General features: G+C 41.2%; 1 protein-coding gene across 2 annotated transcripts; it reads left to right on the top strand.

Annotated features, from left to right (window-relative positions):
- The first annotated feature begins 4189 nt into the window (after positions 1 to 4189).
- On the top strand, positions 4190 to 46856 carry LOC113578500 (rho GTPase-activating protein 6). 2 transcript variants are annotated; one of them, XM_081700852.1, is made up of 14 exons: positions 4190 to 4559; positions 5489 to 10062; positions 29526 to 29685; positions 32117 to 32188; positions 34110 to 34387; positions 34704 to 34899; positions 35041 to 35096; positions 36620 to 36770; positions 37108 to 37256; positions 38975 to 39154; positions 40212 to 40303; positions 40595 to 40878; positions 40989 to 41063; positions 43396 to 46856. In XM_081700852.1, the coding sequence occupies exons 3-14, from the start codon at positions 29592 to 29594 to the stop codon at positions 43962 to 43964; spliced, it is 2196 nt and encodes a 731-aa protein (XP_081556978.1). In that variant the 5' UTR covers positions 4190 to 4559; positions 5489 to 10062; positions 29526 to 29591; the 3' UTR covers positions 43965 to 46856. The 2 variants fall into 2 exon arrangements, with proteins under 2 accessions (XP_081556978.1, XP_026867585.2); XM_027011784.3 differs by lacking the exon at positions 5489 to 10062.
- The last annotated feature ends 17388 nt before the right edge of the window (positions 46857 to 64244 follow it).

Raw genomic sequence — 64244 nt, 5'->3', positions numbered from 1 at the left:
TACTCAGTTGTAATTTTAAGTCCTTTTGGATAAAAACATCAAAAATATAAATATGATATCTTAGTAAATCTTGCTGTGCTGTGATCTGTCATGGGGTGCTGAAAATCCCAGTACTAGAACATTACACCCCATGGATGAGGCTAGGCCCCTGCTCATAGCCTGTTAGTTCTGAATGTTCTGTCCACTTTGAGGTCCAGATACAAAGTGCATCAAGGGTTGAATGCACTCCCTAAAGTCATTTCGACATGCTAAAGCATATGACAGACAATGGAGTTTTGGTTTACACCTTGTTGCTAGTTCATTTGTGCACAGGCACTGTCAGCTTAATGGCCATTACTCTGGTAGGGCACTGTTCAGTTCATTGGCTTATTCCTGAAAGGGAATAAATCAAATCTGATGGGTACAAATAACATTTGTGAATGTGTTAACATCTTATGAATACTCCCATTCAATAAAATGCATTTACAATGGAAATCCTATTTTGAATTCACATAAGAATTTGCCTGATGTTCCAGTCACAACATGAGTAGCAATTTCCCAGTCTTTCTCTTCTGAGTATTTTTACCAAAAAAAGAGAAGTGGGTAGTTTCACTCAATGCCATTCTCTGTCACGACCCATTATAATGTTGCAATTGCAGCTTCCGATCTTTAACGGTCTTTCTGTTTGAAAACATTTGTTATGAAAGCTAAAGTCCCACACATTCATTTCAGCACCGTGTCCACGGTCCTCTCCTGCTGACAGCGTGGTGCGTCCTGAGAGGAATGGTCCTCTCGCCTCCGGCCTTGAGTATGCTGGGCTCAGTCCGGTGCAATAAAAGTGTGCTTTCCCCCTTTCACCCGCCGTGAGCGCATTCCCCAGTACTGAGATCACCTCTCTGCACTTTTCTATGCTCCTCCTGCGCTTGCGTTTTTTTTTTCTCCCGAGAGCCCCTCTGCTCTCTGGTTCCCCTCCTCCCGCAAATCCATCCTTGTTTCTTCTAATGGAAGTGGGGTTATAAAAGTACTCCATGTCACGTGGCTAAGGCAAGGTATTGGTGAGAAAAAAAGAATAAGGCGATCACATATACATTTTGGTCATACTTTGGTTTTATGCTCTTGTCTAACTGCATTTTTGGCTGGATATTTGGTGTTCCTTGTGGTGTCACTGGAAACCCTTAGCTCAAATAAATCAACAAAAGCTGCCAAATTGTGTGAGGAAGTGGAATTTGCCTCAAACCTACAACTTCTGTTACCTACAATATGACCAGCAAGGTATTATCAGACAGATAAACCCATGACAGAACAGCAGAGAGACATCCGTAGGACAGCTCAGACAGTGTTTAGAGTACACATCACATGTTCCACCCTGAAGAGACTAAAGAGGTCTGTTGAGCTGTCTGGTAGGATTTCTTTAAGCCTTTGATGAGTCTGTGACAGTAGCTTTAGTAAATCAGTTAGTTAAAGTACTACTGTGGTTTCCAAGTTTCTTTCTGTGACACTAAGTAAGTGACACTAAGAGCGCTGAAGAAAATAACATTAAAAGAACATTTGCAAAATTGCCCTCAATTTTAATACCACATTCAGTGAAGCATGCAACCTTTGCCCCCTGAGGAGCCTTGCCGTTTGGGTCTTTTTCCTAAGCTATGGTCCATATCCTTCCATCTCCTCTCCGTCAGTGCTGGGAAGTAGTCCGCTCACACACACAACCACCACACCGGAGATAAGTGGCTCCGCCGTGATGCACCACATCTGGACATTCTGGAAAGTTCCGTGCCGGGCCGTATATGAACAAGGAGCACAGTGGCCTCCTCCTCCTCCTCCTCCTCCTGGAAGGGTGGGAGAGGAGGGTGCACACCAGGCTCTGCTTCTCTGCCCCAGCTCCATTTTAGGAGACACTACCCTCCTCAGAGCAGCTCCTCCTGACCAAATCTTAACCTCGATCATATAAGTCAAGTCAGTCCTGCATCTCATATCCCGAAGAGTGAAATTTGTGCAGTGCTGTCCTACTGCTAGATGTTAGTCATTCTTATTCAGGAGCTGCAGAAGTTGTATAGTTTCACTCTCGGCTGTTATAATTAGGGTTAACATTTCTCAGGCTGGTCTACAATAAGTGGAAAAGGCCCATAGTACCCATAGTTGTTAATGTGTGTACTCACTCCCCTGAAATCAGCCTCGCGTTTACAGCCAGGGCAGGTTGTAAAACGGCATGTTTTCTTTTATTCACCTCAGAAAGAGGAGTGCGAAATGTCTCATGTCTCCTTTTGTTGTGAAGGTTTGGACAGGCACAGTGAAGGTAACTGCCAAGAGTCCCGCGAGAAAGTCTCTGTGTGTTTTGCGTGGACACCCTCTGCAGCTGTCTCATAAACAGTGGCCCAAACATTTGTAGGAGTGGCCATGCTTAGAAATGTCTCAGGCTGGAGTTTGTGGATGGTTATAAGCATGTTAGCTGAAACAGAGCAATCTTCATCCTGTTGAACACTCTTACATGTTCACAAACAATTCCAAATGTAGGCTGGGTTTTATTTACTGTATTGATATATAAGGGGGTAAAAGCAGCACTGAAAAAGAGAATAAACCTGGTCTGCATGTGCACAGCAAATGTTTATTATTAACTCATGTAAATGTAGATAAATCTGGAATCTCTATTATAAACAACAGCTGGGAGGCCTTTCTATGATCCCCCATTGTTCTTCTCTACATGCTTTCTCTGTAACATTTGTCCAGATTACTAAACACTACAACCAAGTTGCCCAAACAGAAAAGTATTTAGACCTTATTATTATTATTATTAGACCTTGTTATTATTAGCCTTCTAATTTATCCATTAGAAGATGTAAAGTTGCTGTTTCTATATTTTCAGATTTACTGAATGCCATCTGGTAAAATGAAGTTTTGCATCCCATGGAACATAAATCAAAGCCCTGTGCACTGCAAATCAGTCAGGTGTTATTTAACCAACACTAACAAGTGTTATGCAAGTTTTTGAGCCTCCTAAGCTTTTTTTGAGCTTCTAAGCCTATAGTTTCATTTTTATCCTAAAAAAACCCCCAAACAAAAAAAAACCCATAACAATTCACCTTTCCTTCAGCACCCGTGAATGAAACATATGAAGAGCCAGAACTTTGAATTTATTTGCAAAATCTTTATCCTTAATATACTTATTGGTAAGTTTACACAGGATGGCTGTAAGATTCTGATTCTGTGCTCTTGAGCAGCACATCAGGCTACAAGTCTGTGATAGTGGCCTTTGAGTCAAGTGTGCCAATTAGAATATTAGGACAATGCCCAGTGTGACTGACTGATAAGTTTGGTGGTTTAATCATATTCATATTGTTTTTAGATGCTAAGCACCTCATGGAACTGGACTGTAACTCAATCACTCACTCACTTACTTACTCACTCACTCACTCACTCACTCCCTCACGTTTAGAGTAAAAATAAAATGTTTCACAAGTGGGCAATGATGACACTGAAACAGCATTTGTGCTTCAAATCACTGACACTGTGTCCTTTGTTTTTAATCAAACATTTGCTGAATATTTAAAAATATAACACTCCAGTTTAGTGTCATGTAGAAACATAATATTGTACAATATTTCCCCTGGGTCTGTACATGGAAGCTAGTTTCAACAAAGATTCAGTGAGTGACATAAAAGGTTTCTGATCATGATAAAAAATTACATTATTGTAGAGTTGTGAACGCAACAAGACCTTCATTTAGGATATAAGGGTACTTCTACATCTTTTGGGGCAGAATGTAGTAACCTATATGCTGCACTTAACAGAAAATATTACCATCTAAACAAAACAGGACTTGTTTCATTCCTAAGAGTATTTGACGTCCACTGTAACATTGCTTAATCTATTGAATTTATCATCGGTTTATCATCTCACCTTTTTTTTTTTTTTTTTTTTTTTTGGCGCGTTAGTGACGACACATACAGTCGCATCTTTTCAGATCTTTTCAGCGCTCACCACTCCTATATATATATATATATATATATATATATATATATATATATATATATATATATATATATATATATATATATATGTATATATGTATATATATATATATATATATATATATATATATATATATATATATATATATATATATATATATAAACACACACACACCCACACACACTTCGGGAGCCTCCTTCGCCGAGCTCCGCCTATGGCTCTCCTGAGCGCTCTCAGCAAGTTCAGCTGAGCATCGCAGAATCCGCCAGTGAGCGCAGCGGGCAGAGCGCAAAGTGACACAAAGCGGCAGAATAACGCCTTTTGCGACTAAATATGGATCGAGAACTACAACCACGTCGCTTGCCGTTAAAAACGTTACCCGACATACATATCTAAAAGGCTTTGCGCACCTGACTGTACGATCACCCCACCCCACCCCGCGGTTTGCACTGATGCCAAACCAACATCATAGTTCATCTAGCGTGCCTTTACGTCTTTTTTGGAGTTTGGGGAGTTCGAGTACGTCCGCTTTTCCGCTTTTTTGAGCGTTCTATGTGGATTTCCTCAAAGAAATGGGAGACTCTGTGTTCTTCGACAGGCACATTTCTTACCTTGTGAGTATTTTTAAATTGACTTTGAAAACAATGGTTAAATTATGGTGTGTGGTTTAGAACTGTTTACGGTTTAGAACTGTAACTGTCAAATGGAAACAGGTTTGGTGGATTTAAAAAAAATATTTTTTTTAAATCTATGAAGCGTTGCATCTAAGCGTTGTTAATCGTGCCCCACTGAGGAGTTGTAATCAACTCAAAAAGGGTAGCGTGTCTGTTTCCTCACTGGTTTGACAGAACCTGCGCGTTTTGTATTCAGCGCCTGGCTGTTCATGCCTTAGTCTGAGTAATGACTTGCGGTTAACTTGTAGAACTGTGGTTTAATGTGCGAAACGAAGCATCCTGTTCATCTGCATTTCATCTTTCATCGCGATGTTGTTTGTGTCTGGCACATTAAAGTGCCTCCACTTTCCTTAACTAAGTTGTCCCTTTAAACTCTTCCGAAGCTTCTGTTCAAGCGCCTGTTTGGTTCACGCGCACCTTAAGACTCTGGCCATTTTAGCTTTCTCTCTTCCTGATGACAAGCCAACAAATAGTGACAAACTCATTTGACGCTAAGCACAGGGTACGCACAAGGAATGAAGGTTATTCCTACTTGTTGCTATTTCTCGTTTTTAGTCATTGAGCATCCACTACGCGTGCAATGCCTTTCCCTTCGTCTCCATCTCTTGGCCTCAAACACATACACATTTCCATGCAAATGCTGTCCTCCCTATGTGTTGATGCTTAACTGTGATTAAGACCAGTGAAACTTAAATCAAAATGGATTACATGCGGGTTACATATGTGCATGCTGTGGCCTATCTTTGTCTTCAAGATCAATTTTCTCCCTCTAAATTATTCATCCTCCACATTTGTTTCCCATAAATAAAGTTTGTTGGCTTCCTGGCTGAGACTGATGATGTCTTATTCCTTTTCTTTCTAACTCCCAGATTCAACTGTAACACATCTAGAGGCTGCTTTCCTACTATAGCCTGACCTAAAGCCAGACACCAAGACTGCGAATACTACGACATAATATGTGAAATTGATCTCAGATCAGCTTGAATCAGTGTTATGCCACTAAGCCTATAGTTCAGGTTTGGCTTCCATAGTGAGAGAACAGATCATGAGTGTAATCACATCCACTCTGCCTAGTGTGCGGGGTGCAGCAGAGGAGCACGGCTGTTTAGTCCCACTGGGTTAGGAGGGGGCATGGCTTGCACCATAAATTTCAAGGTGCTTACGTGAATACCTTGGGGCACACACTTGTCCCCTGTAACTGTTTTACTGCTACTGATATACAGTGTGTTTGTCGCAGTTACTACTGGATGTTGATCTAATTTAACACTTGCTATAGTGTTAAGATGTGAGGCTTGTGACAGCTTGGTCACTGTGCTGTCACCCTGTGCTGTACAAATGCATTACTTCACCCTGCTAATTCTAATACTGCTAATAAACTTAACCAATATGCTTGCATTTTACTCACTTTACTCACCAGCAATAAATCATACTTTTAACCTCAGCTTTTTTCCTCTAGTGTAACACAAGCCTTCTGAAATTCAGATCATATTGGTGACAGTGATGATTTGGGAATAAGACTTTGGGTTTTAAAAGGCTTCATTAGTAATTGCTTTTTTTCTTTAAGACTGGGCCACATGTGTTAAATAAGAAACTGATCCAAAATTCAGACTTCTAAGACTAACACATGCATCTTAAAAACTGATTCCAATGCAACACCATTCAGTTACACAATTTCATATAGTGAGCATTTCAGCTCAAAATGTGTTTAACTATTTCTTTCAAATGAATGTAGCACATGGTTATTTGACCAAATATTATAGATGTTTTATTTTTTTTGGTAGTATTTCAAGTTTCAATGGAAATATGCATTACTTAGTCAAATAGCATATAACAGGATTCGCCACATTACCCCAACACGTGGGATAATGGACTTTTATGAAGAATCATGCAAAGTGCTTGATATACTTATTGGTAATAGCTTGGTAATACATTTTAACACAAAGCAGCAGCCAATTCACAATACTCTGTAGTTCTCATCTGATTAGTCTTCAAATACATCACATGTATTGTCGAGATGTTAGTAGAGTTGAATTGCTTTGTTATGACCTTTTTCTCGACTCATTCAAGATTGTGTTAGAGTGTTTGTCATAGCCAAAAGACATTATCTATTTCCTTTGATTTCCTTGGAAGCAGTTTGATGCCTTATCTCAAGGAAATGGAATGTACAACCAAAATAAATGGCATGCGTTTGATTGCAAGTGCATGTGTGTATGTGTGTTTGTGTGTGTGTTGGGGAACATGGCTAGTAGGCTAGAACTGTTTGCTTAACATACTAGTGGTGCACTCCAGACTGACGTGCTGTATTAAGATAACTGAGAAGGGACAGGTTTTCTGTTGATAGGGATGTTTTGGTACGAGCGCCAAGGCAAAATTTTGTGTCCTGATTGGTTCTGGTGGATTTTGAAAGTGCTTTTACAGTGGGTTACAGATCTGGGCTACTCTAGCACTCAACTGATTGCAAGGCAGACCAACATTAAGGCGATTAGCAACTGTAAAAGAGATAAGAGATCAAAGGCCTTTAGGTTTACATGAGAGGAATATAGTGTAACTGCCACACATCCAGATTTCCCTCCTGATTTTTCACCTTTCAAAATATTGTCATGATTGATACAGAATGATGTCATGAAGTGTTGTTTTGCAATGGCTCTGACAGCTGTGCAATTGAAAATATGCAGAGTATAACAGCATGTGTTTGGAAAGTTGGAGTCAACAAAGTCCCTGACAACATTTTGATTGTTTTGACAATTTGACATTTTGTCCAAATCTGATTTTAGTACAAGTCAACACCTTCAGCAAATTTACCAGAAATGGATTTCTCAAATGCTTCTGTGTATGTTTGGGACATGATCTTCAATTTAGGATGCTAAGCTTAGGGCGATTTTAAAATGAATTTTATAATCAGCGTATGAAGGTAAGACTGAGTAGGTAGGTCAGTCATATGTATGGTGTGAGCAAGTGAAGGTGGGGCTAGCCATAGTGACTGCAGTTCTTTTGACTTCATTCATATGAGGCTCTGTGTTCATCACTGTAGTTGCTACGAATTCTCTACAGGATTGAATGGGGAAAGAAAGCAGAGAAAGGGTGTGAGAGGTCTAAAGAAAGAATGGGGAGACAGAGTGTCAGTAGGTCACTAAAAAACAGTTCTCTTCTTGGGAAGAAGAGGAGCATTCCATGTTCCTTGGTCTCTCTTCAGACTTCTCATTATTGCAAGCTTTTCGGTTTTACTGACTGAGTGGTTCCTTTCCTATGGGTGTTTCTCATTTGCATGTTATCGAGTCTTGGAATGTGTAGGAAAAGAGAACGTCCTGCGTCCTTGCCGGACGCCTCCAGGACTCCAGAGTTTCTTCCTTGGTCATCTCTAGCTCTTTGTCTATTTTGTGTTCTTCTGTGTCTTTTGTGGCCTACATGGTGGACTGCAGCAAGCTGCATATCAGTTTCTGAGCAATGCTTCTGTGGTGAGGACACAGAGATCTGGCCATCTGTGCTTGGGAAATGATACAGTTTTCTTTGGCTTCTACAGTCACAGTCACAGTTTGAAAACAAAGCAAAGCAAAACTGAAAAATTACTTGGGAGAGAAATGAGTGCCTGAGAAGAATATCAGAGCCCTCTGTATCTCTGATGAAAGTTTCTCTTCCTGGTGGGTCTCCCACTGACAAAGAACCAATAAAGAAAGAAAGAAGGAAATTGAACTGGATTCGATTACTGCAGACAAAACACTGGAATACTCCAGGGCAGCGATAGGTGTCGTATCTTTAGGAGATTTAATTGTTTTGGTTAATGGTAGTTCCTTATATCTGTGATGCTTGAAGCACATTGTGTTGTTGTGAATGTGATTATGGTCTGATAATTATCCAATAATTAACAAGGAAACAAATTCTCTAAGGACCAAACACGCATAACTCAGACTGGGATTCAGGTATCTTTAGAACACAAATGAGGAACCTAGATGTGAAGTGTTGAACTCTGTGGCATCCTGAACATGCTTCTGGGTGTCGATGGTCAGACTTGGATCCAGACACTGAGTGTGTTCTCTGATCGGAGGATTATATTCACATAAGCTTTTTGCTATTAGCACTCGTATAAACAGAATCCTTTAGTTTGTCATTTTTCTGGCAGGGTTCGCTGCGTGAATAGCCTGGATTCCAGGTTAGTGGTTGGAGGGATGCAGAGAGAGCCAGAGAGGGAGAGTGGGACAGAGAGAGTGAGAAAAGAGAAAAGAGAGAGAGTGCTTGCTCTAAGGTTGCCAGAGCATAAACTTTTCATCCATCATGTAGTCAGCCATGTGGCGAGGTTTTGCCTTGCAGTGACGCTCGAAGCATTCCATGACCCTCAGTCCCAATACCTCAGTGGATTAGACAGCACTTCATCTGCTAGTGTCCTGCGCTTGATTAACCTTCACACTCACAGTCCCCTTTAGGAGGAGAGGAGGTGGATTGCTGAGGTGGAACACCAGGATCTAGACTCTGTACTTATAAGATCATGCTCAAAAGGCTTAACACTGTCGGACATGGATGCAATATTAAGCTAAAAGAGGAATTTATACCGGTGACTGGCACAAAGTGGCTCAGCCTGGAAACTATGCCAGAAATAGAATTTGGTCCATTTTTTCAACATCATTGGGCCAAAAAGACATTCTGCAGTCTTTTATTTTCTGCAGAAGGACTATGTGCTCAAGCAAGCTCTGTTGCTGTTTGGTTGTCAAGGTAAATTAAAGAAAGCCAGTTTGCCTATAATTTGTCCATTCAATTATTCCCAAATAGATTCTCTTAATCCCACTTCATTTTAAAGGATATCACCTTGCAGAGCCTATTACCATGATATAACCTTAGCAAGACTCTTACTACTGATGTAGCATCTAGACAGGGGGAAGTCTCCCTGCCCCAACTTGCTCACCTGCAGTGTGGCTTCTCCTTGAAGCGCATACTGACCCCAGTGGGAAGGTGACAGCTAGACAGGTCTGCCAGCAGAGACAAGTTAGAAATTCCTCCCGTTATTCAAAGAGCAGGTCTTCCTGTACCTGCCGTGATGTTTTTGTGCTCTCCTTTCCGTGTGTTGTAACATGTGTTTCCATACCTTCTCCAGACGTGCCCAGCTGGTGCCTGTGTCTGTTTGCTTTTTCTCTCCCTCTCCTTTTGCAAACAGGCTGGTTCTAGGCCGAAAGGAGGCCCCTCACCAGGGGGGAGCCCACATGGATGCACTAGGTGTGGTCGCAAAAACTCCACTTCTGGGAGCGCATGGACCATTTGGAAATGCTTCAAATGCTAGTGTGATGAGAGGAGCTGTCTTGGAAAGGAAGAGGAGGAAGCAGTCACATCTCCAATCCCAGATTTGGAAACTTGGACCATTTTGGATGAAGAAGGATAATATTAATATCATCTTAACTCCTACTTTACAAAGTCAGGCAGAATTGATTATTGTGGACTTGGTGAAGTATTAATTAAGGTATCCATGTGTGTGCATAAAAATGGCTTGCCCTATCAAATTGTCTATATTGGTATGACATTGCACATTACTGACCACCACTGCCGAGCTGTAGCACTATTTAAAGCTGTTTAATTCCCACAAGTCTTAGCACATCAGTAAAAAGTGCAAGCTGTGGTGCCTTTATAGACTTTCCTATAAATATTTTAACAAGCAAGACAGATTTAGTAATTTAGATAACATTGTAAAGATTAAACTGGTTGGTTGTGTAGTCACATTGCTAAACTTTTCAGAATGATGTTTCATTAGGTTTTTGGTGCCTTTGTAATTACAGACAATCTTGTGTCCTAAGGTCAAATCAATTGGGGTCAAATACCAGACCTCTATTCTTGTCATTGTGTTGACACTTTCAGGATGTTTTACTGTCATCAACACACGTGCTGCACCCATTAGGCAATTTTATATGCATTTTTGCTGCAGTTTCAGCTGGTTTTGACAAGTTGTTTTAAATTTTAACCATATTTGGAAATCTTGAACAAAACAGCTTTGCAAATGTTAATGTACAGGAGTACAATGGAGGGAATGTCTGTTGAAATGGATGCGGCTCTAATGAAGAGAGTGATTTTTGTAGAGTGGAGCTTGTGCTTTTGTGTAACTTGTTTAGTTAATGATAAACAGTAAAGTCTTCCAGTGGAACCACATCCTGAATCTAACCATGAAAATCAGTCGCAGTTCTGCATCTTTCTTTTTTTTTTTTACTTTCCTCTGCTGCTGAACTATTACTTATTTTTTCATTTGTAATGTTGTGACCAAATGGCCAAAAGAAAAAGAAAGAAAAATTAGACCCCCTGCAATACAAAAGTCATGTAAGTAGGTCATCATTACACAATGCAGCCTTCTGACCTCACCACTTAGTGTTTGGCCTTGTTCCAAGATCCTCATGCGAATGTTCTAAGATGAGCAGTTTATGGAGTTGATTGTTTGTTTAATGATCTTCATATGTATGTGTTTATTTGAGTGATGGAAGCTTGTTCTTCTCAGCCCTGTGTGTGTACAGGTGTGTGTGTGTGTGTGTGTGTGTGTGTGTGTGTGTGTGTGTGTGTGTGTGTGTGTGTGTGTGTGTGTCTATTTTAGAGAAGGATCTGTGAGGCACTATAGCGGTTCTGATTATGTTGGCCTTTACACAGAAGTCTTAGCAGAGAAAGACATTCTTTGTCTGACTGGGAGAAGGTTGCACAAGCTTCTAATGTGAACCTTTTTTTTTTTCTCTGTTGCCTAAGGTGAGACTCTATTTGTAAGTGAGATTTAGATTATCTTATTGAGACAACATCTACTGAAGAGAAGAGACCTGCGACTGTTTTTTATGATGTGTAGCTTCATGATTTCATGCCATACCTTGTCATTGTTTATTCACACATGGATATCTCTGAGAAGATGCCAGTGCCGCATTTGTTATGAAGTTCTGGGTGTCGCCAGGCATGTGTAACCCCTACTGTCTCCTTTGTAGTTTTATAGGTAGTTTATGCATGATTTTGAAAAATAGTGGTGCTCTGGAATTAATCCTCTAATTCTATTATCAGTTATGCTCCTTCATTGTACCACATCATATTACATTCAAGCTGTCATGAATAACTGTCATGACATAAGACTTCCTACCTGTGGGTTATGGGTATGAGTCACTTGAAAATCTTCCTTGATCGTTTTTTATAGAGCGGCTCTGGGCCATGCGGGGCTTCAAAACACCAAAATCTTCTTGTCCTGAGACATCCTGATGGAGCCCAAATTGGGTATACCTCATTTCCTGTCTTTTAACAGTGTTACCTGTCCCTTGTTGTTAGTCTGGCATGCTGTCACTTGTCATTGACTCCAGATGTACATAAGAGAGGTCAAAGAGCAAGGTAGGCACTAGATAACAAGCGATGCAAAAAGGTATATTCCTTTCCAGGCTATCCTTACTGTCCTCCCTCACTCTCTGCCTTATCTCTGTCGGGAGCATCTGTCTGCCGTCTGAGAGAGCCAGCAGACCGTGAAGCTCCTCTCACTGGCCTGGCTCAGCGGACTTCATTGCTCTTCATTCTGACGAGGCGTTCAGCCTCACCTCTTTGACCCATCTGTCTTGTTAGCTTGGATAATCCATGTTATCTTGGGTGAAGGAGTGAGAACACATATAATTCTATTATCCATAGGGGAAACACTGACATACCTGACATAGCTTCTTGGGATGAACACATCAAGATGCCTTCAAGTGAGAAAACTGCAAACATTTAGAATGTTGAATCTACAAAGTTGGGTTCTTGAGCTTGGCAAAACTATCCTTTCTATAAACACTATGCCACTTGTAGACTTGGGCACAGTAAGAGAATAACTGTTAGTTAACCCCCTTGGTACCCATAATTTTTGTCTTGAACTTTTCACTTCTAGTAAACTGTAGTCAGTCAAGCTGCATCCCTTGTGAAAAACACATACTACAAGAATTAACATAAGTATCAGATTCTTAGGCGTGGATGGTCTTGCCACTGTGTGCTAATAGGGTCAGCAAAGCTCAGTTGGCAGGCTTAAGCAAAAGCTCCCAGGTTATATGAAGTTCCAATTGTTAAATCTGACTTCAGGTCAGGTTTGTGGTTTTACCATGGATGGTTATGATATGATTCTGAATCAGGGGAGCTACTTTTGTGTCAGTGTGAAGAGATCCCTTGACATGCTATCCTACACTGCATTACAAAGAACTGCTCATGAGCAATCAATTACTGGTGAAACAAAACAATGTGGAGAGACAGCAGGTTCTTCTTCTCAGCTCTCTCAAGGGGGTGGTTAGCCTGATCTCCACTAACATTCATGGACTTTGAGGAAGAGATTAGTTTGATTTGAAGGCATCTCGTCTAAGAAAACACGGCTGAGCTGCGCTGGGACTCAGCACTTAATGTTTTCTTAAGCCAAGGTCAACAGCATCTGAGAGACGAAGGTTTCAGTGACAGCTGTCAAACAATCTAGAGTGATGAATAAAGTTCAAACTCAGAAAGAGATGGAAAGAGATGGAGAGAATGAAAGAGAGGAGTGAAGGTTATTTTTTAAATGCATTAGTGAGAAATTGATTTGGATTTCTAGTGAAAATAAGTGATGGCAGGTGGTATCTTATAAAGACTGAACCCATGTGTCTTACCCATGTGGGCCTTGGTAGAAAAAAGATGAAGTGCTGAGCCCCAGTGCAGTTTGCCTGAGACAGGAACCGCTAAACATACCTCGCCGTACATATTGCGTACTTAGGAAACATGAAGTGTTTGAATCCTTATCTATTATTTTTTTCTGAATAGGATTTCTGACAATACCTCACGAAAGTCAAGGGTAGCAGGTTTCTCTGAACTGAGGGAGGTATGAAAACAGCACATGGGAGTCACCCAACCATCACAAAATGGTGACCCTTCTGCTCTCACAAAGAAAATGTACAGTGTCATAAAGGGGCCACACATTCCAGTTCCTTCATGGACTTTTTATTGTCCACAAGTAAGCGGTGTAACATTCCATTCTGATGTGCTACACACGACTTGGACGGACTCTCTTATCTTTATCTCGACAATGCTTTTTACTTTATCGCCCTATATCTCCCTGAGTGGTCTCTTAGGATAACTTAGTTCAATGGCTCTCGCATAAGGATTTAAACAAGCATATGAGTGGCTGAATGTTCAGCTTGCAAGTGTGAATTTTATCATATGTGTGGGTTGTCATGAAGTGAGCTCTTGATTCATACAACTCTTACCTGTGTACAATACCACAGGTGCTGTGTGTGTAGCTCAAGGCCATGGCCTGTTTCACATCCACAGAACATGTACAGTCAAGGGCCAATATTTGTGTTTTATTGTACTGCCAAAGCATGGCAAACACTCTTGGTACATGCCACAAGATAGCGTCCCAATAAAGGCTGGACATTCTTATCTGTTTATCTGAGAGGTGAGGCACCTGTTGGAATGCAACAGTTTGGAGAAGTTAAATCGTGTGTGAAGCACACCTCTAGGGACCTCTACCCATAAAACGAAAGATCACAATCTCACAGCCATGCTTCACTTTGACCCACATGTACCTTGTCATACGTTTCCTTGCTAGCACTTGCACTGCATGTGTTTATTCTCATTTCCTCTTCCTTTTTCTTGCTTGTGATCAGAGAAGCTCGTTCTGGGGTTGACTAACCTATTACTTAGCTGGTAGCATTGACACTTATTGTATACAATGAGAAACTATTTTTTTCTCTTCTGCCAATAATAAGTGCGTTCACAGTTTGGCTACCAGATGGGCATGCTGTATGTTCTAGCCTAGCCTGACCCACTGAGATGTTTGTGGTTTTGTTATTTAATTGCCTGGCATTATATTGTACAAAGTAACCTTCCCTGAATTCAATTCACACGTTAACAGGTGTGGAAAGGCGTGCTGCACATGGGTAAATACTGTGAGAAGTAATTTGACACTGGGCATTTGGTTTGTAGATGTGGGAACTCCCATTTAGGAATTACAACATCTACACAGGACATTTGGAACACTAATGCCCAGTAGAGCAGTTACCAGTCCATCTGGCAAAATAATGGAAAAGAGCACCAAAAACCTGAACTGACATGACCTTTGAGTCAACAAATTTGTGAATTAAAGGAAAAATGTTCACATGTTCCATGGCTTTCTTTATGTGAGCTTGGAGATCTTCAGTTTTAAAGGCCATTTCTATACCAAACAGGTGTCAAAACAGGGGCAACTGTGTAATCCTGTTATGAATAACGCTCTGTTATGGAATTCTGATGTAATTGCATTTTAATGATAAGTCTTGGAAATAATCAATGATGAATACTTTTTTTTTAAATTGTTTTTTACCTAGTCAATGTGTGTTAATAATCAAAGGAAAATCCATTCAGCAATGGAAGAGTTGTTCTTGGTAGGTGTTTCCTGTTCGTGATTAAAGGTAACGATGAAAAAGAAACAGTTTTTTCTGTAGCTGTGGAGGCTCTGAAAAAGCTGGAGCTATGCATGAGCAATCTCTGGTCTCTCCCCACCTTGAAAGGCAGAGGTGGGAGAAGCAAGTTTTCATTGAAATTTGATAGAATAATGCATACATGTATCTGTATGTGTGTATTGGTCTAAGATTGTGTGTTTGGGGTGGGGGGTAGGTGGGTTGTGTGAGAGAGATATAGAAGAAATTCTGCTGTTCAGTCGCTCTGACCTTTTGTGTACTTTTTGCTCCTTTCCAACTGTGCTTCTATCAATCATAGAATTGCTCATTGTTGAGCTTACAGCAGACAGATCTCAGAGCTAGTACTGTGTGCCCAAAAAAGCAGTCTTCCCTCTACTTCCTCATTGTTTTTTTGCTGCTGCTGATCTGACACCAGTTGACCATGTTCTTAATAGCCATCTTTCCTCATTTACGCTTAAGCTGTGTGTGCCAAAGCTACACATTTTCCTATAGGCAAAACCCAGGCTTTGGCCTGCTCTGCCGTCCCTGCACCAAAAATGTCCTTCCACTGCCCATGGTGGTCTTTAAAGTGAGAACAGCCTAAGAGCATTGTTACTTTGGTCTGAGCTCGCCACAGCACTCTCAGCAGTTGCAAGGCAGCCCTTGTCGGTCAGGGTGAGAAACCCTGTGAGTGCTATGTGCAAGCTGGTGAAAGGCTTATGAGACACACAGGCATATGGAACATTTGTGCCAAGGTGTAGTAAGCACAGAACCTGTACTTGAACTTGGTTCTTTAGGGAAATTCTCAAATGTCATAATGTTTTATTAAGTTTATTGTTTATTGTTGTAATTGTTTTATCTTTTTTGTAGTTGACATTGTGTTGATGATGGATGCTACTGTATAGCTGATCAAGAGTTGAAAGAAAATGAGAAAAATGAAGATTAAATGTTGTTTTTTTTTACCAGTGCAGCAACAATTTGATTGCTGTGGACAAATTGAGGCAGGTTGCTTCTTGTTTGCATCTTATAGGGAGGTGAGGCAAAGGTGTTGATTCTGAGGGTTGTTTTTAGTTAGGAACGCCTGTTTAAAAAAAGCAGGTTTGCTGTAATGACAACTGCCATCTAAGTGTCTAAGCTAAGGCCCTACGATAACTATGACATCTTCATTTTCTGGCAACTTTGATTAATTTTACGTTGGAATTGAAAGTAGTGGCATCTGGTTAGTTATTAACTGGATGGCTCCTGCGGCTGGTGTGTTATATCAGAAAGCCTTTACAATAGCATAAAGAGTCTGTCCCTGTAGCAAGCACTGGTAAGCACAGTGTACAAATTGTGTACTTGAGGGAAAGTAAAGGTTACCCTGGTAAAATATTACTTGATTAAAATTCAAGTAAAAACATATTTGTTTTTTAATATACTTAGATATCCAGTGTTAAAATATTATATTGTTATATCATTTTCATTAATGTTCCATTATAGAAACACATGTAAATTCTGCTCCAATATTTCACAGATATCTTTAAGATAAACTTGTAGTGTTCACACTTCCACAGGCAGTACAGAGGGTAACATTGATAAGGAACTTGACCCTAGGCTGTAGCAGTACAGCTATCATTAGCTTATTAGCTTCTGTGTGTTTGTGCCAGGTCAAATAAATCATGAAGTGTAATTACAGGTGTGCTGTGCCATGATTAGTTTGCTTCTGTGTTATTTCTCCCATTTAGTGAAGTGAAAAGTAGGATAATTGACTTTGAAATGTAGTGGAGTGAAGGTGATAAGTCTCCAAAAATGGAAACGCTTTAATAAAGTGCAAAGAAAGCAATGCCTTTTCTAATCAGTGTCTTGAATGTAATAGATATTGAAAGATGACTTAAAGCCCATCCCTTCTGATGTGGGCTTCCTTCCTTTTGCAGATAGTTTTCCACTGATTTGCAGGTGGGTCATGCTAAAAGTAGGACAGAGCAAGCATAAATTACACATGTTGTACCACTGAGTTGAGCAGTGGGGAACTGTTTACCAAACATATATGAATGGTTGAATCTAGACCTCGTTTGAACATGTGGCTCTGATTCACTGGAAAAATGGCCCTGAAGAAGAGCAGCTTCCACAGTGGTGGTTCTGTGTATCCAGGCGATATATTATTGCTTGGAGTTTGAAGACTGGAGCCTCTGTGGTCACATGGAGGAGAGGAACAGTTACCATTCTCATCCAAGTGCACTGCGCAAACTGATGCAATATAAATGTTTATTTTAATTTTGTAGTAAGGTCAAAAAATGTATTACAGCTAAAAATGTATTACAGCTAAGATACTGTAGTGACAGTGCAACAGTTTTCAAAACTGCTATACAATATGCATCAGAGGAGGTATTATGAGAAAACAAAACTATTAAAAACTGCAATTAATTAAAACTGCAACTGTAATTAGTTATGCAATTTGTCATACTGCCCGAACCCCTATCACACTACACTACCCAGCAGACTGTTCGTCACCCGGTCAACGACTCAGTCAGATTGTGAATATTGAATTCACCTATGTGTTCAGAGGATTTTGTATATAAGCCTGTCTCAAGCTCTCATACATTGTGAAGTATTGCCTCTAGATTCATCTAAGCAAATCGAGCATTATTTTCTTTGATCTTATTCCTGTGTATCACACCCTGTGTATCACACCATGGCTTGAGCAACATAACCCTAGCATATCATGACCCCAAATGGAGATAACTCAGTGGTTGGCTCAATGTCGGAAGGACTATTTGACGCAATTAAACTTTGTTCCACAATGATAGAGAGTCCTGATGATGACCAAGCCTTTTCCTCTCCTCAAGAACATTGTATCGTATGTATCGTCCAGGAGCTAGCAATACGAAAGCTGATGCCCTGTCCCGTATTCTCAAGGGAGAATGAGGAGAAATTGGACAATAAAGACAATAAAGAAATCATCCTACCTACCTGGGTGCACCTGGCATCCATACGATGGGATATTGATGAAGAAATAGAACAAGCCACACAAGGCACTGTCACCCAAAGACTCCAGGAAAGTTTCCCTGCAGGAAAACTCATGCCGCTTCCCATACCTGAAAGACCCTGGTCTCACATTGCCTTGGATTTCGTCACTGGTCTCACATTGCCTTGGATTTCGTCACTGACCTCCCATATTCCGAAGGTAATACTACAATCCTTACTGTAGTGGATAGGTTCTCTTGAAGTGTGAGGCTCATTTCTTTCCTAAGCCTGCCCACAGACTTCCAAACTGTTGAAACGTTATTCACCCTAGTGTTCCGTATATTTGGCATCCCAGAGGACATATTATCTGATAGGGGACCTCAATTCACGTCTCATGTTTGGTCTTCTTTTTTTCAACACATAAGGGTAGCCATTAGCCTCACATCTGGTTATCACCCTCAGTCAAATGGACAATGTGAACGAACTAATCAAGAACTGAATAATTTCCTGCGGTTTTTATATGAATAATCCATCATATTGGTCCAAATTCCTACTTGGGCAGAAATGGCACAAAACTCGCTCACTAGTTCTTCCACCTTTTGAGTGTATTCTAGGTTACCAGCCGTCTATGGCTCCATGGACTTCTATCACAGCTGATATCCCTGCTGTGGACAAGTGGATGCAGTGTAACGAGAAGGTATGGGAGGAGACACACCAATGTATCAAACACACCCTACAAAGATACAAAGAAATAGCAGACAGACACAGAGGGGACACCCTGACCTACCAACCAGGTGACCAAATGTGGCTTCTACGTGGGACTTTCTGTAAGCCAGGGTCCTGTCACAAACTGGGCCCCAAGTATATCAGCCCCTTTGAAGTAGCCAAATGGATCAATGAGGTCATATACCAACTCAACCTCCTTTCACTCTTCCGTATCTTGAGGTCCTTTCATGTGTCTCTTCTCAAGCCCGTTATTCCAGGTCCTTTGGATGAGGTTTCTCCAGATGATACCCCGCCTCAACCTATTGATTATGACGGCACTCCGGTATATGCAGTACTCCGCATTCTGGACTCCAGGAAAAGGGGTGATTTAATACGATACCTGGCGGACTGGGAGGGGTTCGCCCTGAGGAACAAAGCTGGGTTCCTTGCTGTGATGTACTGGATCCCGGCCTCCTTTCGGACTTCCACATGAGATACCCGGACCTGCCGGGATTCTCATACTGGATTCTCATACTGGACGGAAGTCTGCCATGCTGGCAAGGGGTCGTCGTGGTCGTCCTCGTACCTCGGCTGTCCCGGACTCTTTGGAGGGGGGTATTGTCATACCGCCCGAACCCCTATCACACTACACTACCTAGCAGACTGTTCGTCACCCGGCCAATGACTCAGCCAATCAGGGACATTCAGTAAGATCGTCGTCACCAGAATATTGAATTCACCCATGTGTTCAGAGGATTTTGTATATAAGCCTGTCTCAAGCTCTCATACATTGCGAAGTATTGCCTCTAGATTCATCTAAGCAAATCGAGCATTATTTTCTTTGATCTTATTCCTGTGTATCACACCCTGTGTATCACACCATGGCTTGAGCAACATAACCCTAGCATATCATGACCCCAAATGGAGATAACTCAGTGGTTGGCTCAATGTCGGAAGGACTATTTGACGCAATTAAACTTTGTTCCACAATGATAGAGAGTCCTGATGATGACCAAGCCTTTTCCTCTCCTCAAGAACATTGTTATCGTATGTATCGTCCAGGAGCTAGCAATACGAAAGCTGATGCCCTGTCCCGTATTCTCAAGGGAGAATGAGGAGAAATTGGACAATAAAGACAATAAAGAAATCATCCTACCTACCTGGGTGCACCTGGCATCCATACGATGGGATATTGATGAAGAAATAGAACAAGCCACACAAGGCACTGTCACCCAAAGACTCCAGGAAAGTTTCCCTGCAGGAAAACTCATGCCGCTTCCCATACCTGAAAGACCCTGGTCTCACATTGCCTTGGATTTCGTCACTGGTCTCACATTGCCTTGGATTTCGTCACTGACCTCCCCTATTCCGAAGGTAATACTACAATCCTTACTGTAGTGGATAGGTTCTCTTGAAGTGTGAGGCTCATTTCTTTCCTAAGCCTGCCCACAGACTTCCAAACTGTTGAAACGTTATTCACCCTAGTGTTCCATATATTTGGCATCCCAGAGGACATATTATCTGATAGGGGACCTCAATTCACGTCTCATGTTTGGTTTTCTTTTTTTCAACACATAAGGGTAGCCATTAGCCTCACATCTGGTTATCACCCTCAGTCAAATGCACAATGTGAACGAACTAATCAAGAACTGAATAAATTCCTGCGGTTTTTATATGAATAATCCATCATATTGGTCCAAATTCCTACTTGGGCAGAAATGGCACAAAACTCGCTCACTAGTTCTTCCACCTTTTGAGTGTATTCTAGGTTACCAGCCGTCTATGGCTCCATGGACTTCTATCACAGCTGATATCCCTGCTGTGGACAAGTGGATGCAGTGTAACGAGAAGGTATGGGAGGAGACACACCAATGTATCAAACACACCCTACAAAGATACAAAGAAATAGCAGACAGACACAGAGGGGACACCCTGACCTACCAACCAGGTGACCAAGTGTGGCTATCTACGTGGGACTTTCTGTAAGCCAGGGTCCTGTCACAAACTGGGCCCCATACCGCCCGAACCCCTATCACACTACACTACCTAGCAGACTGTTCGTCACAGGGCCAATGACTCAGCCAATCAGGGACATTCAGTAAGATCGTCGTCACCAGAATATTGAATTCACCCATGTGTTCAGAGGATTTTGGATATAAGCCTGTCTCAAGCTCTCATACATTGCAAGTATTGCCTCTAGATTCATCTAAGTTTATCTAGCGTTATTTTCTTTGATCTTCTTCTTGTGTATCATACCCTGATTTTGTATTTCTCGTTGCCGATTTTTGCTTGCCCCTTTTTTGGAATCACTGCCTGGTTTTGGGTTGCTCTTTGGTTTTGACACGAACTGTTCTGTCTCTATGATTTGGATTTCCCCTTACTTTGCTCTTTTGGGTTTGACCCTGGTTTATTCAACTACCACCGAGTTGAACACTAATAAAGCTCCTGTTTTATATCTGCGAGTGTCTGATTCTGCTTGGCCCGTCACACAATTCAGCTTTATACTTCAAATGCAAGTAATTTGATTTCACAGCAAAACTTCAAATACAGCAGCAAATAAGGGTAGTATCCAAGACACTTAAAAATGCATTTTAGAATACAAATGCTAAACATGTAATAAGAATCTGCATTTTGCATTTGTAAACATTAGTATTGGTAAGCATTAGCTTGGCGATGCTGATGTCCGATCAAATGACAGTTAAGTGTTTAAGGTGTTAACACTTAAAGTGTTAGGTGTAAGGTGTTAACACTTAAGTGTTTAATGTCGGAGACTCGCTCCGTGGCGTTGTTAAGTTTTGGTCGGATGCCTGTGGCATGAAGCCACGACGCAGGATTCTGCAGGCGGCATTCTCTGTCGCGCGGGGGACAGAACCATCTTTTACACTTGGTTGTTGAGGGAAATGTGGCAGAAGATCCATAGCAAACTAATTACGGTGGCTCGTGGCAAATGACTCTGTATTTGTCGGTACACGCAGTTATTCGCGGGTGGTTTCACTTGCGGTGGAAGAGCACGCTGTCTGTAAACAGTGGAGTTTATTCCATCGCTTGGCTTTTAGCGAGTGTTAAATTCGGCGACAGTCAAGCCATGCTGTAAAACTGATGAGAGTTAACAGTTGCTTTAGGATATGTCATTTTTTAAATAAATGGCGATTGTTCAGTTTATTTATTTTTCCTTATTTTATTGGATAAATTATCATTCAGATCGTGTGCACATACGCGCGCCCGCACACACGTGTGAAAAAAACAAAAAAAACATGGGCTGTTTTTCTAAATAATCCCGAGGCAAACTCAAAACCCAAGTTGATTTTGAAACAAAGTGAGCTTGATGCTGCGCATATGAGACTGAGCACTAACAGCCAAGCAGGACAGTCAGCTGACCCACTATCGTTTTTTCTGTCAACAGGCCGCTGAAAGCGTGCCACACTATATGCTGTAATCATTTACATATTTTTCATGAGCTCGGTTCGGTGTTGTTACCCCGACTGAGGGATTTACCATCTGGCATGTGTGGCAAGATTACACACATTCCAGGGGTGTATAAAAAGCAACTGCAGCCAAAAAGTGCGAATAATGGGAATAAGGGTGTGTGTGTGCGCACGCGCGTGCGTGTGCGTGTGCGTGTGTGTGTGGGGGGGTATTGAAGAAAGACAATGCTAGATAGCAGAAGGGAGGTAGAAAGACATCTGCCTTTGGATGAGATAGGAACACTGCAAAGGGGATTTAGGTTTCAGAGAAGTTGCAACCACCTGCTATAAAGTTGCTTGCGGTTTGCAGGGTGGTCTTTGTGTAACACAAGCTCATGGATCATGGTTCAGTGTTCTACAGTTGACAGTGCACGCTACATGGTTGTGCTGAAGAGTCCCTGTAGAGATGCAGGACCAGAGGGAGATTCAGAGAAGCTTCTGCCTCACACGAGAAGACTGGACCATCCCTCGCTAAAAAGACGGTAGATAGGCACATAAGAGGCACAAGAGAGGCTAGGGTGCAAAAACTCACAGTGTCACAGTATCACAGAGAGTATGTAGAAACATAATGTAGAGGAAATTTTCTTGACTTTAGGTTTAAATATATGCTAGTAGACTGAGTTTGGCTAGAGAGGGCTTTCTTGTCATGATGCTTTAGTTATTTTTGTCCGAGGCATCGTGATATAATATTATAGTTATAATATTATAATATTATAGTTCTTACTCTAGGATGGCTTTGTGAATCTGTGCAAATAGCAATGGAAATGATATCACAAAACCTCCAGGAAATTTTGTAATGCAGCATATTATATAACAGTAACACCATCTTTAGCTGCAATGTGAGTCCTTGGAGCCATTCATATGTGTGTGGTTATGACCTGCAGGTTGTTACATTGAAGTCTAGACTGAAGTCTAAATTGACTGATACTTTACACTCTGCGTTCAAACCTCAATTATTAAAGTGACTACTGTGTGGCCTCAGTTATGAGTATCTTGCTACATACCTTCCCCTTTTCAGGTGATTATATAACCACGTCCAGCGCATTCAATCGTTTTACCATCCTTTTCATGTTTATTTGTTTTAAAGTATTATTTACGTATGTTTAGCTCCAGTGAGTCCTTCTCAAATTTTGCCAAAACAATCCGCTTCATGTCACTACCCAAACTGTCTTGCATCATTGGATGCAGATAAATTTCCTTCTGCCTCCACTGACTTCATTTTGCCCTGCTCCACACTGTCTTCTAACCAATCAGGTGTCAACTGGGAAATAGAGATTAGCAGCAGTAGGTGGAGGGCATATTACTCTTCCTACTCTGACAGTCCAGTGGGCATCACCAGTACCATAATTGCCATCAAATGTTAAAGCCCAGCGATGTTCCAGACAAACACGGAAGCTGTCTGAGTGCCACCTTGTTAAAAAGAGAGAGAGAAAGAAAAATGAAAAGAAAAAAGGAGAAAAAAACCACAACAATGAAAGATATCCATCCCTTCGAGTGTGTTTTTGCAATGTATACACATTCACCAGGGTTACAGCACCAGTCAGTATCCTGATGAAAAGAGAGGCAGGAGGCCCTTTCCCCGGCTTTGCGTGGAGTGTCTTACCTCACAACCACAGATGTGTGTTCCTGATATCCTCCTCAGAGGATTCTGGGAACAGACGTGTTTGTGCATGGGGCAGATGTTTCTGTGACACATGTGCATTTCTCTTTGCCGAGACCATGATTTTTCATATCTGGGTTGACACCAGGCCATGTTTCTCTCACACTATTCTGAGATATGACACATGGCATTAAAATGCCATTTCTCAGCATCAGATAAATACTCTGCAGTATTATACATATGTGTGGCATCAAAAAAGGGTATTCTTAACCATGCACACATAACATGATAAGTAATCCATTAAATTTTCATCATTTACATACGATGTACATTGGACTGTGACTCTCTGTCTCTCTGTCTCTGTCTCTGTCTCTCTCTCTCTCTCTCTCTCTCTCTTACAGATCCTTAAAAAAGTTACAAACTGAAAAAAACTCTTGAATACATACCCAACTGCTTCAGACTAGTAATTGGTAGAACCAGCCTTTGCTGCAGTAGCAACTCTGTAAGTTTCTACCAGTTTTGCAGATTGTTTGGGAGTGATTTTTGTCCACTCGTGCTGGCAGGTTTGCTCCAGGTTGTTGATGGCAATTTTCAAATATTGCCACTGATTCTAGAGTGGATTGACATCTGGTCTTTGACTTGGCCATTGTAGAGCATTCACCTTGTTGTTTTTCAACAGCTCGTACGTTGCTTTGGCCTTCTGCTTGGGATAAGTATTCTGCTAACAGGTAAAGTTTCTCTCAAGCTTAATTTTTTTTGGCACACTGAAACAATTTGTTTCGTAGTATCTGCCTGTATTTTGCACCATCCATCTGGCCTTCATTTTTAACAAGATGCCCAGTCCCCATTGAGGAATAGCATCTCCACAACATGCTGCCACCCCCATACTTCACAGTTGAGATGGTGTTTGTTGAGGAATGGGCAGTGTTTGCTTTGCACCACATATAAGTGTTTTGAATTTTGGCCAAAACCCTTTTTTTGTCATTTGACCACAAAACATTATCCCACATTTAAACTGATCCTTTTTGGCAAACTCCAGATGTGCTTTGATGTGGTTTTCCTTCAGTAATGGCCTCTTTCTAGCTACCCTCTCCTATAGGCTACTTGTAATCTGAGCTCTTGATATTGTTGACTGGTGCCCCTTCACTCCAGTCTCAGCCACTGAAGTCTGGAGCTCCTTCAGTGCGATTGTTGCCCTCTCTGTGGCTTCCCTCACAAGCCTCCTTGTTGCTTGGACACTGAGTTATGAGGATGACCTTGTCTAGGCAGTGTATGAGTGTTTTGATGGAACTTCCATTTCTTCACTTGATTTTCTTAATCATTTTTTTTCAATTGATCTAACAGTAATGTATTATTTTTATTATCGTTAGTTTTCATATATATAAAGTGATTGCAACATCAGGACCAAGGAACACAAAAAATACCAAGCGCTAAGAGAAGAGCTGGAAAGGATGTGGAAGGTGAAGGCAACACTGGTTCCTGTGATAATCGGAGTATTAGGGGCTGTGAACCTCAAACTGTGATCTGTCCAGAAGAGAGCAGTCTTAGGAGCAGCTAAGATAATATGCAGGACCCTCAAGCTCCCAAGCCTCCGGTCGAGGACCTGAGCTTGAAGGAAAAAAAGACTGCGCATAGGAGGGCAAGTGGGAAATTTATATATGGGTGGTCTTTTTTTTATATATATATTATACATTATGCATATATACATACATTATATATACATAGAAAACAGATAGATTGAATCCTTGTTTGTTCACAGTTGATGGACATGATGTTTGTTCTACACTATAGAAACATTCATCCCAGTTGTTGATTTGTCAGTCAGTATGTCCCAAGAATTTTTTTCACCTGATTTAGCTTGGAGTAATCCTCTGTGAATAAATGCTGTGAATTCTCTTCAGAGCGTATTGTGTTTGTCTGTGTGTGTTGCTTTCACCAGGGCTGTAATTCAATTATGAGGAGAAAAAAAATGTTCTTTGCGTCATACCACATGTTGTTGTCCCACTCATATTTCTAGCAGTGTGTTGGGCAGGTGGTGCGTGGGCCTAAACTTAGATAGAAATGAATCTAAAGAATTTAAGCAGCAAAACCAATTACACTGCCATTCCTAAAGCAGATTGTGTATGTCACAACCCTGCTGTCTTTACGGTGAGTAGATCTGTATGTTGCTGCAGACATACAATATCATGCGAGGGCGAATCACTACGGAGTCTATAGAAAAAGACAATGACAATAGGGCAAAATTAAGAATAGACATGACTCAAGCAGAATCCCTTCCCACTCTACCAGAGTCCCATTTCCCCCTTTCTTCAGGAACAAGCTGGCCAAACTGTCTCTGTAATCAGGCAAAGCAAACAAATATGGAAATAATGTGGCGTGAAGCGAGAAGGAGCCTCAATGGCTTTGGGCATCTTTGCCCTGCATGCAGGTGTACACTTGATTGCGCGACCTGTGCTGTGCTGCTGATGGCCCTCATGCCACAGTCGGTGGCTGTCAATTATGTGTGTTTGTGGCGCTAAGTGGTTGTCATGGAGACCTTCGTACTGATCCTGGTAAACCTTGCAGCACTGTGTATTGGTAGCCATGGAAACGTAGATTTCTTTTTGTCTCATATTGCATGATTACCTCTTACCCGTAGCGAGAGCTAAATCAGAGCCCAGCCAAAAGTGCTTATGGGGGGGTGCCTGGCATGGCTGGTGCCATGTTTGCAGCACATGACATGCCTGAAAAAGCTAAACCCTGTTACCTCATAGGAGGCGAAAGAGACGGCATGTCATAGTGATAGCAGACGCGTCTAAGAACCACTGACTTCAATTTCCATTAAAGTAATCCTGAAGACTTCTGAATATTTTCCTAAAAACTAAAGAAATTCACTCTTTCACTTCCAGAGAAGTTTCACCCTTCTGACCCTTGCTATGTGTTGAGCAGACTAAAGTTATTCAGGCAAAATGTGACCGTTGTGTCTTCAGTTCGGTTTGCATCCGCTTTGTCTTGTCTCTCTCCCCTTGGAACAGCATTGACATTTGACATAAAAGCGCTCCTAACATGAAGGGTCCAGTTCAGCCACGTGCGAATCACTGCACGTTTGTGCATTTAACCCCATGTGCATTTATGTCATTTGAAATCCCTGAAGTGTTTCTAATATGAAGGTGCTGTAACCCAGCAGGGATGGCTGGAAGGAAATAAGCTAATTTTGTCCCTGTCCCTGTAGTATTAGTCTGTGTGACATTCTTTTATTTCTGCATGGTGTCTGCATAGCATTGTCAGAGAATTCACAAATGAGATGTTGATTTGAGTGCTAATTGTAATTGTAATTAACTTTTTCCCCGTATAAGCATTTTGCTTGACTGACATGAGTTGTGTCCCACCCCAATGTAGACATGAGTGAAGCAGATGAACAATATAGAGACAGAAGAAATGTCTCAGTAAATTTAACAGGACAAGGCCGAAGTATGTGCATTTAGTCTGTATCAGTTATGAATAGTTCTGCACACTGCTTGTTTTTGGAGCTGTATTGTACAATACCCTTCAGTGGGCAGGACTTCATGGTTTTCTGTCGTTCTCTTATTAACTATTCAAAAAGGCTTTTCATGTGTTTCCCCCCCACATGGAAGTCATTGAGGGTTGAGGGGTGCATACTACATGCTACATGCCTTGTGGTTGAATTCTATATGGGCAAGGCTTCTTAGACCCTTGGGGTGAGGGGTAAGTGGGTGGGGAGTGGAGGGTGAAGAGGGGGTGGTGGAGCTGCAAACCATGAGGTGAAGGGGCAAACGGGTGGGAAAGACAGAAAGAAGCAAATGCGTCCTGAGCTCCTCAGTGAGGGCAAAGCCCCACCTTAGGTGAGGTTAGCAAACCGGCTCGAATCTCACTAGCAGCAGCTGAACAGGCTCAGACGTCCATGAAAAGGGAAGGTTCAGTTGGTGTGTTAATTAACCACGACACTGTGAGTTAGTCACAGCCAGGGTGCTGGCAGAGGCAGAAAGGTTTTGATTCGAGTCCTCGACGACGCATGGAAAAGAGCCATGACGGTATGCAAACAGATCAGGGTGCAAGGGGCCAGCGGGCTGAACTGAAGCACCTCTTCCTTAATTAAAAACAGCGCTGTTTTGCCTAGGCTAGGCAGTGTGTGTGAGCCTCAGAAAGCATTTAGTCACAGTTTCGTGAGGAGGACAGAAGGAATAGGGCATGCGGCTGGGAGATGCGTTTCGCAGACATGCCCTTGCAGGCTCCTCCGGTCACCCAGCTGTTGTTCTTCCTCTTGGCTTCCTGTAGCGCTCTGTCACAATGTCCCATCACTGCAAATCTACCCCCGCCAAGCCCTATGCCGCCATGTGTGAGCGTTTCTGACCAATGAAGTGGCTTGGCTTAGGACCAAACCTCTTTGACGGATGTAAGATATAAACATTGCGATTTGTGAGGTCCCCAAAGGAGAACCTAAGACTCTGAGAGGATTTGAGGGGACCCTTTGTGGCCACCTCACTGGCTTTTCGTTAAGGGGCATCAAGGAATGTGGAGGGGTGGAGCCTTTCACTTTGACCTCTTGTGTTGTGAGAGGGGAGACAGGGCATGCAGCTGCACACATGCTGAGAGTGGAGCTCGGAGCTGTGTCTCATACACACGGGTGCATAAGCACAAGGACACACACACAACACACACACACACATGCACAAACACACACACCCATGCTCCTTCTGTTTCTCTTGCACTCGTTGTTCTGTTCTCTGCGATTCTAGCGGCTGGCTTCGGGTATGTGCCTGCTGTCATTGCAGCCCCATGGGCTCTCTGCATGCCGGGTCTGTTGGGATTTTATAGGCTGTCAACGCAAAACATTAAGTAGTAAATGCCAAAATGTCCCATTAGAAGACTAGATTCAGTGGAAGACAAACCAGGAAGACGTCTTTGAAAAAAACCTCATGCCCTTATGTTGTACATGAACTGTATACACGCAACAGGCAATGTGGGACTGAATGTACAATAGTGAGGATGTGACAGGCGTGTAGAACTATGCAGTTAGCACACATGGTACAAAATTAGTTTCAGTGTTGCGCAACTTGCGAAGACTGACTCCAAAAACCACTTTTTGAGGCTCTTCAGTGTTCTAATGAGTCATTTGCTAGTTTGAGTTTATTTTTCATTTACTATTATAGTTTTAAAAGTCTGAAATCATTGTTATCTATGGAAATAGGAGTTGGCTGGTGCTATGATATATCACTGAAAGTGCAGACACATTGATTCCTGGTCCCCCAGAGAGTAAAGAAATAAAAAAACTAGAACTTTTTGCTTTGATAAGGGAGCTCTCAGAAATAAAGGGATGGAAGTAAAGTTATTCATGACCAGATTAGAGGATTAAGGTAAATCATACAAGTTCTAAAAATGCCTTGAGCTCGCTGCCAGGCCATGCCGAAGTGCTGCCCTCCACTACCCTGCTCATGGTTACGGCAATCCTATGCGCAATATGCCAATGTTTTCCTCAGATATCTCGGTGAACTGTCTATATTATAACAGCTTGCTAAAGCTTGTCCTTGTATGTATTGCCTCACCAAAGAGAGGTTTTATACTTTGATTTAGTGTTTAGCATTTAGCATGAGCAATTAGACTGTACATCTCTGCTCGTTTACCATTAACGTCAAGGGGTTGTGGAAAAACAGGAACCCCCAGGACGCCAGTGATCGTTCATATAAACGATGTCTTTGCTGTAGCCTGTCTGTATCTGTGCAATGCCAAATCTCTATAAGCCTGTGTGGTGTGTGTGTGTGTGGGGGGTAACGGAAAGACGTAACACTTCATTTAGATGATTGTGGATCTGCCTCGTGACATTTCATCAACTCTTTGTGTGTGGCAGGGTGACTTCACCTGGAACAGCCTGTCTGGAAGGAGTGTGCGGCTCAAGCCAGTGACCATCCAGAGCATGTCGGAGCTGGAGAGGGTGAGGCTCCAGGAAGTCGCCTTCAACCGCCTGCTCCAGGACTATGACCTAGGCTGCCAGATCACCATCCCCAAAGGTAAGATCCAACCTGCCAGCCTGCTCCAGCTGTCTTAAAGAAATTAATAAAGATACTTGGTTTAAGCACTGCATCTGCTTCTCCATGGAGTCACTTGTAATAAAACCTACTGTGGAAAATGTGACAGAGATACACTGGAAAAGTCTTTCATGCATCATGGAACATGTATCTACACTTTTTTGGAGCATAGCCCCAAATTGTCTGTTTCGAGTGCCCGGATCCAAGCACTACTTTCAGGATATTTCTCACAAATGCTTTAGGGTGCATCCCGAAATGGAAAGGGGAAGTAGTGATAGGAAAGGAATACATCACATTTTTAGCTTTCATGTTGAGGCAATGACTTGATGCTAGCCAATGGCCTCATGTTAGTCATGCTAGCATATGGCAGAGAAGTATGCAAGAGCTTGTAACTTCAGAGAACCGTGAGATCTGGAGTCGCTTTGATCTGCTCATGTTAACAGACCAAGTCTGTACTGATCAGCAGCCAGGGGCCTGCATCCTGTTCTGCTGCGAGCACTGGAGAAACACCTCTGTTTGGTAATACACACATATACGCAAGCAAAACCTAACCCGACAGGAAACATGCATGGTGTTTGAATTTCTTCAGCTTTTTGGTGCTGAAAATTAGTCATTTTGAGATTTGAGATTCTTTCATGTTGTGAAAAGTATAGAAAATAAAGGAACAAAAAAGAGATGATGAGGTCTGAAATTGGTTGAGTCTGTCCTCCAAAAGTACTCCTTGATTTACAATGGGCTCCAATCAATATCTCCTATCCAAAGCTTTACTTTAACTATCAGTAGGACTGCTGTGAAACTAATTTCATACAAGCATGAAAATGAACTAAGATTAGCATGAAGGAGCCAGCCCTCCTGCACTTGTTTGAACCTGAGGCCTCCTGGATCAGAGGACCAGCTAGCAGGACCAGCACTCATTTTTGAGACCAATGTCTCGCTTCGACAGGAGACATGGCTTAGGTGACTGGCTTCCTGTCTGACAGTGCGCAGCTCCCATTATGCCCCAGAACCAGCATTGCATGCTTAAAAGCTGCTTGTGTGTTTGTCCCTGTCGCTCTGTCCATCTCCCCCCAAAACAATTTAACATGCTAGCCTGCGTTTCCTATTCATTCCAAAGCTCAGGATGCCCATGTGTTTAGGGCCATTCCTCAGTACTATGATGGGAGGTTTGTGGGTGTTCGGTGTGGGTTGCTTTCGTTATTTATCTTGAGTCTGGCGTGCGTCTGGCAGAGGCAAAGCTCTCCAAAGCCATACAGAAAGGCAGAGGAGAGAAAAGAAAACATTGCTCTTGAGTGATTTCACGTGGCGCTGGGCTGAAGGGAGGGGATCGGAGCTTCCTGGGTTTTCCGCTCAGCCACGCAAACCCCATCTGAGAAGAATCCCAACCATTTCCTCTCTCTCCCCCATATATCTGTCTGTCTTAGACATACACATATGGCTGTTCTGCTAGTGTTTCTGAAAGGAGGTTTCTGCTGAAAGGAGTTTAAGGCTGAACAACGGTGGCGTTTATGGCTGAACAATGGCCTTTCTTACTGATCTGAGATTTGAGATCAGATTTTAATGTGAGGTTGTTTGAATTTAGCTAAACCCTGACCCACACCAGCTGAATACCTTTCAGAAGTTGATCATCTTAAACACTTGAACTTCCATAGTTTGTTTGGAGCATGTGTTGAACAATTCCTACGTGTCAGTGTCGATTGCTGTAGCAGTGTCTGTCCATGCAGTTCATGGCCATTTCCATACAGCACTTCTGATGATTGATGGTTGTGGCTGTGCAGCGAAGTGGAGTGGCTTAAGTGCGATGCCGGAGATTCAGTCCAAGAACATGCTGTGCTCCACAGTGGTCTCACGTGAGATATGCTCCAAGAGCACACGCTGTTCCACAATGGTCCCACGTGGCAGTTAGTGCTATGTGAGTGAAACTGGATGGCTAAGCATAAGGAAATCTCCCTTCTGCATGTGGCTGCATTCCTGGGCCTGCAGGAGCATTAAGATGGTTATTTTGAATGAAACACCATTGTTCAGTTAATCTCTTAGATGATGTGTGCCAGATAATCCTGTTTGCATATTGAACCTGCTCCCAACATATCTTAAAGAGTATGTCCTGTTGTTTTGTGATGTGTTTCAATCATTAACCCAGCTGAAGTAAATGAATTCAATTGTAAGAAATGTACAGTAAGTTATCAACATACAGCCTTTATCATTACTGTCTGGGTATTTTGCTGGAAACCTCTAAAAGTGGAATGAATGTGATTTATTGCTTTTTGAGCACACATAGCTCAATTATTAAAGATGGTAGCAAATGTCTTGGGCTTAGTCTACAGTCACATGAGGATTTACTCTTGGTGCAATTAGAAAAATCCCAGTAGCCATTTAAAAAAGTGTTAAAGGTAGACTCTGCACTGTGTGTTTCCAGATGGCCAGAAGAGGAAGAAGTCTCTGAGGAGGAAGCTGGACTCCTTAGCCAAAGAGAAGAACAAAGACAGAGGTAATGTTGATGCCAGCACACAATGACCCCTCTCTTCACTTGACCCGCATAATAGTTACAACTGGGTGCATTAACAGAATCCTGAATGTTAATCATACTGTTACTCAGCACAAAATCTGACCAACGTTTTTCTTGCTAAAATTCCAAGCAAGATGCTTTCATTACTAAGGCAGGTCCTCTGCTGTAGTGTCTTTTTTCAGACTCTGATAGGACAGGACCGTGACAGGCATCCTACAGGCTCTCACAGAAGTGCATCACTTTGTCTTTCCCTCCAGTTGTTTGGATCATTTTGTTCCAGGCCACTGAGGTTCACAAGAGAGTTTCATTGAATGTGTAAAACCCCAGGTGTAATATCTGGCCTACCAAAAAAAGACAGAAAGTGGGTGAGGGTAGATGCATTTACTACTGAGATATATTTAGAAAATTGTAAAGTTTTCCTTGTAAGGGGACACGGAACTGATGAGAGCTATTTGGCCTGAAACGGCATTTTTGGCAGGGTGTCTAGTTTTGAGGGAAATGAATTAAAACGGCAGGAAAGCCACTATGTCCCACGACTTGCCCACGTGTCTGGCTGCCATCAATTTTACAAGGAGAGAACACGTAAACAGATTTAAGTTGTACCTTACCTTCTTTAAAATTTCGAAACTGTTGTGAAATAAGCAATTTTAACTTTGTTTCTGTATGCCGGTAAATGTGTTTAATCTCTTAAGGGACAAGATGCAGTTTGTCATTATTTGTGTATCTAAAACTGAAGTCAGTTGTGCAAGTTTTTTGTAAAGTTCACAATCCGGAGCTGATAAAACTAGTTGCTGTTTACATGCCATTTCAAAGTTATTGAAAAGTACGTTTTTAGTAGCCTTAATAAACTGCTTCATTCCACCCTGAGAGACCATTCCAAGCCTCTGACTGCTGGTTCTCTCACTGTGGATGACAACAACAGGCCTCAGAGATTATAGTGCCCATCAAAAAGAGCTTCAAGTGCAGAAGCAACATAAACAGAAAAATACAGTGCAGGAATTCAACCAGTTTTTGCCAAGGAAACTACACTTTAAGAACCAAATAAATGCTAACATTGTGGTTTTAAATTCCAGTCCTGCAGATTTCTGACATTTTCTTTTACTTATATGTGTTTACTTTTAGTGTTACGACACATACTATTGTAATCTTTTTTTCACTCACCCAAGAGATCCTTTTCATTACACATGGTTGTATAAGGGTATGAGTAAAAGTCAGATTCCTTTGAAATGGTCTGTCTTATTAGAGGTTTGCAGGCATTGTAGATAGGTTCTCTCCTCTTGGCTATAACACATAGACACACTTACACACACACACACACACACACACACACACACACACACACACACACACACACACACACACACACATACACACACAAACACTTTCTCTCATTCTCCCAGCAGGTCTGTTTTGTCTCAGACACTGGTCAGTCAAGGCTGCCTGTCGGCTGAGGACAGCATGTGATGTTTGATCTAACTGGCCCCTGCTGTTCCATTTTCACTGGCCAGCTGTCCATACTATCACAGATCGAAGTGTATACATACACCGTATGCAAAGCACATCTAATATGGAAGGTTTTGAGGTCCTGGTATGTTACTCCATGCTACTCCACTGTGTGAGCTAAGAAAAGCCTGAGCAGCAGAATTGCCAGCGCTGTATAAACACGTTCGATCACCAGTGCGATCACCAGTGCGATCACCAGTGCGATCACCAGTGAGCGCACCTCCAATGTGTTTAGGGTTCATTTAGTACTTGCATTTTTATTGCATCAGATTCAAAGTTGTGAAATTTGAAATTCACGCATGAATTATGCAAAAAGCTTACACGTGCCCTTTACTAAGTTGCTACCCCTGGAACATCAAGGAGCCGGCTGTGCTGATTCCGTCTGCTCTTTGCCTTCCAGAGAGTGCTGCCCAGGCCTTCGGCATCTCCATCTCACAGGTGATTGCCAATGACCGGACACACAGGCAGCGGCAGGAAGGCCAGAGGCAGGAGCCTGCCCCCCGGGACGAGCACAAGGACCCCAGTGACTTGGTCTCCTCCATCCTGCAGTTCGCCACCAGCAAGCGGCCTGCCAAGGAACTCTCCAGCAGCAACTCCTCCCTCAGCTCCACCTCGGAGACGGCCAACGAGTCCACCTCACCCAACACACCGGAGCCAGCACCTCGAGCCCGCAGAAGAGTAAGGGACACCCGCTTTTGTCTTTTCAACAAGGGGCTCTTTAAAAACCAGTATTTTAATGCAAATAGCTTTACTTTTGATGACTTACTAAGGTTCTAAATAATGAGTAAAATACATTGTCTGTGTAAGCACACATCTCTTTGAGCCCTTGTTAGCTTGATTTGCAATCTGTTGGAGTCTTTTTAGTTGCATTATCTATACCAAGCATGCAATTTAAACACCATGGCATGAGTTTTATCAGGAAGGTGCAGTTTCTTCAACTTTTTTGAAACCTTCCTATAACCTTTGTGAATAACAATGTTGACGCCTTCTGCAGGGCGGCATGTCCGTGGACTCCATCACTGACCTGGACGATAACCAGTCTCGCCTGCTGGAGGCACTGCAGCTCTCGCTGCCGGCTGAGACGCCCAGCAAGAAGGAGAAGCACCGGGACAAGAGGCTGAGCCTGAACCCTATTTACAGACAGGTGCCCCGCGTGGTAGACAGCTGCTGCCAACACCTTGAGAAGTATGGTACGCTGCCTATTAGAAACACTGCCTCACACATGAAGCAAAACTCCACATGATGTGGGCAAGTAAAGCTCTCGACCACGATCAGTGTGGTCAGTCGACATCGGTGGGCAGATGTCTGAGCTGTACTTTCTTTCCCTGTAGGTCTGCGAACGGTGGGAATTTTCCGAGTGGGCAGTTCAAAGAAGAGAGTGAGACAGGTAGGAGTGTGAATGCACTTCTACCACCGCACCTTGGTTGCTCTCAGTAATGAGAAGGCTAGGGCTCAATCCAGTGCAGACTGAAGTAACCAATGCAGCTGTTTGTCTTCTTAAGCATTCTTCATTTTGGAGTGACTATTCCAATACTCTGTGGTTTCTCTAGTGATGCTAGATTTTTAGAAATATTAGTTTATTGGATCTACCCTGAAGTGGCTGTCCTTGATGAGTTCTGCTGGGTATTGTTTGATCTGTCCTTTGTTTTGAACTGTGTTGCATTACTACACCCACTGCTTCTGTTATCTCTTCTCAGCATCGGAATGTGGATATTTGGTTTTTTCACATACTCTTTGAAGAGTATGATTTAACCAAACTGTATGTCATTCTGGTGAAAGATCCAGAGAGACGTGACACATTGGTTCTTAATCCTGAGGCTGCTGTTTTTTCTCAAAACAAAAGCATTTTCGTGGAGTAGGTGAGGCTGGAGTGGATCTGGTGAAAGTGCTTTGCCTTTTTCGCTCATAAAACAAGCCTATGACAATTTTCCTGTCACCTCCCTCATTTTGTAATTACACAACACTACAATAGCTGATTTTATCTTTCATTCACAGTGCTGCCAGCTCATCTTGACTGTGAATGACATTTTTTTCTCTGGCCTAAAGAATAAGTTTCATGTCAACATGTTGGGTTCCTAGTAAAAGGAATAGGACCTTCACCATGACATACATTTATTACTCTTACACATTTATTCCTCTTACCAAGTTGGTTTTGGTGTGAACTGTAAGCTTATTGTACAGTAAGTAAACAAATATCTGCATCCTCAAGTGCCTCAGAATCAAATTGCAAAAGAAGCAATTTGAGAAGAACCTGTTGGACAAGGTCTTGTGGTGGGAGAGAAGCCACAACAAAGGTCACACAGTTTTTTTTAAATGACCCACCACAAGAAAGAAAAAAAATCCCCAAAAATGATTATTACAAAAGCAAGCCATGATACATCCACATGTTATAGTCAGTCTATAGTCATCCACATGTTATAGTCAGTCTATAGTCATCCACATGTTATAGTCAGTCTATTTTTTCTCACAAGTAAGTGAAAAGTTGAAAACAGTTTTCCTCCATTCCCCCCTCCCCACACTTTTTGCTGAGGCTATTATTTCCTCTGTGTAGGCTGTACTTCCATGCAGTCAACCCTGCATGCAAGTCTTTGCTCTCTTTTCTGAGCCTGTATAAGGCGTCCACTGGCCTACACCCTGCCACACTCAGATACTAAAACGCGCACATTCTCAGATTAGCAAGGCTTGAATCCAAGCCTCTGCTCACCCTCTTCACTCTAAATGGGGAATTCCATGCATCTCACTGAGCAGATGTGCAGTCACAGTCTAGTTGGGAAATGCAGACCTGTTTTGCTAAGGAGATCTGGCAAGGTTCCTGGTATAAGTGTGTGTTCTGAGGGCGCATGCGGTCTTTGTTTCTTGCTCCGTGCTTCCATGTGTCCATAACCACGGCACCATGCATCTTTTCCACAGCTTCGCGAGGAGTTTGACCGGGGCGTAGACGTGCAGCTGGATGGGGAGCACAGCATCCATGATGTGGCTGCACTGCTCAAAGAGTTCCTGAGAGACATGCCTGACCCCGTGCTTACCAAGGAGCTCTACACTGCCTTCATCAACACCACACGTAAGGAAAACCACCCCCTACCTCTTGCACAGTGTGCACAGCTAAAGCCTTTTGCTTAACCACTCTTTGAAGAGATAGATATGTGCACAACAGAGCTGAACTCAGCATACTGGCAAGTCTCCCATAGCATTTCGAAATAAAGCAGTCTCCACTGGGTCTTTGAGCCTTGTCTCGTAAACACGTTGCGATTTCACTGCAGTGCAAAGCCTTCAGCTGGGGCTTGTGTTGATTGCGAGCCAGAACAAACTAGCCTGTTCTGGTAGTGCAGCACGACAGTTAGTTTGGTGTCGCTAAGATGTGACCTTTGACCTTTAGACCTCAATGTGACCTTTGACAGTGATGGAACCGGAAGACCAGCAGCTAGCCATGCAACTGCTTGTCTACTTGCTGCCGCCCTGCAACAGTGACACCCTCCACCGGCTGCTGGAGTTCCTGTACACCGTGGCCCAGCACGCCCATGACACGTATGACAAAGACGGACAGGAGGTGAGAGGTGGCTCCTAACACAGCCAATACAACTTCCTGTTTTTAGACCAGTGTAGTGCTGATTTTAAGCTAAAAGCAGTGGTGGTGTTTGTGGGTTTCGCATTAAAGAAACCACAGTGTCATGTTTTATAGGGATGCTGGTGAAAATTTCAGTCTGTATAGAGTTAGTCTTCTTATATGTTTAGGGAGCTCAGTCATGCTTGATCCCCATGTTTTACTGTTTTTTGGTAAGTTTTTAAGTGCTCATAAGTATCTTAACAGGATCCAGCAATAACATCTAGATTTTAGTTATTTCATACTTAATAGAACACTGGGGATTACCTTAGCCTACATTAGTCTACATCGCGTAAATGGATGTCACATTAAGCTGGCTAATTAGGGCTTATTTGGAAGTGTATCTCAGTCCACAGTAATGTGACCAATGTGAAGCTGATACTTACAGTATAATGGAGACCAGTTTAACTGCACAGTGTACACAGGAGACTAAAGTGACACTAATTTAACATTGGTGAGTAATTTGCACAGGCTGTCAGGCTGCATGCGTAGTGCTCTGTTTTTAGCACTATAGCAACCTAAGTGGCATTGAAACTTCCGTTTGCTGTGTGTACAAAACGTACATATCGCATTTGCTGGAAATGTGCATGGCAGAGCTGCAAATCTGGGTGTGCCACTGGGTGTTTAGAGTACATTTGAGTGAATCAGAGTGTGCCACTGGGTGTTTCCTGTACATTTGAGTGAATCTGAGAGTGTGCCACTGCGTATTTAGCATACATTTGTGTGTGTGTGTGTGTGTGTGTGTGCATGTATGTGTGCGTGCATGCACGTGTGTGTGTGTGTGTGTGTGTGTGTGTGTGTGTGTGTGTGTATGTGTTGATTTATTCGTGTTTAGTATACATTTGTGTGAATCAGAGAGTGTGCAACTGGGTTTTTAGCATCCATTTGATTGAAACAGAGAGTGTGCCACTGGGTGTCTACTGTATATTTGAGTGATTCTAAGAATGTGCCACTGGGGTCTACTGTACATTTGAGTCAATCTGAAAGTGTTCCACTGTGTGATTAGCGTCCATTTGATTGAAACAGAGAGTGTGCCACTGGGTGTCTACTGTATATTTGAGTGATTCTAAGAATGTGCCACTGGGGTCTACTGTACATTTGAGTCAATCTGAAAGTGTTCCACTGTGTGATTAGCGTCCATTTGATTGAATCAGGGAGTGTGCCACTGGGTGTCTACTGTACATTTGAGTGATTATAAGAATGTGCCACTGGGAACAAACACATAAGAATGTAGGTGTAGTGGTGTAGGTGTAGTGCTGTAGGTGTGGTGTAGGTGTAGTGCTGTAGGTGTAGTGCTGTTAATGCTGTTATGTAAGATTTTTATTGTTAGGTGTATAAGTACACACATCACAGTCACTTTCTATGTGAAAAAATCAATGCACAAACACACACACAAGAATGTAGGGGCAGTGATGTTAATGCTGCTATGTAACGCACACACGCACACACACACACACACAAATGTACACCCAACTCCACACTCTCAGATTCACCCGAATGCATGTTAAACAAAAAAAAATCAACACAAGGCACTGGCACATAGTGAAAGGTCATAAGGTCATAGGGCAATATCTGAAGTTCTGAAGAACATTTCACATATTCATTGCAAAATGTCCAGTGTCCAAGGTCTGTTTTGTAATAGATGATCTCCGTTTTGTCTACAGGTGACGGGCAACAAGATGACGTCGATCAACCTGGCTACCATCTTTGGGCCGAACCTGCTCCACAAGCAGAAGAGCTCCGACAAGGAGTTCAGCGTGCAGAGCTCAGCTCGGGCAGAAGAGTCCACTGCCGTCATTGCTGTGGTGCAGAGGATGATCGCCACCAGTGAAGACCTTTTCATGGTGAGGGCAAAAGTGGATCACTTGATTGGTCCTTCTGGAGGAGGGGGTGTGGTCTCGAGCAATAGATGAGGTTGATGTAGACTGTAATCTTCAAGAGCAACAGGAGTGTGTGAAACTTGATCCTGGAGATCTAAGCCAGAGCTTTATTCTGATCTTGTTTTGACATAGCTGAAGACTTTCATTAACAGAATTGGGTGCAAATTTGACACCCCTGATGCAGAATATCCTGTAGAGTGAAGTACTTGCGAAAGTGCATACCATCAGCATAAAGTAATTTAACACACTAGCTCAGATCCTGAGGCTCCCACACTCACCACATACACTTTTAGGTACTCTTTTTAGTCACACAACACGTTGGTCAACCTCGGTTCCACATTTCACTCATCCCATCTCTTACTATGCCTTTTGACGCACAACCGCTTCTATTAAAAACTGCAGTGGACATTAGGTGTGTGTGTGTGTGCGTGCATGCGTGCGTGTGTCATAGCTGATCTGTTTTTGCCCAAAATCAAGCAGCTTAGCAGGGAAGGCCTGCAGAAACAACCTGCCAGGGTAGAGGACTTTTTCCAGAAGGCTTTAGGGATTACACCTCCTTCTCCCCCTCATTTCTCCCTCTTTAAACTCTGGTTCCTTTGAGCAGCACCTTTGTGGATGGTGAGAGCTACAGAATATAGAGTTCAGTGTATGTTTTATCAAAGCAGCAAAAAAAGCAATGAAGTAATATCTATAGTGCTGAATTAACTATTACCAACTGGACTAAATACTGTAGGCTATTGTAACACAGATGTTTTTGCTGTGTGTGTGCACGCTAGGTAAAATGTGGTTCATTGTATAATGTCAGCGTCAGATGCTTTGAGAGTGAGTCACAATGAGTCACTGCAGATGCAGCTTTATGCCTGTAAAAGACCGCTCAGATGTTAACTCTGTGCAACGTCGTGTTTGCATATGTGTGCATCAGTTTTCATGTTGCAGCTTGTTTTTGTCATGCGCCGGTCAGCAGGCATATTGTTGAGTCATGATCTTGGAACACTCGATTTAATGATGTTGGTGTTCGCAGGTGTCTCCCGATTTGCAGAATGAAGTACTGATGAGCTTGCTGGAGAGCGACCCTGATGTGGTAGACTACCTGTTACGGCGGAAGGCATCGCAGTGCGTGGAGTACTTTCAGCACACGCAGACACATGTGCACGTCAGACTCAAAACAGCTGTGGCTCAAATGTACAAATGTCTTGTTTAGTGATATAGTCAACCATTATGAACCGATGGGAAAGTAATTGCAAATATATGGCTATATATTGCCCTCTGGTGGCCATTACTGAATAGTGTAACAGGAATCATTTAACTAACAGAAATATAAATACTGTCCTACAAAATAGCAGTATGCCTCCACTGCCTTCCATGAGACTTCTACATCTCCTACTTTTGTTCTTTCTCCTCCAGGAGTCCAGACTTGTTGAACTCAGATGCCTCCTTTTCCCTGAGCGAGCGGAGGTCATCCAGTGACTCCAACAAGGTGTCCAGTGGGGAGGTGTCTCCTTATGACAACAACTCTCCTGTCCTGTCGGAGAGGAGGGGTGGGGATGGGGGTGGCAGCATTGGCAGTGGCTCAGCGGGAACGCTCAGCACAGAGCGACTCTTCTGTGTACCGGAGCAGTACACCTTGGTGGGCCAAGTGTCAGGTCGCACCAAGGACACTAACACAAATCCCTGGTCCCCAACCAAGGGTGAGACCTTTGCTGAGTTACTTGTTAAAAGCCCATTAATGAACCAGCATGATGCTATATTGTCATCTGTTGTGAAGTAGAGTTAATTTGCCTAACCTTTATTCTTTCAGATATTTCAGAGGCCAACATCTGGGGTGCCTGGCACTCAACGCTGAAGCCGGGGTTGAGGGAGCAAACTTGTACAGGTACTATGGAAGCAGCAGCTGGAGCTTGAAATGAAAATGCTCAACCAAAAGGCAATATGAACCACTTCTAAGCCTTAGTGTATGGCAAGTAGTAGCTTTAAGTGAGTGTAATAACTGTAAAAGGCACATTTTGTTTCTATTATTTTCTGTTTGTGAAATAAAACAATGTTTCTGGAGTTAAAATAGCAGAACGTCAGTTTTCATTGTAGGGTAGGGATGTCCATATCTGGTTTATTCTGTAGGAATTACTGCTCTTTGTATACTAATGCTGGCATTTTTGGGGATTGAAACTGCTTGGACATTTAGCTGCTCTATTGTTTTATGGACTGCTGTGCGTTTGTTCAGCATTAATAGTTCATGCACAAGAGAGCTTACAAAAAGCCTAAAGCAGATTCTGGCTGTAGCACTGGCATCTCACGCTTTCTGCTGATGTTTCTAAACATGAGTGCCAAAGAAGTGTCAGCGCCATTATAAAGCTCAAAACATCAGATTCACTAGATATGAGACATAGCCAAAACATTTGGTGTGTCGTAATACACTATTTGGTACATTCGTAAGAAGCAAGAATACATGCATAAGGCTGGTTACTGAAACCTGATGCCAATATGGAACTGGTTCCTTCAAGACTGAATCGCAGTGCAGATTTCAGTGCCTCATTTAGGTACCATTTAAAGGGATAGTTCAGTGAAAAAAAAAGTACTTCATTTTAACTTTAACCAAGATGCAGTCGATCAGAGAAGACATGTTTGTAGTCCAAATGTTGCTTCTTTAGTTTATAACAAAAGCTACTGACATTGTTAACAAACACCGGAAGCCTTTGTAAATAAGCTACATGTCCACAAACTTGTCTCACCACGCTCAAAGGACATTTTGCTTCTCGTAGTGGTGATGTTTTCATTCACTTTTATAGTTTACATATTCATACTGCATCTTAAAACCCATCAACTAAGCTGTGAGACCATTATTTAGACCTGGATACTGTTTGAACTGGTTGAATGAAGTTTGTGGGCATGTATTTACAAAGGCTATTTGTGTTTCTGTTGACATCCAGTGTTTGTTAGCAACATTAGCAAGTTAGCAGTTTTCGTTCTAAATTGTGACTATGCCACTGCTAGTTAATTTGTTAAATATTTTATATATATATATATATATATATATATATATATATATATATATATATATATATATATACACACACACACACACACACACACACACACACACACACACACACACACACACACACACATTTAAGGTGTTAATATATTGTTTGATTTGAAGTTCAATTTTGCTTAGAAATAAAAAAAGACATTCTTTGATGTCATTGACATTCTTTTATTTTGAGTACCTGTGCAGGAACTGTTTATGAGCCAGCATCATCTCGTTTTAGTATCGTTTTAGCCCTGGTAACATAAAAAACCCAAAAGATACCCAACCCTAATAGCGATGACAAATAACGGAAGCCCACATAGAAGCCCACAGTTGTGCATAACCAAAAAATATGTTCAAAGCATGAAAAGAATGTGCGAATAGAAGAACACTGTCTAGGCCAGAAGTATAGAAACTGTAGGGTGCATGCCCTCGTGCACCATATAGGAACTGGGTGGGTCTTATTCTGTAATGATTTATTCTGTAATGTTGGTTTATTTTCTTTTTGTAATTATAAATTTGAGAAATTTCCAAAAGGGAACAGTTTGGACTGTCTTTGGACAGATGAGATGGAGACTAATGTGTGCCAGAGTTGTGTGTGAGTGCACACACATTTGGAGGCAAAAACATATGGTATATATGTTGAGTTAACCATTTATGGTCAAATTGTCTTGATATTATAGCTAGGAAATAGGCATATCCCCCATTGTTCCATGTTGTTACAGAATAATGGAAACCATTGTTTTCTGAGTTATATTTTAATTAAAAGTACTTGGAGAGTGCAAGAAAGTATTGATTTGTTTTAACTTCCCAGTAGTTGTTTAATCTTAGAATAAGAAACTTACATTTCCTACATCTTATCCTGATTGACACAGTTATCAGTAGATGGCATATGTACCCATGACTTTGGTGTTGTTAGCACCTTCACCTGCTCTACCAGGTAAGATATAACATGTATGTTGGCTAGTTTGGCTGCTGTTGGGCTTTTTGCCTTCATGCTTTCAGATTTACAGATAAAAAAAAGTCATTTGGAATAAGGAAAGTCCGATGAAGAAAATGATTAGATTAATATGGACTGCATCTCCTTGACCATGTAATCCATCCTGAGATCACCCTGTGATGCTAGCACCCCTTCCTCAACATGAACATTGAGTTAGGAGTGGATGTTTGTTTGTTGTCCTAGGTTCCCATGGTAACATGTCAGAGGGGAGCTCCCGCAGCTCACAGGAGGGAATTGACAGTCACCAAGGCGACTCCAAGCAGCTTGTCCAGATGCAGCCCTCTCTAGGTGGGACAGATTGTCGGCAGCACCCGGTGGTGACACGTGTTTATAGCAGCCCTCAGCCAGGTCAGCGACGTCTCCATCTGAATCTCAACCCCGACAGCCAGTCAGCATCCAGCAGCTCAGAAGACCTGCCAATTGGGAGCAGCCACAGCATACCCAGTCCCACACTGTTCCCTAAACCAGCCAATAGAAATGAGGCTCACCTTGCACCACGTTCTTACAGACACTCAAAATCAACTCCTTCTATGGTGTCACCTGTTTCCTCCATTTCTCCAGTTCCTGCGACCTTGGCTCAACTGCGCCCCCAACAGTCAGGGAAGCCTGTTAATCAGAACTCATCCTCATCACAGGGGGGAGCTCTAACTCCCATGAGCCCAGAGTGGCAGGACTGGCAAAGAGACAGGTGGCAAATCTGGCAGCTCCTGTCTTCAGACAATGCAGACACACTGCCAGAGACGTTGGTCTGAGGCTGTGCTATTGTGGACCCCAGAGGCATCTCAGGCACACCTGCAATGAAGAAAGGCTGTGTGCCTATATGGGAAAAGCCACTGCCTTGTGCTCATGGGGTTAGGCAGCTTGTGGCTAAGCTCCTTGCCATACTTCATGCAGCAGTTTCGTCGAGTTGTCTTGGACTGAGATTTAAAAAAGGAAAAAGAAAGAAAGAAAAGAAAACAGTCACTACCCAGCTGGTCCAACTGAGGTGTAGTAGATCCCACCACATGAGAGTCAAACTATTGCTGTAGTCTGGGGCTCATACAATGCTACACCCTTCCTCACTTCTCCATGCTAACTCCTCTGGAGAAGCCAATGTTGTAATTAAGAAAAAAATAAATCCTTACACTTTGTTTCAGTTTAAAGAAAAGCCCTTTTCTTAATAATATCAACAGTTAAGGATTGTTACATTAGAAAAACAAACAAGTAACTGTTGTAACTGTGATCATGGATTTAATGAATGGAGTAAAGGAGGTGAGTATGGGATTGTTTGAAGTTGAATTAGATCTAGGTTAGTGTACCATTGGACTCTAAATCTGTGCCTCGTACCTCTGTGGATGTAAGAACACAGATAAGAGTAAATACCTCAAATTAGTCCTGGTAATATCCATTCAAATCTAATGTTAGTCTAATATTATACCAACTCTTTTAGTCATACTTTTATATAAACTAATTGAGAGGTACAGCATACTCAAACTATTGTGTAACTGCTGTGTCTGCCTGCAGTTTTTTTTTTTTTAAACAATATTTTTTTTAATGCACTGAATGATACGACATGAGGTGAAACTTAGCGTCACATCAAAGAATAGTAATTATGGGTAGTCTCAATTCCACTTTGTAAATACACCAAAAGAATATCGCCCAAAAGCTGCTAAATCACATGTATACAAAATGACTCTATAGTGTAATGTATATCAATTCTCACATTACCTCTATCATTTCAGTAAGGATTAAAGGACAATGGAAATACTATTTTCTATTAATTAAGAATGTGCAATGTCAGCCTTTGAGTGATGAGATTAAGGTAAGAGAGGAAAAGCTATATTATATATAGTAGCATTGTAAAGAACCCAGGAAACATTTAGCTGTAAGTTCACTCTGAGAGCACTTAAGAAAGGTACATGCACCACAATGGATTTGGTTTTACAAAAAGAATCTCACTGATTTATCAAAATTTCTGCAAAATGCACTCATTGATATGTAATAAAATTTGTGAAGAGTATTTAGAATTAAACCAGTCCCTTATAGAGAAGTTTACTGACTCAGTGTTTGTGATGTACAATGCAAAGATAGCTGTTCTATTTATCCAAACCACCAAAAATTGTATACAAAATCCCTGCTGCACAATTTAGCAGTGTCAAAGGCATCTGGCAATGTGCTTGTAAGCATTTCATTTTAGAGGCTTTAAAGGTTGCAGACTACTGACCCCTGACACTACTGTTGAATAATTCTGACTTTTCTGTGGAATGATGTGTTTTTCATCTGAATGAATTATTACTTTTCAATGAGCAATTTACGCAGAAATTCAGAAAAATTGGTGCATTTCCCCTTAAAGCTAATTTGGCTTGAAACAACTCTCTGCCTCTTTGGAATGAACTGTGCCTTTTATTTTAAAGCTTTGGCTAAGAACAGAACTGCATTTTGCCAGTGCAGAATTTAAAGACACATGGTATAATTTAAATAGCATTAATAGTTTTAATACCATGAAACAAGTAATTTCTGTTCATGGTCTCTGAATGGAAGTTTAGTTGTGTATATTCAAAGAAAAATGCCAATAATGGTGTATTGTGAGAGGCAGCAATGTCGCTGACTCTTAGTAGAGTAAAATTGACATAAAAGATTGCATTTATAGTGATCCTTTTTTTTACACAAAACTGTTGTGCCTCTGACTCTTCTTTAAGTCCTACAAGCATTGACTGTGTGAAACAGATTAACAACCAGGCATAGGCAGGTTTATTATGCTTTGAGATGAAAATGAAAAGTCCTTAGGATTAAATCATTTTATTTCATTTAGGTAAACCACTAGCACCAGCCAAATAAATTGTGGCCAACCTGTGACATCACTTGTCTGTTAGCATGATAATGTAACCAGCCACTTTGCTTAGCAACAGGTTCCAAGTAAGGAAACCCAAGCTTGCTAACCCATCACTCTAGTTTCTACATACAGTTCTTTAGGGGAACGTCTTTCATTCTGATGAAATTACTACCATACATGTTGGGTTAAATGATTTTCCCCTCCCGTTCTGTATAGTTTCACGATCCAGTAAATATTATGAAGCAAAGGTTATACTCAATCTTCTAGCTTCACTGCAGTCTACATGTTTATCTGCAAATATTGCATTTTAGGTTCCTGGCCTATTTGTAGTTCATTTGGTGGTAACAGTTGCTATACTTCATCATAACATTATTATGCTTGCCGAAACATACATGTTAATCAGCTCAGAATAATTGGAATTATTCACTGTAGCTATAATGTCAATTAGATTTATGTAGAGTTTTACCATTTTAGGGAACATTCCACAAATCTCAAAGCTTTTAATGTGGTTTAACCTTGATCCTGGCTGTGTCCTGTGCCAAATGTTCTCTCAACAATATTAATATTAATTTTTAATATGTTGTGTAATTATGTTAATGAGTTTGTAATCTATGGCCCAAATATAAGGTAGAAAGATGTTATTACTTCAATATTAGTCAATATTGTAATAAGGAACTGTTTGTACTCTATACAGATAATGCTTTTGTATGGTCTGACATTTACTGTGAAGCTTGCTTTGGTATTGTTTTTCTTTTTTTTTTAAATTGGTCTTTTTTATTTGCTTTTGTTTTAAACAAGTGTCATTAAAATAAACGAGAAAGCAAGTTGGAAATCTTAGATTTACAGCTGAAATGGAATTTTGCACAACATTACCATAATTTTGGACAATATAAGCTATATGACAAAAAGTATATGGACACCCCTCCTAATTATCTAGTTATTGTGTTTATGCTATACCCACAGCTAACAGGTGAATAAAAGTGCAAAAACAGACAAACGCTGGTAGAAGAATGGACCTGTGACTTTAAATGTGCCCCTGTCATGGTATGACACTTTTGCCAGATAGTTCATTAAATTACTTCCCTTCTAGATGTTCCCCGTTAAGTGCTATTATTGAGAAATGGAAGCATGTAGGAGCAAAAGCTTAGTCATGAAGCTGTAGACCACGCAAACTTACACAGTGGGGCTGGCCACAGTTGAAGTGTGTAGCAAGTAAAACCACCTATCCTCTGTTGCATCAATCACTACTGAATTACCCTTTACTGTGGCAGTCTGATGGACGAGTCTGGGTTTTTACGTGTGCATGAAGAATGCTTCCCATTGAAATGCATAGTACCAGTTTAATGGTGGAAAGATAATGGTGTGTGGCTGCTCTTAAGGGTTTGGGCTATTCCCGCAACTTCTAGGGTAATATTCATGTTACAGCATACAAAGACATTTTATACAATTACATGGTTCCAACTTTGCTGCCACAGTTTGGGGAAAGTACTTTCCTGCTCCAAAATGACTCTGCCCTTGTTCACAAAGCAAGGGCTATAAAGACATGGTTTGTTGAGTTTGGTGTGGGGGATCTCCAGTGGCCTCCACAGAGCCCTGACCACAACTCCACTGAACACCTTTGGGATGAATTGGAATGTTGATTGTAAGACAGGCCTTCTCATCCAACATCAGTGCCTGACCTCACAAAAGCTCTTTTGACTGTCTGAGCACAAATTTCTACAGACAAACTCAAGAACCTTGTGGCAAACTTAGTTTACCAGACCATCATCCACTGCACAGAATTGTTCAAGTGTACAAATTCTATAGCCTTTATAATAGCCTGTCTAGAGCTCAAGTTCACTTTATAGAATATTAAAAACAAGGAAACAATGAACACGCAAAGGGACAAGACCATGTGAATTTTAGTTCAGTTTTAGATGAAAGACTGGATATGCCGCCAGGTAAGTACTGGGGCACGAAGTTATACAATTGAGAAGCCACAGCACATAAACACCCACTACCCCAGGAAGAGAAATTAGTGTGAGGAACAACTAATAACCCAGACCTGAATTTATTTGTGAGGGATATATGTGTGAGGGATGTATGGGTAGAAGAAATCTCAAAAAGAAGTATGGAGTGTTCTTCAAAGAAGAGTGTTCTTCTATGTATCATTACTGAGAAATCCTACCTGGGCTCATAGACCTGTTATCTTACAAATTAATCTGCTACTAATAGTGTTAAAATATTAACTCACTTTGTCCTTTGCAATTGGGCTTTAGCAACAGCCAAGAATACCAAAGCCATACAGGTGAGTGTTAATACCACATGATGAGAAAAACTTGGGATACCCATGGCAAAAAGTGTGAGGCCCATGTGCCCAGTTACAAATAAATCTTACAGGCATTTCTAGCTAATTATTCCATCATACACATCTACAACAGGACATGTGGCCAGATCATCTACCTAGAATAGAAGATGCCATCAAATTTAGCCCTGAGATGGAAAAATACCAAGTTATCTCTAAGAATCCCTGGTTAGCATCGCAATTTATACTGTGGTTATACAGCTGGTTAGGGCTGCAAAAGAACAACAAGACCTCACAAAGGCAATGAGCAAATACAGGGACTATAATGCAGACAGCAGTTAGCAGAGAAACAAAACACATTTGATTTATACTAAAAAGAAAGCACAGCAGTCCTGGGAATGGCCAGTACAACCGTGATGTAGCAACAACATGATGGTGATACATCCAAGTAACTTCTGCCAAAGTGGCATCACCAATTTCTCTTTCTTTTTTTGGGGGGGCAAAGTGTGACTTCCCTTTGATGTTTGGCTTTAGTTATCTGGATAATATTGAATTCAAGATCAGCTTCCTATATGTCCAAAACATTTCATGAGATCTACAAGACTCCTCATAACATTTACACTTAAAAAAAAAAAAAATGTTGAAGTTAGGAGGATTTTGACTGAAATTCGAATTTTGCTTTGTATTTCTGCAAACCCCTCCTATGTCTCTCAAAGACACTGACATTGGCTGAATTATTCATTCAAATGTGCAACATATGAGAACACAGCTAGCTATAAAAAACTGTTTAATTGCTATAGTTTGTCTATAATTGAATTTACATCTTGTTTATTGGTTATAGGCCAAACTTTGCACCAAACAGAAATTTTTCCAAAGCTTGCTTCACCTTGACCTATACAATCTAAAGTCTAAAGTGCTTTTAAAAAGTGAATATTGCCAACAAAATAGCTAATAAAGAAATATAATTACAACATTAAATAGACCTATGAAATACTCTTCTCTCTCTCTCTCTCTCTCTCTCTCTCTCTCTCTCTCTCTCTCTCTCTCTCTCTCTCTCTCATACGTATCTGATTGAAGGCCTGACTGTGAGAAAAAATATATGACCACCCTCTAGAAGGGTGAGACAGGAATTTATTATATATACAAAAAACATTGACTTGCACCTCAAATAATAGCCCAAAGGTGGCACCACACACTGCAAGGGTCTGCACAGTCAGGCAAGCTTTAGCCCCTTGATGTTAATAAAGCTTGCCTTGCCTTGCCTTGCCCTTAGGGGGAAGAGCAACTAATATATTGCAGCCAAAACAGTTAGTATATCATAGTATTTGAAATACTGTAGTTATGGACCATGTCAAGGAAACTGTGTTTCATTAATGTCTGGGAAAATGTTGGTTCATCTTTTAAATGTTATGCTTATTTTCCTTCTAAACCTGGCCATATGGTTTGGAAGACTTTATAGTAAATGATGCCAGCAATGCTAAACAATTGGGTCAGATTAGATGCTAATTTTAAAAAGTGCTAAGTTCAAACATTTCACAGTAATGAAACTATACATGAAAACACCCTGGGGAAAAAAAACAACAACAACAACAACATAAAAAAAAAAAACCGTCAGGGTGAACTGACAGGAAAATTGCTCATACCTCTAAAAAACAGTATTTTATTTTATTGCTCAGACTTTCCCCTTCAGCAATGTCCCACGGAAGCTTAACCATGTCATTACGGTCGGCCGCTGGAACGTAGTGGTTGAATTGGACTGAAATTCCTGTCACAACTGCCTACCCTGGACAACCACCAATTATTCTTCTGTTTCTGCTCTTGCATACCATAGCCATGCCTTCATGGTTCGGCGAGGTGAGCCACGAGGAGGATGGACATGGACAAAAACCGGCATCAATTTCTGTGGGCAGTAACTGACCCTTCTGAGACATGCTCACTTGAACGTACGATTTTTGCTTGCAAAAAAACCCTTTTATTCTCGAATACAAGAATCATTCTAAGTAAAAGTAAAAGAGAGAAATTAAAACAGAACAAAGACTCAAAACCTGCCTGTAAAGGGTGGCAACTCTTATCTGTCACCAAAGGCATTTGCTGCTAATCATAAGGCCGATGATATCAACAGGATATTAGGCCCTATCTAGAGCCTGAACGCAGAGGTTCCAGATTTCGCACATATGCTTGCTCCAAGCTGATCTTATTGCTTGATAATAACAAGCCAAGACAGTAATAGCAGCCAGCCCAAGTACAATCAAAACCGGAGAGTATGCTGGCAGACCTCCAGCCAAGCCATGGGTGAAGTCGCGGCCGAGCTAAGGCGAACCCCCCCAGGGCTGCGTCCCAATGGAGAGAGCGCAGAAACTTGGCGTGGTAGTCCTGCTTTGTCTCAGCAGCCCCTGCCTTTCTCCTTCCCCAAGCACAATGCTGCATTGTTGCCTGGGACAACAAGTCCTGTTGCCTACGCAAAACAGATGGCCCGCTCATTATGCAGCTTCAAAGAGATGACCGTGCTCGCAAGGACATCCTAAGAGGACCCAGTTTGAACATCTTTTTTCCATATAGATGTTTTTACGATTGAACTCTGCACAAGTTAACATCCAACTGACTGATGCCATTGTTTGACCATTTGAAATCAGATACCATAATTTAGTCAGTATGCAGGAAAAAACTGAAATTGTTAGGTATCTTTGACTTGATAGAGCCTAAAGCTTTAAACCAAACAAAATAACACAAAGATTATGACTGCTATAATTGATTATGGTAGGATGTTATTTTAATAGCTATATTTTGTCCTGTCTGACATGCAATAAAGAGCATAGTTTAATATTTAGGTCCTACACATGAACACTGCTAGAGTATTCTTTTAGGCTATGTCAGCTTGATTTTAGACCCAAATAGATTTAAGCATCTTTGCACTATGACAGGAGTTTAAAGAATATATTATTATGAACATTAGAGATGCAATGAATCATATTTTGCATGTTTTGCAAATGAAGTGGAGGACACTTGTGCCTGCATGTAAGCGACCCTGTTACCAGTCATTCCTACTGAAATCCTACCTTGAACTGGGCTAAAATGAGCATGCAAAATTAATCTCAAGGCAACAGAAAAATCTATGTAGAGGACCCAGCATGGTGTCAGAGTTATGATGACAATGCCACTGTACAGCTCTGACTGAGGAAACATAGGAGATGCTTCAAAGCACCCTCCGGGAGTGCCGTGTGCTCGGCAACTTCGTCCTGCTTATGATTCGCCATAGAAACCTGCTAAGCAATTCCACATGAGCTGAGAACTTGAATTGTGGACTCCAGCAAACCATTACCCCCCAAGATAGTCATTAGTCAGGAACAAATAAGTGCACTGGCATATTTTGTCAACAGAATGCGGCAGATGTGCCTCCCCCCAAAAAATGCACCATGCAGTTTTGTGTGTGTGTGTGTGTGTGTGTGTGTGGGGGGGGGTTGTAGGGGGTTCCTCAAATATGGGGCTTCTTTGCTCTCTTCTTATCGCTACATTTTTGACCCCCAGGGGGAGTATGAGCTATAGTGAATTGATCTCTCTCTCTCTCTCTCTCTCTCTCTCTCTCTCTCTCTCTCTCTCTCTCTCTCTCTCTCTCTCTCTCTCTATCTCTCTCTCCCCCTCCCCAGAGAGCTATGTACATGCCTGATCAAATCACACAAGAACGTTGAGTTCATATAAACTATATGGCTACATGGCTTGCTGGCTGAGCGCAAATGTACCTTGAAGGTCCAAGGTTAAGAAAGAATAAAATTACTTACACATGTTTAATGCTGACAATACTTCAGAATGCTCTATCCAAGACTTCACTGAAACACATAATGTATTTGGAATGCTTGTACATCTAGAAATGAGCCTAGATACTAATATCTATTAAATGTTTTTTTTTTCTTCATAAAAGTCTGTTGGACTTGTTATGTCAAGTAGTCATAACAACTCTCACCGCTTTATGCATAACAGTTCCACTCAGCATTATGCACTGCATATATTGCAAATATCCACTGTATACTATATGTTAAACGATGGCTTCCCAGAATTTTAAATTGCATTTGGCAGCTTTACACCATTAAGACAAATATAAATATAAAACAAGTAGATGGTCCTAGCACTGCAGGTTTTAGACAACTGTTCTCAGGGAATGCCACATATTATTTTTGATAATTACTTCTGATTAGTTCTGATAAGTCATAAGTTATATTAAGGTAATATGCCATTGTCGAGTCTATTATCGAGCCATTGTTGACTGTGTTGAGTCAGGCCTCCTCCAATCCCAGGATCATTCTACTCTTAGTAGAGCTTGTATGACTTTGTTGTTTTGGTTTGGCCTAATGATTCTCCATTAAGGCCCATGCTATCTCATGTTGGTCTTTGCCAGACACCAAAAATGTGTTTTTTAAACCATAACAATCTACTCTCTGAAAAGTGCTGGGAGTGAAGGGGAAACTTTGCTGCAAAACATCTGTGCAAATGAATTGAGCTCCTCATGAGAGAGCAAAGCCCTGATCCTTTTTTTTTTCTCTCACATTCTTGCTTCCTGATGTTGAGTTTTTGGATGGCTCCTTGTGCCAAATGAGGGATCCAAGTTCGCAAGCTCGAGGAAGAGTGGCCAGGCCAGCAGCAGCTCATTGAAGACACAGTGAAGAGCTCTGGCACTCCTTGTCATCCTCCCAAAACTGTGCTTCCAGAAAAAGCATGCCATACTGACAAATAAGGTCCGGACAGAGGTTTTGCCATTACACTGACCTGAGCTCAGGTTTACTGGAATAAATGAATTCTGAGATGTAGAGGAATTTGATCCCAGGTCAGCACATAAGCTTGGAGGTGTGGACCCAGCTCTGCTGCGGTGTGTTTTTGGTTTGAAAAAGTCAGATCATCTCATGCTGTGGGCCAACAAAAACATGCTTTGCAGAGTCGACATCTCCATGCTGGCTCGTTGACATCTCCATGCTGGCTCATGGCTGGAGGCGCTCCCTCTGCCCACATTTTCACACGCAAACAAAGAAGAAAATCAAACTCTGTCCTCAGCCACACAGCTGCCAAAGACATGTCAAGGGGCACTGCATGCTGAAATAACACACAAACTCTATGCTTTTTCAATCAGGTATCTATCCCCTTTATCAACAGTTCTTTGGAATAACATAGTTTATTTTGGTCTTTATTCACGCAAATTTCCATTGTAGTTTATTTCTGTAAAGCAAATGACCACCTTTGTAATATCAAGGTTCATACTTGGAGGAGGACACTAACCCTCCCCCCCACCATGCAGCCACATAAGCATCCAGACACCTGATTGGCTGGTAGATATTTTATGTTAGGGTAAGAGAAAGAAAAACTGCTATCTTTCTCTTTTAATAGAGGAATATGACCAACTGCATTAATGAGGATTGTTGGTCACAGATGGCACATAGGACAGCTGGGATACAAATTCCAGTGCCAGGGCTTAGCCTTGCATAGAAAACCAGTCTTTTCAAAGGTGCAGCGTTTGAGAACTGAGTCTGGGTCAGGGACTTAAATATATGGCTTGACAGTCACTGAGATGCATCCAAATTTAGCAAAAACAAAGTGGCAAAACTTTTGACATAAATGAGTTTTGGCAAATTTTATTATTAGACAAATAATAATACAGGCCAAATAATTCCCACAGGCCATTCGGGCCCTGAATCAGGGAAACTGATAAACTGTGGGGACCACCACCACGTAACATGACTGTATATCTGTACATCTGTATATATAGATTTAGATTTATACTCAATTAACCTGTTACAACAACTGTAGATATGATACTATACAATGGATCTGTACATTCTGTAGATTGTGTACATATATACTCAACCATATACATTGTACATTGTGTATATAATCATAATATACATATATTGTACATACATTGTTAATATATTTTTGTACATACATAGAATATATATTTATCTGTATATATATATATTTTTTTCTCTATGCACCCCTGGTTCTCTTCCTCAGTTTGGACAGAGCACTCTCCACCATTTCACTGCGTGTTGTACTGTGTATGACTATGTATGTGACAAATAAACCAAACTTGAAACTTGAAACTTGAAATAACTAGTATCCTGATTTTAGCTAATTTTGAAAAACCCTCTATGGGAACTTGTTCACTGGCAAAAAAGTACCTCCAATCTCACACTGCCTCTTTTGTCAACAAATGACAAATGAGTTTCTTTCAATGTTTATTCAGTGTCTATGCCATGCTGTTTCCATTTTGAACTCAAACCAAATATAGTCCTAGAGTAAAAAGGCTTTCAGTGAAAAATCTCCATTGACTATGTAATTTAGTCCAGGACTAATCTATGTCTAAGAAAGAGTGCTTGCCTAATCAAAAGTTCAGATATAATATTTTCCACTATGTATCTGAAAACAGCAGTTAACCGTAAATGATTTATTAGAGCTTAATTAATGTCATGGTACATAACGAGATATCAAATGACAAATTATAAAATAAAATTGACCTGTCATATAATGTGTCAGAGCTGTTCTTATGATTCTGTAACACCAGTGGAATCCCATCTTGTAACGTACGGCCTGAGTGCCGAAGGGCGAGGGGCAGGACACACAGGCTCCAGCGGCATGGACGAACATTTATTAACACATAAAGACAACGGCACTCACACGTATTACAAACGAGGAACATGAACATGAAATGGTTAACATTAAACAAACACAGATACATCTAACAATGACAAGAATAACATTTAACATTACCATTAACATCAACACGCTACATCCACATTAACACGTTACATCAACAATGACCAACACTCTGCACACTTTGACACGGGTTTATGTACATTTAGACAAACAAGGTGCAGGTGTGTGCAGGTGTGGTTACAAACAACCCTCCCACTGCATGTGGTGGGCCAAACCACGTGGTTGCAAGAGGCAAGCGTTCTGTGACACATCTGTAAATCTCTCTCTCTCTCTCTCTCTCTCTCTCTCTCTCTCTCTCTCTCTCTCTCTCTCCATAGCAAGGCTTTGTTGAGTTGATAAAACCTGCAGCCATTATTAGGGGAGAAACTGACAGGAATATGATGCCTAAAGACCTACAGGATAATCACTTCCAGGTCAAAGGTGAGGTTTAGGTGATACCTAAAAAATTGCTAAATCAAATCAGAGTCAAGCAACACCAAATAAAAATCATCTCAGGGCAAGACAGGAAATACCAGAATGCCTTTGCCTGGTAAGTCAATCCACATTGCTTTGATAGTCCTTAGTGAGAAATGTGTTTGGAGTTTAAAGTGATAGCAGCTGTCCGGGGGGGCTTCAGTTTTGTGGGCTGATGCATGTGGCATGTCTCATAAAATTTTGCCACGAATCCCTGGAAGGAATGACCCAAATACAATCTCTAAACAGTGAAACAGCAAATGGGAATGACTAAAACACAATCTCCAAACAGTGAAGCAGCCAATAGGAATGACCCAACCCAGTCTCTAAACAGTGAAGCAGCCAAAAAAATGACCCAACCCAATCTCCAGAGTGAGGTAACACATAGGTTCCTAGTTTAGAGTTTGTTGAGTATACATGTGTGTCTGCCTTTAGTTGCACATGCATACCTCTGAAAACTGAACTATTTTATTCTAAAGAAAAATATAATTACACAAATTAATTAAAATTAATTATAAATGATCATGTTTCTGAGAAAACATCAGTTAGATTTGTGAGAGGAGCCTGTATGGTAGTATAGAAAAGAGATAGAAAAGTAAGACAGTTGAAGAATACCACAGCACAATGCACTCTTATGAAAAAGGCATTACTTGATTGATTAAATGATTTCTGTCATGCTACTACTTCAAACATGTGTTCAATGCTAATGATTACTTTTCAATGTTCTTACTTTATAGCCTCACAGTTCCAGCAGATGCCACATAATGACTGTTAGGTAGTTCCAGGGGCAGTAGGAAATTAACTTGTCAGGTGTGCAGTGTTTTGTTGGGCTTCACCCATGTTTACAGGAGTGAGAGTTAATGTCAGTACAGAATGACGGAAACAAAATTAGTGACATGCTTCATAGGCAGAAAAACCCCACTAGGATGTATGTTTATTTCATCACACTCACACACTTAGACCCACACACATACAAACACACACAGTTTATAAGTTAGCCTGCTTGGAGAGTCTTGTTCACCCACAGCTAATGTGACATTTTTAGCTGTGCACCAACCAGATAAACAGGAAATGTTTTTGCTTTATAAGGATCTGCTTAGGAGATTTATCTGGTACCAGTATAGAGACATTTTCCACCAGTATCTCAGGCTTTGTAGAAATATCCTCAAAAATCCAGTTTGTTTGGATTTGGGTTGTATAACTTAAATGCTTTAAGGCACACAGAATCATTAACAAGTAAAGAAGAGAAAAGAACTATAATAATCTGAAATGGCAACTGGCCATTCATAAAAAGTATGAATTTCATATCCATACAATTTGATATGTATACCCCTTCTAACTCTATATTTTACTTTTTCTTTCAGTTAAGAGTTTCAAACAGGACTTGTGTCAGTCTAGCATAATCACGACCAATTTCATCACTTAGATACCACAGAATATAAAGAGCTCACCAAAGGACTGAAGACAATGCACCATTATATTCCATACTCCAAACTTCTGTGATATTACAACTTCCACAGAGGAGTACTTTATGAAGTTCCCTCCTGACTGGCAGGCATCACTGCTGTACACGTGAGCTTGCATATCATGCAGCATGCAGGCTGCACTTATCATCTTACTGCACTGTGTTTTGTGAGCAACATGGGGGAAGAGGAGATGTTACTGGAACTCAGTGATGTAATTCATAGCAACATCCTGCTGTGGCCCACTCAAGGACCGCAAGCTTTCCCATGTCAACTCCAGGAGCGACCTCTCACATGTGCTTAAAGTTTGCTCTCATATGCAAGATTTCCTATAGCTGATCCACTGCAGGGACTGCCGGGAAAAGATTGTCGAGAGTGTTAGACAGAGAAAGAGAGAGAGAGAGAGAGAGACAGAGATAGAGAAACCAAGAAAGAGCGAGAGAATGAGAGAGATAGAGAAAAAGAGAGAAACCAAGAAAGAGAGAGAGCGAGAGAAAGAGATAGCACTTGCACTAAGCATCATGACTGAAACGTGGAAAGCAGATACTTTGGCATGTACCGTGACATTCCTGGGCCTTGCCTCTCTTTGCCTCTCTTCCACTGTGCATTCTTAACTCTCACTCTCCTCTGTTTCTCCTTTGCCATGAGCAAACAAACCACTTTAAAGACCACTTTCCAAAGACTGCCTCAGTAGTCTCGTCCTTCGTTGTGGCCTGCACAGTTCCCACATAAAAACCTTTAGATGGGCCATTTACTTTCTTATCTTCACAACTCCAATCCCTGGGCCATTCCTTAAGGCCTGGGCTACTACTGCTGGGACCCATTGGCACTGAGATATAAATAAGCCAGCAGAGATGTTTTCAGGGGCACAAAGACTGTGCTGTTTTCAATATTTATGTCATAAAGCCAGGTAAAAACAAGTAGTATAAAGTAATTAACCTTTACTATGTGTGGCCTTTGCTGCACCTAGTAACATGGAGGAATATTTGAAGTGAATTTATTTATGGTGAGAAAACACTGCAAGAATATGTCTTAGAAATGATCCCAATTCTAACTATGCATTTCAGCTCTTGGTATTGGCACCTTGACAATCACGCCACTTTTTATGAGCTGGGTTGTTAACACAGTTGTGGCTGGATAATATAACGGAGGGTTTAGTGAATGGGTGGAAGGGGGATCTGAGTCAGAAGAATGTTGGGTCATTAAAGTCGAGTTACTTGGATAATTATGTTAAAACAATGAAACTGAGCATTTTAGCAGAATGATCCTGAACCTTTTTGGTTATGGCTTTTGATGTGGGTCCATACAAGTGGCCAGAATGGGAATAAAACCATTTGAAACCATTTGAAAAGCTTTTTAAGGGGATATCCACAACTAAATATAGCATACGTCTGATTTGAAAAAAAAAAAAAATCAGTCATACACTGGTAAAAAGGTAAATGTGACCACTTTTCAATCCTTAAGATGATTAACATTATTCATTGGAGAATGTGAGAGAGAGTTCTGTGCTTATAGTGGATCCTGTAGCTTTGACAGGTTTCTAAAGTCAAATAAAAATCACTTGGTACTGGTGTCTTGGCTTTGAGTAGAATATTAAACCACATTCTGCCTGAGAATGCTGTAGCACAATTCCCTGACTTACCACACACCCACACTCACCCACACACACTCAACCACACAGAGAGAGAGAGAGAGAGAGAGAGAGAGAGAGAGAGAGAGAGAGAGAGAGAGAGAGAGAGAGAGAGAGAGAGAGAGAGAAGAAGAAGAAGAAGAAGAAGAGAACTGTGCAGAGACACATCTGACCCAAAGAAATAATACCTGGAAATCCCAAAACACAAATGACTATGAACCGTAAAGCTGAAACCCTTATTGACATGCTTGTTTAAGTTGTCTGCACACTCTGTGCCAGAGTTTTTTGATATATTTCATGAATAAACCGAACACAAATAGTCCAACCTGGTATTGCTACATGGCTCACAATAAAAACATGCATTATTCTACCTTATGGGGCAATTAAAAATATTTGAATTATAAATCATTCAGGCTGAATTTTAAATTAGCATAGCCTGACAGTGACATTGCTGGCCTGAAGATGCTATTAAAGACTATTAAAAATGTATGACTATGTTAATTATTAAACCAGACCATCACTTGTCCATCCAACTGGAAACCTATGAGTCATGCCATATCTCATTAAATATTCTATAACAGGAAGGCACGTGGATAAAAGTGAATAATACATTAAGTGTAGTTAGCACAAACTTAGTAATGCATCAAATTGCTTTGCCAGTTTTTTGGGCAATCTACTGTTAATTTAGTGTTTTTGTTGTAGGGTCCATACTTCACCTTTGTTGTCCATTAACCTCATACTGAAGTAGAGGAAGAGGATACAAGACAGTCGCTTTCACTGGTAATACCAAAAATAACCTTTTGTGACTCGGCTATGAAATATGCAGCATAAAGCCTGTGAAAACAAAGTAGGGTCAATATGGAGGAGGACAGAGTGGCACATGGGAATAGTTCTATGGTTACCTTGGTGATGAAAAGTACTTTCTTATTTTATAACTTTATGATGAGGATCAATACCATCATGTCAATTAGGGTTAAAGTAGCCTAGTTTATATATGTGTTGTTATGTAGAACCAACAAAGAGAGAATGTGTACCAAATGCCCTTTTAAGAGCCACCCAAGAATCTTCGAAAAAGAATCTTGGCACTAAAATATACTGCCTCATCCTTAACAGTAAGCATACTGTTCCATTTTCAGTATAAAGAATAGGTGATAGCCCTACATTTTCTCATATTACAAGAACAGCATCATTAATAATGATGACTGCTTTTTTTTAGATAAGTATTAATAGACATTTTCCATGGTTGCTGGGCAATGCTGGGACACCCATTGCATGATTGCAGGATTTTGCATATCTAGACTCTGGAAGAAAAATGTGGCAGAAAGAGCAAACAGAAGGAATATTCATATATTCAAACCAGGTTATCACTTGGCCTATTCAGAAGAAGGGGGAGGGGGTCTCCCCAAACATCTCAAACTTCAGCATCTTCCCCTCAGACAGTGAGCACTGTGACCTCCCACAAAGAGTGGCTGTTTAGACCAGGGGGTCTTCCTACTGTAGCCATGGATGACCAGAATCCAGCACTATTTGGTGACTTCTCGGGTCAACCCGATTCCAGTTAACCTGATTCAGTTTATTACCACCTCCAGGAAAATCACCAAACTAGGGTGTGAGTGAATGCAGAGCGAGAATTAAATGTGTGGGGCCGTCCAGCCCTGCTGTCACATTGTGCTTGTGTCAGGCAGTCCTAGTGCCAGCCCTGCTGTTGCAGAATATGTAGAGTTGATGAGCTAGACAGGCTCTGGGCTGTTCTGTAGTGACAAACCAGCCCTGGCAGTTTGGACAGTACTGGGCAAATAAATTATTAGCTCATCTAAACAAGAGTGCGTCTTCCAAAATTCCAGTACACATTTTTATATTATTTTTAAACAGTTTTCTGATAATGCAGAATGATATCCAGGTTCTTCTGACATGCTAATTCATTTAATATAGATTTTTTTTAATATGTTTACCCTAATAATGTGCACACACCATGTGCCTTGTGTACTTATAAACATGCCTGAAAACCTTTAGGGATGCATATGGATGTGTATAAAAGAATGGGTGCAGAAGGCAGGGCCTGACAGCAGCTGCTTCAGTCCACAGGGAGATTCATAGCTTTTTCTTCTGTTCAAAGCACAGTCTAGAAGTTTCCATAACTCCTCTGCTGTTCCTTTTAAAGAATGTGAAAGGCATAGCTCAGTGCTCTGCCCATTAATGTTTCAAAGTCTGGCTCTTTCCGCCCTCTCTCTATGTTCTGAGACGAGGTTCCTAACCATACTCCCTCACCAGGGGATGTTGGCAGGAGTTGCCCTTTAATGCTGATCTGAGGTCAGGTTTGAAGGGTTATCTCATGATTATGGTTTAGAGCTCGGAAAGGGAAGATGTTGCCAGGTCATCTTAAATGATGAGTGTCTTTTTCTAGGTCCTATCTCCCGCTGGATATAAATTACTTATGCTTGGAGTACCGGTGCCTGTGGGTATAGTGTTATAATTCCGAGTAGCCAAAGGACATAGGATTTTTGCTTCTCCACAGCTCCCCTTGTGGTTTCTTTACCTCTCTGAAAGATAAAATATTCAGTGTAATGAGAAAGTCTGCTTTTCTGTTCACAGCTGGTATTTCCAATCCTGTGCCTCCCTGTAGACCCACACTAAACTGGCAGTCTTAATCTTAAGGATTTTGTGTTTTAATCTTAGGTTCCTGTGTTTCATAAACTGTCTATGTTATGAGGAAATTCCCATCTGAAACTTATGATCATATGATCTTTCATGAACAGAAATATTTTTGGGGTTTGAAATGTGGGTGCTGATGGATGCCGGATTAGGAGTAAACTATGTCTCTTTTGAAATAAATGTTTTGAATGTGTGATTGTTTAAAAAAAAAAAACCTAAAGGCTACAAATGACACATTTTCAGCAAATCTGGTGTGTTATGGGCAAGGGTTCTACATGATCTTATCAAGTTATAGTATTATAAATTATTTTGATATGAATAACTTTCACACACAAAAGATTTTCTTGATACCATCAGTGATGCCTTAATACTGCATTAACTGTAACACTTTGCCAAGTCATATGGATTTATTTATCTCCTTAAGCATGAAATCACTTTAAAGATGAATTGCAAGAGCAAAAATAAAAAACATTCTCAGAATTTATCATCACAAGGGGTCAGTGATTACAGACTGAATGACTGATTGCAACTGTTTTTCCACTTTTATTTGGGTACTCATTACCTCAGAGAGAATGTTTCATTTCCAAGCCATGAATGATAGAACAGAAAAGCAGATGAACGTACATAGCAATTACTTGCAACAGTTGATTTGTATTGTCTTTTTAAGATTAAGTGCTCAAATAAGAATTGCATTCTCATTACTTTGTGAACTGCCATACAAGAGTAATACAAACAGGAGCAATGATGTAAAATGTCTTTATTCAAGTCTAAGAATCATCATTACAGAAGCACTGGTACAAAAACTGGTAGATGTGTTAACCACAACAGGGTCTACACCAGAATAACAGGATCAAACCTGGATTCATCAGAACTGGCTGCTTTTAGACTGCAGGGCCAAAACGTTTTGAGCAAAAGGTGTAACTATTCCAGAGGCATTTCCATATGGAAACACTTCAGCCCTGTTTTCCATATGGGCAGGGACAGCCCTGTTAGCTACCTGTGCTAGGTTCTGAAGACCCATTTTAGCGGGCAGGCATAATGATGTACCTTATTAATGAGCATTTTCATGCTGCCTGATCTTTTTGCTTCAAATGAAGAACATGGCGGAAACAGTCTGTTTTTTTTTCATGTCACGTACATTCAAAATAACTGTTTTGTGTTGTTTTGCATTAAAAAAAAAGAATACAAAAAATTGCCCACAATATTCACAGAATTCAGACTTCTCCACATTGTCAGAGCCAATGTATAAGGACAACAACTGTCTCAGTTATTACGATGTCTTAGATGCTTCCTGGTCCTGAGGAACACAGGAAAAATAAAAGTGTAACCAAGCACAAAATGATACTATGCAACCTTGGTAAACATTTGGCCCTACACTGAAAAAGAGGCCAATTAAATATGGTTCATAAATGTCTAAGTATATAGTATATATAAGTATATACAGGCTTAATAAATCCATGAATGAGGAATAGGTGGGGACAATAGTGAGTGGGCAGAGCTGTGGGCAGAGCTAAAGCTGGAGTAGACAAATCACAGAAGAGCTGATGTGAAGTCTCCCAGTGAGGGAGATTCATTTTGCCTGGTTCACAAAGCAGGATTCCACGGTTTCTTTTGTTGCTCTTCACAACGTCGGTTGTATGTGTTGCAAAAATAACGGTCTATATATATTTGGCCTTCATTTTGTCCCTTTTGTCCTGTTTTCACAAATTCCAGGAAAAATATTATCTCTAAACACATCGTCAAAATAATCCATCTGAATTCTCACCTATGCTATGGGAAAAATCCTGAAGACTCAAGTCGCTTGAAATGGATCGTCTCAAACACATATCGACCACTGGATCCAGGCTGGTCTGGAGGAAGGTGACTCAAAGGCATGCTCTGGAAAAAGTTAGTCAGCAGACAATCATGTGGTGCTGGGTGTTCCCCTCCAGACACAACCAGCATTGCCTTGGATGTCAGTCAGAAACAACCTCTGTGCTTATGGCAACACTTTGAGTCTATAATAAACATCACTGGTTCGAGTCACTACAAGCTCAAGGCTATGGTCATCATCACTCAGGCTGCCCAGGCTACAGCTCAAGCTGGCCACCCAGGATAAAGTATGCCATAATTACAGCTGGCCCACTAGCTAATAGGTACTTCATAATGGAGAGAGACAGCCAGACAGCATAAAGAGACACCCATTAATATGAAATACTCTTGTAAATGTTTATGAATATGAATGCATTCCTCTTTGTACATACATTGATCAGGAAGGTTTGACAATAACAACTAGGGTCTGTTTCACTGTTATTTTGTCTCCACTTACAAATTCTTATGTGCTGAAGAAGCAAACTGAAGAAATAAATATGGTTGTAGATGGAGGTCATATGGTTTTGTATTTTTCTATAAAAGCCCACCAGTAGTCTAGCATCCATGCCGTAACACACTTTATCTTTTATGAACTGCATTAATTTCCCAGCAGTTATCTTTTTGAAAATGTCAGGAATGTTATTTGAATTGCATATTCAAATTATAGTCATATTCATCTATGGAGCTTCAGTCTCACTGAATCACTGAAGTGTGAAGTAACTGCAATCCAGCAGCCCTGATCTACCCTTGTTAGCATCTTTGTTTTATTGTATTTATATGGAAGGGTGACTTTTTAGTGAGGCACTTTCTAGACACTAGGAACTGAACCAGTGTCATGATAGTACTCAGTCAGTGCCTTTAAGCCATGTGATTTGTTCATACTTGTCAGTATCTGCATATTGCAGATGTTCTACACCTCAGCCTCAGATGGAACACTCATAGCACCAGACAAAATATCTGCAAATAATGAGATGGATGCTCTTTTCATAATCCAGGCAAGCGCAATTCTCTAACTAAAGACAAACTTACTTTGTTATTTAATGTGCCAGCTGTCTGGCTCACTGGGTGTGTCTCAGTTAGCTTCACTAATCATATTCACCTGGTTACAAGTTCTAATCTGTTAAGTTTCACCTGCACTATAAGTTTCCCTTACCAAATATGGAGGAGGTGGGTTTAAAACCAAAATATCTG

The sequence above is a fragment of the Electrophorus electricus genome, chromosome 18, assembly GCF_041902795.1.
Source record: "Electrophorus electricus isolate QZ-2024a chromosome 18, ASM4190279v1, whole genome shotgun sequence".
Taxonomy (NCBI): Eukaryota; Metazoa; Chordata; class Actinopteri; order Gymnotiformes; family Gymnotidae; genus Electrophorus; species Electrophorus electricus.
This window is presented reverse-complemented; position numbering and strand designations above follow the sequence as displayed.

Coding starts and splice junctions, on each gene's coding strand:
- LOC113578500 (XM_027011784.3), top strand. CDS start 4,518: ATGGGAGACTCTGTGTTCTTCGACAGGCACATTTCTTACCTT. Junction 32,189..34,109: donor AGAGAAGAACAAAGACAGAG/GTAATGTTGATG, acceptor TTTGCCTTCCAG/AGAGTGCTGCCCAGGCCTTC. Junction 39,155..40,211: donor CCAGTGAAGACCTTTTCATG/GTGAGGGCAAAA, acceptor TGGTGTTCGCAG/GTGTCTCCCGATTTGCAGAA.